The sequence below is a fragment of the Colius striatus genome, chromosome 1 (genome assembly GCF_028858725.1).
Source record: "Colius striatus isolate bColStr4 chromosome 1, bColStr4.1.hap1, whole genome shotgun sequence".
Classification (NCBI taxonomy): Eukaryota; Metazoa; Chordata; class Aves; order Coliiformes; family Coliidae; genus Colius; species Colius striatus.
Window position 1 is genome coordinate 29,568,741 of NC_084759.1, and position 72,089 is coordinate 29,640,829.

General features: G+C 42.7%; 2 protein-coding genes across 2 annotated transcripts in view; both read left to right on the forward strand.

Moving 5' to 3' along the window:
* Positions 1–16,533: 16,533 nt before the first annotated feature.
* Positions 16,534–48,825, forward strand: LCP1 (lymphocyte cytosolic protein 1). The gene is made up of 16 exons (XM_062020475.1): positions 16,534–16,780; positions 26,962–27,052; positions 28,826–28,977; positions 29,706–29,835; positions 30,340–30,472; positions 31,043–31,124; positions 33,485–33,650; positions 37,617–37,759; positions 39,896–39,991; positions 41,002–41,197; positions 42,592–42,670; positions 42,872–42,986; positions 43,822–43,955; positions 44,803–44,926; positions 45,969–46,093; positions 47,380–48,825. The coding sequence occupies exons 2-16, from the start codon at positions 26,986–26,988 to the stop codon at positions 47,510–47,512; spliced, it is 1,875 nt and encodes a 624-aa protein (XP_061876459.1). The 5' UTR covers positions 16,534–16,780; positions 26,962–26,985; the 3' UTR covers positions 47,513–48,825.
* A 14,728-nt stretch (positions 48,826–63,553) lies between these two features.
* Positions 63,554–72,089, forward strand: part of CPB2 (carboxypeptidase B2) — a 20,847-nt gene continuing 12,311 nt past the window's right edge. Inside the window, exons 1-6 of the mRNA XM_062020476.1 lie at positions 63,554–63,624; positions 67,595–67,670; positions 70,319–70,443; positions 70,530–70,638; positions 71,070–71,171; positions 71,734–71,838. Of these exons, the coding sequence (XP_061876460.1) occupies positions 63,554–63,624; positions 67,595–67,670; positions 70,319–70,443; positions 70,530–70,638; positions 71,070–71,171; positions 71,734–71,838 (588 nt within the window). The remainder of the gene's footprint in view (positions 63,625–67,594; positions 67,671–70,318; positions 70,444–70,529; positions 70,639–71,069; positions 71,172–71,733; positions 71,839–72,089) is intronic.

The following is a 72,089-nucleotide window of genomic DNA, read 5'->3' on the forward strand; positions in this document are numbered from 1 at the left end:
ATGGGTGCCTGGTGTGACAAGACACGTGGCCCAAATACCTAGCGATGTCTGGCACTGATCTCTGTTGGTGTTCTGTCCTGGGTGACTGGTTGGACAGTGCTTCCATGAGCAGCTTCCAAAATTATCTGCCTTATTCCTTTAACTGTTGTTAAGACATGCTAATTGTGAATGAGAAGGTCAGCAACAGTGGCAGTCCAGTAACAAAGTATGCTATACATGCTGTTCCTGAGTTAGAAAACAGGATGAAACTCATATGAAACTCCCCTTCCCTTCCCTTCCCTTCCCTTCCCTTCCCTTCCCTTCCCTTCCCTTCCCTTCCCTTCCCTTCCCTTCCCTTCCCTTCCCTTCCCTTCCCTTCCCTTCCCTTCCCTTCCCTTCCCTTCCCTTCCCTTCCCATCCCTTCCCTTCCCACGATACTTCTTCACCATTAACGCTTTCTCCCTTGCATCCCATCACCACCTCTGTGACAGACCTGCAATTCCTGACTACTTTTTCCATGTGCAATGCACGATTCAGGCAGCTTTTGCTAAAAAATAAGTCCTCAGGAAATGTATACCCTCCAATCATCCAGGCAAAATCTCAGGGAGGAGCAGTGAGGAGCCACAAGCAGAGTTGTGCTGGGAGATCAAGAGGAGGAACTTTGCAACAAACGTCTTCTGCTCCTCTGCATGCACATGTGTAACCTGTCCTATTGCAAAATAACTAGACCGACTTACTTATTTTACAGATGACCTGTGTGTTTTTCTCATGAAAATAGAATAATTTATCAAACTATAGTCTCTTTATTAGAGAATCCACGTTTCAGTTTTGAGGGCTGGATGACTTAAGTACCAGTTGTAACAGTATGAGTTACCAAAATGGAATGATTTTCATCAAGAAGAAGCTAGGACCATGCAGCTACTCCTCCTGCTGACCTTTAGTGTTGGTGACACAGGGAACACACAACTGGAAAGTTCACAAATTGGTAACAGCGTTACAAGGCAGACAGGAGGGATAGATTTCCAAATTGCTGGTGGACCTTGCAAGTAAGAATGAATGCTTTTACATCAGAAAAGTTTCCTTCCTCATACCATTGCATTTTAATGTAACCCACTGAGCATGAGACTGGGTGGATGAGCTCCGGGGTTCCCTTCCAACCAACACATCCATGGTCTTTCTTTCTCAGCCTGTTTAAACTGGGTACCACGGGATGGAAAAGCATGTCAAAGTGTTTGGGACAGCAGGGTGGCAGCACATGCCTTTCACATCACACTTGAATCAGCAAGTCCAAAAGTTTTTGGAGAAGAAGGTCAGCATCATTCTGGAATTGATTTCCCAAAGATTAAGCACAGTAAAACTACAGTAAAATATAAACTGGAGTATTTTACAAAACATTTCTGTTCCTGTAAGCAGAAATAGATATATTTCTTCTCAAAGGGGAATTTCTTTCCTCATTACTGTTACTGTCACAGTGATGTTATGTTGCCTAACCTTGACATGAAGGCAGTTTTGTTAACTTTTTACAAATGCTTTTTGCCATGTTGGGATTGAATTGCCTGTCTCTGTCAGGAGAGGAAAAAGAAATGCAAAAAAAGTTTCATTTTCTTGTGTGCCTTGGTAAAAGGGAGCCAATATACTTGGAATGAGTGGAACTGAGTGAAAAAAAAATCTGAAAAAAAAGCCAGAATTGTTACTACTTCTCTTTTTTCATGATATTTTTATATGGTAATCATGTTAAGAAAATGAGGAAAAATGCAAATGCCAGTGTCTGCTCTTAAGCAGAAGTCTCAAGTTGAATCACTGAAGACATACCTAAAACTGGTATCTTTAGAAGCAACTTGTTTGTTTCATGATTATGTAAAGATACATGAGAACATTCTTTATATAAACTAGTTTCGGAATGATTTGCTCTAGGAAGTAAATATATTTTTCCTTCTGTTGCTTATGGGAAGAACTCAAAAGATGAGTTTTCAGTGTATCTTACTGACAAAAGCTTATATTGAAATGCCTTTTCAAGCTATACAACCTTGACCTGACTTTTAAATTTGAAAACATCTGTGCTCCTGACGTCAGCAAATTTTACTAGTGTTTATGCCCCGCTCTTGTTTTCTGTAGAGACTTTACTTTTGTGATGTTCTGTAAAGAGAGTTATGAAATTCAGATGGCGAGGTTTTTATAGTGAAATACTGGTAATAAACTCTCAAAAATGTAACTGGCTCCTGTTGGTTAGTTTTGGCACACTATTTTTCTCTTCTTCTCCACCCCATATACTTGCTGTCTTTATGTACATGCAGGTGTCATGACTTTGCACCTCAGTTTTTTCACCTGTAAATCCAGGCCAGAGTTTTCAAAATAAAAGTTATGTTTCAGATTGCATAGTTTAAGACTTGGAAAAAATAGAGCAGTCTCTGGAAAGAGATGAACAGCTACTGTCAGCAAGCTGTATTGTACTCTTTAAGGTCTCGGGGAAAAGGATGCATCCAGGTTTTCTGGAAGACCCACAGACTAGAAGTTTTTGGAAGTCCCCAGGTTGATTTCAGAGTTCACCCACATGCACTAAGGGTTAGAGAAAGCAGCCAAAGACCGTATAACATGAGTGGATATAGCTTGAAGTACATTTTCCAGGTACAGTGAGGTCATTTGCATGTTGTTGACCTGAGCAGTTTGGCTTTAATGAGTCAAGCTAATCAGAGTTGTGATTAACATAGGAAGAGTGAGCAGGGGCACACGAGAGCAATGACAGCAGAGTATATATTTTTGCCTACGAATTGAAATGAAGTAGTTAGGCATTCTTTAAAATAGCCTTAGTTTTTCCTAACAGCTTGGATGAGCTTCCCTTGCTAAAAAGAACAATAACCAGAGGAAAGCATCCTCCTTGCCAGGCTCCCAAAGCCAAATGCCTTGCTAAGCTGGTTGGTGGGATTGTTCCTGTAAAGAAGCCATCTCTTGAGTGTGGGATCAGGCTCCCCTGTATCTGCCGGGTGGGAGAGGCTTGTGGTGCCATCAAGTGATGTCATCTGCTCCCTGTGAAATGGTGCAGTAAAAACAGATGTCACATAGACAAATATGAGGGGACACTGGGATGGATGAAGTAACACTGTGTAACTCCCTTCCTGATGAGGTGGGGTTGTCAGCCACTGAAGGTCTCTCACACACAACAGTGTGTTTCTGGAACTAACACCTACCATGAATTTTTGAAAGAGAAACTGACTTTGAATATGCATGTCGTTAGGAAGCTTGGTATTTCCACAAGTTGTTGGGTTCTAGGAAGTACTGGAGGTGTTGGTATGTGCAGGGCATTGGGTACAAATAATTAAGAATCCTCAAAAGTTCTACAAAGAGAAAATGCTTTACACATTTTTCTTTTTGATGATGGTAAATTTTGTACAGGATGAAGCAGTAATCAGTTTCTTTATTCTTGTGTTACCTGTTTGCCTCAGTGAGACTGCTAGGTTAAAAAAGAGATTCCAAAGGAGAGGCACTTCCCAGAAAATGAGAAAGGGATTTATAGTGAAACAGAGAAGAAAAATGGCCTTACTAAAATCCTTTAGGCCCACTTTCAATCTCCTGTAAGTAGCAGGATAACAGACACCTTTTACACCTGATTTCTAGGACCAGAAAGAATTAAAATATGTGTTAATATAATCACTTTTTAAAAAAAGAACTGGCACCCTTCCCCTGCCTTCTATTCCTTCAGTTAAAAAGGCAGTGCAGTCTTAATACTGTGATACACCAGTGAGCCCCAGTATTTTTGTGTGGATGCTATGCACATAGATGAGAAGTCAATTTTTCAAGCCAGTTCAAAAGCAGCCCTCAGGTGAAGATTGGCGTTTTACATTGATTTTCAGATAAACCCTACTGACTGCCCTTCCTGCAAAGCTGTGAGAGTCCAAACATTTACCTTTGTTTGGAGTTCTCATTTGCATCCCAATAGCCAAGCTTCAGCAACTATTTCATAATTCCGTCCCACACAGACAAAGAGAAAGTTGGAAGAACTGTCCAATGGTTAAGCCACCATTTCAACCCACGAGAGACCTCTCTCGAATCAGTGAAGTGAAATACATTCAGTAGCAGTATCTAGGGTGCTACCAGTATTTGGGTATTTCTGCACTATTCCGTCTTCAGTGCCTACATGCCTTTAGTTAATTGGTTTTGTGCAACCAATGGTAACCTCATTTGAAAACCTAATAGCTGCATGAGAGGTACTCTCTTAAGCTGTGACCACTGTGTATCTGCCATGTGTTTTTCCCCTCAGAGCCCTTTTTAGGGGTGGGCTTTGAGGACACTCCTGTATTGGCTCAGGTGCACAGGACCTGTGCAGTGGTGTGTCATAGAAAATTTGGACAGAAATACACAACCTTTCCTTAAATGCCAACTTACTTTGCAAGGGCAGGTAAGAAGAACTGCTGAAAAGAGGGCCTTTAGTAAAACCTGGGGTTTGTGTGCTAGGGAAGGGAGACCACAAAACCCTGCAGAGAGGCTGCAGAGCAGATCATAGAATCATAGAATGGTAGGGGTTGGAAGGGACCTTTAGAGATCATCTAGTCCAACATCCCCTGCAGAAGCAGGTTCACCTAGATCAGGTCACATTGGAATGCGTCCAGGCAGATCTTGAAGACCTCCAAGGAAGGAGACTCCACACCCTCCCTGGGCAGCCTGTGCCAGGGCTCCCTCACCTGAACAGTGAAATAGTTTTTTCTTATCTTTAAATGGAACTTTTTGTGTTCCAGCTTCATCCCATTATTCCTTGTCTTGTTGCTAGATACAATAGAAAAAAGGGATATGCCAACCTCCTGACATCCACCATTTAGATATTTGCAAATATTAATAAGATCCTCCCTCAGTCTCCTCCAGACTAAACAGCCCCAGTTCCCGCAGCCTTTCCCTTTATGAAAGATGTTCCAGTCCCCTGATCATCTTGGTGGCCCTGCGCTGGACTCTCTCCAGAAGTTCTCTGTCCCTCTTGAGCTGAGGAGCCCAGAACTGGACACAAATGGTAAATGAGAACTTAGTAAATGCATAATAATTCCCCTCTCATTCATGAATCAACATTTTTTGTATTTGTTGCTGGAACACAGCCTTGGGCATAGAGTGGCTGAGGCATTGTAGCTCACATGCCAGCTGTCCTCATGGTGCCTCATTCATGCTGTCGTGGCCAGAAATGGAAGTGTTCCTGAGCTTTAAGTAGAACAAATCCACAGTACTGAAATCTCACTGGAGTGTGGAAATACACTTATTTTTTAAATGAAAGGTGTCAGCTCTTCAGCCATGGAGGAAACAGAGATTACAACATATGGCTGAAATGACTGAGGAAATGTGGACAGGCTGAACCAAATCTAATTTTGCAAAGGCACCTGTGAACCCTCTTGCCTCAACGTGATCTGCAAGTCAGAGCCTGTAGCATCTGAGGATGCACTTGCAGTATCAGTGTGCTGCACAAGAACATGGGTGGGTCTTGCTTCTCTGTGAGATGAGTCAGGAGAAGAGAGCTTTGTAGGGGATCAGTGCAGACCATCAGACTGGCCATCCCTCAGTCCTTCTTCCTCTTCCTATTACAGGAACAGCTCCTGTGTAGAGGAGGGAGAGGGGCCAGGCAAATCAGTGTGATTTTCTTCAGTGTGTGATCTTTGCCTGGCTGTATTGTATTTTGGCCATCCAGTGTTTCTGACAGCTAAAAGGGCTGTTTCATTAGACACTACTCAGTCATGTAATATGTAATGCAGTGAAGAGCTGAAGAACATATTTTGTTATACCTAAGACTTGGATACTTTCCACACTAATGCTTAGAGAAGCATTTAGAGTTACTGTCGTGTAGGAAACTCATTGCTGCTCATGCGAAACTCGTAACTCTTCAGATGGGAGACAGCAAAGAAGTGCCTGAAGGAGCATTAAACCATCCAAAACAAGTTTAACCAGCAGACTGCACCTACCACACTTCGCACTGAACCCTCTTCCCCTAATCTTTTATCTTAGTCTCATTCCACTTCTCCTGTGTGCCTGTCCTTCAGCCCATATGCACCTACTTGCTTCTTCCTCACCCTTTGCAGCTCTCTGAATGATGGTGGTAGAGCACACCATCCTTCTGTCTGTCCATTGTATCTCTTTTGCCTCCCTCTCTGTTTTATCTGGGAGAATACAAGCCCTTTGGGGAAGCTTGCTTTCTTATCCTCTATCTTTGTTTCTGGAACCAAAGTGCCCAGAGGCTTCAGGAGCTCTGTAGAGACCAGACCTAGGAACAAAGAAGACACAAAGATGTGAAAGGAAAAAAGGCTGAGAGCCCAGGAGCATTCTGGAAGGAAAAAGTCCCAGCTGCATTACCCATTCCTCTGTGTAAACTTGAGGTGCCAGGGAAGATAGTTTCTGACCATCTCTTCTCAGTGGCTGAGACTATTTTCATCCCTGGGCAGTAATGTCCCTCATGGCATGAAGTCCCAAGTTTTGGAGAGGACTCCATGGCCAATCTGTACATATTGCCCTTGGCAGCCTCATATTTGCTACCAGCTTCAGTGGGAATGTGCGCAGGAGAACAGGACTGGCAACCCTAGGATGAATGTTTAAATCCTCTTGCCTGTGGAGATTTGCAGAGGACTTACACTGCAGCCTCTTTGGCTTGGTTCTTGCACCGATGGAGCATGTGAAATGCTGCCAGCACCATGGGCCATTGGAGCTGTGAGAAACAATCATCTCATAATGATGGTGCACCAAGAAATCCTACTGCTCACGTGCCCACCCCTCCTCCGTGCCTCCTTGGTTAACTTGCATGGGGTGTATAGAGAAGACTGAGGCAGAGAATGAGCTTCCACAAATGGCTTGCAGCAATTTGGGAAACCAATTTGTCTCCATCCTCCTCCAGTCCCTGGACCTACTTTCCCCTTTCCCTCCTGCTGCTGTAAGGCAGGCACCAGCTCACGGAGGCGATCCCAGCCCCAGACTCCCTGCATGCCAGTGTCTTGTCCGTGGCACAGCTTCAACTGTCTGGTAAGGAGAAGTGATGGCAGGGCTGCTGGTCATACTTCAGTTGTCCATTGTGGCCAGTTATCCACTTCCAAGTCACAACATAAGCTGGCCAGTGGTATCATCTGTAGAGATTTCCTTCATCTTGAATCTGTTCAGGAGTCTGTGCCCTTGCTGAGAATACCTGAGTGCAGAGGTGACAGATTTTGCCACTTATTGAACAAGGCATCGACAAATATCCAAGAAGGGCCTAAAGGATCTGCCTGAGACCATCTCCAAAGCTGACTTATTGGCTCAGTTGTACAGTGAAGGGTGGAGACTGGTCAGCAAAGCCATCGGGAGGCAGAACTAGTGACACTGTAGCTTTTGGGGTTTTAGTTTAGGGGATGGGTTGTGTGCTCTTGCTCCCTACAGGTCAGTGAGTTCCTGGGAAAATGGACCTCTGTTGACTGAAGGATGACCTGAGCTGAATATGACCAAACACTGTTGTTCCTTAGGCTGTTTATGCCCAAGGATTTCTGGGCAGCTGCCTGAGAGAGTTTGTTCTTTTTTAACAATCTGTGAGAGCAAAGAGGGCACTTGCTGGTATTATGGGTACGAATGGTATAAAACTCGTCTCTTTGCCCAGGTTTTGAAAGTCCTGACACCACCACCACACACACACACGAGATCAATACAGGTGTGGAGTTCCCATTTGCTACCGACTCGTTTAATATTTCCATTTCCCCTGTGCCTCTTGCATGCTGTGTCAAAAGGGCAATTAATATTTGTTTCAAGTTACTTTGTCTTTTAGGTAACACTGAAGAGCTAATGTTTGGTGCTCCTTTTCAAGAACAGTTGTTTAGGGGCTCTTTTGTGTCTTCTGACATTAGAAAACACACCTGATGACTTTGCCTCATTAGCTTTCAGTATATATTGGCCACAGAAGTACAGAAAATAGAGCAGCTAAGTGAGATGAGAAACTTCTCTGCTTGTCTGAGGATGTGTTCTGCCTCTTTCCTAGCAGGCAACTCCTGTGTGATACCCACTGGTAGCAACACAGCATTATTTTTGTGAGCAGACTCATGCCGCCTGATACGCATCTGACATTTCACACTTGGCATTTGCTTTCAAGTGGTGGATCTTCTGTGTTCTCTTGAAGGTCTTTCACTTCAAGCAGTCAGCAAAGTCAAAGTCTAGCTTTCTCTTTTATAACTTGTGCTCCCTGTATGATTGTGAACTAAGATCCCAATTTAGGGTCTTCCTAACTGTATTTTAGACAAGTGCTAAGTTGTTTGCTAAAGCTTGTCTAGGCTGCCTGAAACTTCGGCTCAGATGTGCAAAGCCTCACAATCTTGACCACTTCAAAGCCTGGCTACTGCTCTATATTAGACTTCTAGAATAGGAAAATGTCTGTGGATGAATACCTTTCAATTACCTTTCAGAGCCTAGCCACATGTCTTTAACCTTATCTCAGCTGAGCTTCCAGCCTTATTTCAGTGGAGCTTCCAAGAGGTATCAGTGCCACTAGGACAGGATGGTTTTTGACCAGCAGGATGAAAAAAACAAAAGTGCAAAGAAAAGTTTGGTTTTGCTTATTGGAGAGAAGCAAAGCTGATGCTGAAAACAGGAAGGAATCATAACTGGGTTTTTGTGGGCTTGGGCTGAAGCAGAATTACATCTAAGACCAGTTGTAATCAGTGTTCACAATTGCTAGCAGGCAGAAAGGGGCAGAAATGACTCCCCATTCTGTACTTGTTTTGGCTGGAATGGAGTTTTGGTAGAGTTTTGGTACAGGGCTATGTTTTGGATTTGTGCTGGAAACAGTGTTGATAATCCAGGGATATTTTTATTCTTGCTGAGCAGTGCTTATACAACATCAAGGCTTTTTCTCTTTCTTACCCCACCAGCGTGTGGGCTGGGGATGCACAAGAAGCTGAGAGGGGACACAGCTGAGACCGCTGACCCAAACTGACCCAAAGGATATCCCATAGCATAGGATGTCATGCTCAGCATAGAAAGCTGGGAAAAGAAGAAGGAAGGGATGACATTTGGAGCAACAGTGTTTGTCTTCCCAGGTCACCATTACACATGATAGAGCCCAGAGGTGCTGGGGATGGCTGAACACCTGCCTGACCGTGGGAAGTGGGGAATTAATTCCTTTCTTTGCTTTGCTTGCATGCATATTTTCTCATTTCCCTATTAAACTGTCTTTATCTCAACCCACAAGTTTTCTCACTTTTATCTTTCCAGTTGTCTCCCTCATCCCTCTGGAGGTGAATGAGTGAGCAGCTGTGTGGTGCTGAGCTGCCGTCTGGCATTAAACCATGACATCTTCCTAAGCTTTTTCCCGTCATATCTGTTAGTTTACATATGTCATAGAAGAGATTCACCCAAATACAAACTCTGACTCAGAGGTTTACTTACCACCATGTAAAAATGTTACTGGGACTAGTTTTGTGGGGAAAGAGTACATCCTTGACACATTGCTTTTCCAAAAATAGAAATGCACCAGGTAATAATTTGTTGGATTCAAGACCTTTGGGGAAAGCCTGATGTCAGATAGTTCTTGTGTTTAACTTCCATACTAATGCCTTCACCAAAAAAACCCACTCAATCTTTTTTTTTTGTCTTCTGCAGCTTCAGTCAATGCAGGATGAGTTCCTGCTGAGTGAAAGGCTGTCTCCCGGCGCAGCCATGGTCAGCCTAGCGCTGGCTTTCATCCCTCACCCACAGGATGCAGAGCCAGAAGCAAGGCTGCCTCTGCAAACACAACCCTGACAAGGCTGGAAATGAAACCCCCTTAGTTTGGGTATTTGATCTCCAGATGCTGTACTGAGATTTTTTTTACCTTTTTTTTTTGGTTTTGATGTGCTGTAGAAACATAGCAACTTCCTCCTGGGGCAGGCAAACTTCCCCTCCTGACAGGGAACTAATAACTGCTTATATGACTTTCTGTGCAGCAGTATCTGTGCAGAATTTTGGGCCATTGACCTCCCCTCCCTGGCTTGGAAAATGCAGGAAAAAAACTGCAAAAAGAAGTGGAGCTTCTGAGCTAAATACCTGTAGAAGTACTGTGAAAAACACTGGCAGCAGAGCACCGTGTGACGGCAAGCAAGCAGAACCTGCTAGGGTCGGATTCAGGGAGGGAGGAGAGGGCAAGAGGTAGAGACAGAAAGGGAAAAAAATATAGAAAATGGGCAAACATTTTCTCTGGACATACTCCATCACCTCAATGTTCTTCTGGTAGTGAGGGACCCAGAATTGGACACAGTATTGGAGATGTGGCCTCAGCAACACTGAGTTCAGGGAGACAGTCACTGCTGTGGTCCTGCTGGTCACACAGGCCAGGATGCCATTGACCTTCTTGGCCACTTGGGCACACTGCTGGCTCATGTTCAGCTGTTGATTAATATGCCCAGGTCCTTTTCTGCAGGACAGCTTTCCAACCACTCTGCCCCAAGCCTGTAGCATTGGATGGGCCTGTTGTAACCCAAATGCAGAACTCAGCCCTTGGCATTGTTAAACCTCACACAATTAGCCTCAGCCCATCTATCCATCCTGTCCAGGTCCCTCTGAAGAGCCTTCCAGCCCTCAGACAGGTCTATGTGCCTGCCCAGCTTGGTGTCATCTGCAAACTTACTGAAGGTGCCATGTGGCAGGCAGGGGAAGGGGCCAGGGGAAGTCCATTTTGCCGCTGTGCTAAAGCCACCAACAGTTCACTCACCAAAAAATGGAGTAAGGTTGAAGTAAGTGTAACAGATAAATGAGAAGGTTGATTAACTACGAGACAGTTTTTGCCAGATACAGATTATCTCAAATCATGACTTTGTTTCCTCCCAGCTTTGCAAAAACGTCTGTCATCACAGTTATAATTAAAGATAGTTTTCCATCTGTTTCTCCATGCTTTTGCTCTTGTAAACCTCTGGCCAGCTAAACCACTGAAGTCATGTTTTCATACTTTTTCCCCCATCACAATGATGCAACATTTCCTGAAAGAAGACTAGAACAAAAAACTAGGGATGAGTGCCCTCCTCCCGCTGCAGCCAGACTGGAAGCTGCCCCCAGGCTGTGCTGGCTCAGTCAGTTAACAGTGGCCAGACTTTCTAAACCTCTTTTTCTCACTCCCCCACCAAGAAAAACCTAAGATTAGCTCATGTACCGTTATTAATATTTCACTAGTACTCCCCGTTGCAGCAAATAGATGGTTCTGCTCAATAATACATGGCTGGGTGTAGCCTATTAAATTTGTAGTGAGGTGTACACTTTCCTGTTATTTATTTATTATTGCTTTCATTTTACAGGGCTTTTTTTTCCCCCTGCTATTTTATTTTTCACTTGTTTAAATGCCTCTCTTTCAAAGTTCAGACTGCTTGCAGGAAATTAATCTTGTTCCTTATGCCTTTTAAGTAAGGCTAAGCTCTTACTTCAAGGTCCTGGGCTATAAGAACACCTTTCAGACACACTCAGTCACTTCAGTGCAGCAGATCTCTTTGAAGCAAATTACTTTTGGAATTTGGTACCAAGTATGACAGCCCAAAGGTTGTCTGTGACCTCAGAGCTATCTGCTTTTTGTTTCATGGAGATGTTTGACTACTTTTGCTGAGGCTGAGGGAACAGCTGTACCAAGACCAGTAACTGATCATTGCCCTGGCTCCCCCTCTGCCAACAAGCACTATTCTCTCCTGGGCCACTGAACATATGTTTTGGGGCGTATAAATCTGTCTAGGCTAGTTGCAGGTTGTACCCCCTTGTTGGGAGTGGTCTTTTGCTTTGCTTTGTGGAAACAGTTTACTCGTAGCTTATTTGATCTTTGTAGCTCATCTTGGTTCCCAAATAAGACAGCTTGACAGTGAAACTGAAATAAAAATTTATGTAGAAGGCTTTAAAACAGGTTTAAGAGTTACCTGTTTGGAAACCAAAAACTGCATAAGTGTATAAAACCATCAATCAGTCTCCCAGCCTAGGTTTAGCAGGACATTATCCTGGTTATTCCTGTGCCCAGCTCCATGCGGACAGGGTGAAGTTTTGGAGTGACACTTGCTTCTGAGAATGACCCCATCAAAAACATGCTTTTGATATGAGAGAACTTCTTGCCACATTCTCCTGTCTCCAGATGTGCCAGTGTACAAGCCTAGATGTCCTTCCCAGCCCAAATATTGCTGATTCACACTCAAAGTTACCAGCTCTGCTCTGTGTGGCAGAGATTTCCCTTAATTTTCCTCCCACCTGTATAGTCATGAGCCACCACCTTCTCCACTACCTTCTCCCTTCTCCTCTGGCTCCATACAGCAGCTGTGGGAATGGCAATACAGGAGGTCCATGGAGTTGGTGGGTCCTGGCGTGGAGGGTGATGGTTACATTGGGGCTGGAGATCCTGTATCTCAGGAAAGGAGAGCATGGTGGTAGACTCCAGCTGGGACTGAAGCTCTGCAGGAGTAGGTCTGTCCCCGTCCTTCCTGCATGAACAGTTTGAGACACAGAGACAAGAACAAGATGTGCTCTTGTTGCACCAACAGATGATATTATGATTCCACTCCCAGAAGACCCCAGTACCCAGCTGTGATAGGTTCAAAGGAATCACTCACCATAGCTTTGCATTCTTGAGGCTTTTTCTGGCAACTGTAATGCAGGAAGAATACAGCATAAGAGGTATTATTTTCACATGCATTCTGCAAAGCCTCCAGTCTTTAGTATTCTCTCTCCTGCAGAGATCACGTGATACTTCAGGATGCATTGCTAACATAGACAGTCACAGCAGCAGGTCAAATTACCTGCCCCTACCTGCACACATGCCATCAGAGTAATGACTCCTGCTTTGCAAAGACTCATTTACCTTTCAACAGCATTTAAGTTCTCAGGGTCCATTTTCAGGAACGAGGCAGGCATTTCAGTGCCTAAATCACCAGTGGCTACAGGAGGCATCACTGACTTTAATAGGAACAAGAACAGAGACACACAGAATAAAGATGTGATTCAGATTGCATCAGACTTAGATTGGGTCCTCTGTGCTTGCATAAGATATGATTTGTTTAAATGAAATCACTCTTCAATAATTTCCATTCATTTTGATTTCCTCTATTTTTTTTGTGGATCAGGAGGTTCACCTCAAAGGGTTCATTTAAAATGGTGTTGTCCTTAAAGCAAAGATACTCAATCAAGTCTGCAGGAAGTTTCCACTGTCAGCTTGGAAGATCTGTGCTTCTCACTATGCCCTTCCCACCCTCTGTACAATCTTGGATGAAGAACATGTCCACAACCCAAGATCTTATCAGCAGCAAGGAAGGCATTGCATTATATGAATGTAAGTTTGCAAAATAATGGCTTTTGGAGAAACTCATTGCCTGAAGAAGAAGCAGCCTTGAGAAAGTCTTGAGAGATGGCAGTGGGCAGTTGCAAATGCAAGACCCAAGCGGTAGTAGTGCCAGAGAAGGCCACCAAAGGAATATCCTTCTCTAGTTCCCCGAGGAAACTCTTTACCTACAACAGACCCCAACATCTGCCTTGATTAGGGTAATCCCTGCAAATGCCCTTGGGGCTGCCAGAACACAATGCTGACAGATAAGATGAAACTGCTGTAACTCTTCTTGGGCAGTTCCTTCAAATATAATTCCCATTCCATGGCAGAACGGAGATCAGTGGTTCCTGTGGGCTTTTGAGGTTGCCACTTACCTTGCTAAGAAACATCCAGGCTTGATGAGAAAGCTGCCAGTTGCTGCCCTTCCTAAGGCTCCCGAAGGCACCTAGGGGTGAAGGGGAGGAAGGTGAGGAAGGTGAGGAGGCAGGAGTAAAAGTGTGCTGCCACTCACAGCTCACACCTGTGGAGCTGACACAGAGGAAAGGGGAGGAGAAAAGCCTGTGGCAGGGTCTGAATGCTGCAGTGACACGGTCTGGCTGACCTGAAGTGAAGCGTGGCTGCGTTGCACGGGCAGCAGGATGAGAGTGGCACCGTGGCAAAAGGTATGTAGAAAGGTCCTTCGGGTACAGGGACGATAAGGGGCAAGGCTTTTAAAATGTTTTAGTGATGACAACAGAGGGGAAAGGGTTGGTTTTGACCTGTTCAGCTGTGTCTCAGGGGCACGGTCTGTTTATAATTATAGTCCTTTCTCTGTGAGTGATTAGACACAGTGCATGTTAATTCATGGTACTTAATTTGCAGACAGTCGTCTTAACTGTTTCCTAATGTGCTTGTCTGTAGCTAGAGGAGTACCCCTCTTTACCTCCTCTGCTTTTCATGCAAGTAAATCTCAAAGCAGCCACCCTAAGACTGAAGCTGTAGGTCAAGTGTGTTATTTTTTTCTAATGTGGGACAGGAATCAACATTTAACTCAGCATCACAGTCCATCCTACCATAACACCAGCTAGCCTGTTGCTAGCCATAAGCATACTTTATTGCAAATACAAGCTACTTATATTGAAGAGGCACAATTTAACATACCTCCAGGAAATCAATACTCTGAAGCCTGCAGTATCCTGCCCCATGTAAGAAATTACATCAGAGAGATCATTGTCATATAATTACACGTTGTCAACAATACCATGAACATCACACGGGGACAAGTTAATTGGGTACAGGTAGAAGTCAACTATTGCATTGTACCAGTTAAACGTATTTCAGGGCTGCCCACTAAAATTGTTGTTTGTATGATGCTTTAGGGATGCACAGTGCAGGATTTAAATAGTGCAGCATTATGACAGGACTTCATCTGGGGTTGTGTGTAATGACTATTTTAGTTTAGTAATGTTTGGTGAGACAGCATTATTAGGTATGCACAGCAACATTCCAGTAGCTCTTGAAATAAGGCAGAAAAATAGAAAGGCATGGTCCACATGGCAAATATAAAAAAATCTGTTGTTTATACTTGCCTTATAAATCCATTGTACTTTAAATGTCATCCCTGCCGTCCTCTTAGCACAACTGCCTAGTGGCAAGTACGGGTATGAATCAGTGCTGTATACTGATGACACACTACTGAGCTCAGTCTGTGAGATGAATATAGAATACCATATGCTAGGGTGGAAGAACTGAGCCCTTCACCTGCCTTCTGCATAAGCTATAGTAACTCAAGAGAGGACGTCAAGACTGCTTAGCAAACATCTCTGGGAAGGAAACAACCAGCCCTAGTTTTCCTGTGCAATTAGGATGTTAGATTTCATCTATGCATCCATTTGTTGCTCTCTTCTCTATCTCAGAAAAAGTATTGCAGCAGTCAAGGGAGATGTTGTAGAGAGCAACAGAAGTAATTAAGGATTTGAAAAAGGTCTGCTGGAAAAATTTGAAGGAAACCATCAGGCTGGTGAATAAATATCATAGAAAACAAAGAGAAGCTGTAGCACAGCCTATCAAATAATGAAATACCATAGGGGAGGTGTTTTTCTAATGTAAGGAAGCAATAAAAAATGACTGGAACATGTTTCAGTGTCATTCTGAATACAGTGAATATACATATCCTTTGAAGATGGATCTTAACTATGGGGATTTGTTCATGAGGTTTTCCTGAAGCTCTCTATATCAGCATGTAGCTGATGGTCCAGCTGGTCTGACGAACAGTGAATTACAGCTTTATCATTGAAGCCACTGAGTTTGGTTATTTTTCCAGCTGCCTGTTTTCACAGGGAGAAGTCAGAACAGCAGTTGTTAAAAAAGCTGAAGAGTGATTCTTCAGCCTGTGGAAAGTGGTGGGAATTTTGCTGTTAAGGCAAAACATTTCTTAAAATCCCCATCGGGCTGATGAATCACTTGCATCTATTGGTGTGATGTTTTCAGTTCCATTAAGGCTTCTGCAACATTGTCTCATCAGGATTGAAAGACAACTAATCCACCAAGCACATTTATGCTTAATCCTCAATGTGGCTGCAAAACGCATCCTTGAAATTGGTGTCAGTAGTGAGGCAGTGTGAGGAGCACTCTGTCCTGTTTCAGGCTCCTCTGTACAAGAAAGGCTTTGAGAAACTGTAGAGAGCCACCAAGGTGGTCATGGACTGCAGCACATGAGATCCAAGAAGAGTCCAAGAGGGCTGGAGTTGTTTAGCCTGGAGAAGAGAGGGCTAAAAGGGATCTTTTTGGTGCCTACACCTACTTCATCGCAGCCTTTGCCAGAAGCACGCACAGAGAATAAAAAGGTCACAAGTTGCATCAAGGGAAATTCCAACCACAGTCAAGGAAAAAAAAGTTTTCACAGTGAGGAAAGTCAAGCGTGGGCAGAGGTTGCCCAGAGATGCTGAGGAGTCTCTGTCCCTGGATGATGATCTCATGAGGTCCCTTCCAACCAATACCATTCTGTGATTCTGTGAGACACTGCCCCAGGTGCCACAGCCTGACTTTGCAGCCAGCCAACCCTGTGCTGAGTGAAGGGTAGCACTGTGGATCTTGTTATTATGCAAATGTAAAACACATCTACTTTTACCACCAAAGAGAGATGGTGTTTTTTGCATGTGTGTGTGTGTGCTTAGTGAGACAGAACGGAACTGAACAGGGGTAAAGCTGAGAGGAAGTGGTAGACACCAATGGACCTAAAGTAGGAGTAACAAGATGAACAGAGAGACCAGAGAGTGATATTTCCTTATAAAGGCAAAATCTATTTCACTATGATGTTTTGTCACTAGTCACTTCCCTCTCTGGGCTCAGTCTTGGACTCACGGTCTTGGGCTCAGGCTTGGACTCACAGTCTTGGGCTTGACTAGTTGCTCTGCAGAAAAGGAAGATTTTCCTAGTCACACAGCAACCTGTTTTAACATACTGCTTTGCAGCTCCCCAGCCTATGCAAAAAGATTGGGGTTTTTTTTAAGAAGCTCTGCTCTTTCTTTTGGATTTGCAGCTGTTGAACCGTTGCTCCGGCAGTTTGGACCCACCACTTGAGCCTGGGAGGTAAGATCACAGCACCTGCTGTTTTTTCAGCAAGCTGCCCTCGCTGAGGGTACAAGCAGTTTAACTGCACAGGAAACTGTGGTCGCTGTGAAAAAGCCATGCAGGTTCTGTGCTGGCGTCAGGCCTTTTACAATTGCCTTGTGCACAGCATTTCTACTGACCTTCAGAATCACACACAGACTCACAGAATCTCAACGGTCGGAAGGGACCTCGAAAGGTGCTTGATGGATTTAACTTGGCAGATTGGGGTTTAACCAAGTAGCATGGTAGTCTTTGGATTTGTGTTGGTGTGACAGGGTGTGATAAAGTAAGATGCCATTATTCAGATTACAGAATGGATCCATGTAAGAAGATAATTGCAATCCTGGTGATGAAAAGCACTGATTCATAAAGTTAATGTATTTTGGCCTGTAGTGTTTACAATATACTCTGATGAATATTAGGACATTTATGCAAGGCTTGTATAAATGTGGCTTATAAATAAATAGAAGTAAATAAGTAAATAAATAAATAAGTAGAACTGATTCATGATAAAGCCTGATTGGAGTAGGAACTTTAGCTTTAAAAACAGTGATATGAGGTAGTCCTAACATTGTATTTGCCTTTTAGGAGCTTGACTGTTGAGGCTCTCAGGCTTCTCCCTTGTCATCTTGGAGATTTCAACTCGGTTTGTAGATGAACAGTTTCTTAGAAATGTATACAGGCATTTTAGATGGTAGTATTGTGAAGAGGAGCCTTTGGGGTTAACTTTGTGCTCTTTTAAGAGCAGTAGACTTGCTGGTTTTGTCAAATATTGGTTTCCTCAGCATATGTATTTGCTTTGAACACCATCTGTAAAACTGACCCTTAAGCCTGTGAGCAATTTTACTTTTCAAGCAAATGGGACCTCAGTTCTTCGTTAACGTAGCCAAAGTCACTGTCACCATTGGCTGGTGAATCCCTCACTGCTGCAGATATTAAGTGAAGCTGATCTCCAGCAAATGGCAAGTGAGATTGTGCTGCCAGAAGTGCTGATGGGTGATCAGCAGGTTGCTGTTTGATTGTCTTGATAAAAGCAGATCATACCCTGAAACCTGTCACATGGAGGAACTCCAGGATTTATCACCTTCCTCCCCACTTGCTTGTCATACAGGAGCAGTTTGCCTCACTGAGATGAGGCCAGAGGGCCTGTGGGAGGTCAGGGCAGTCCTGGTCAGGAAGCTCTCCTGAGTGAACAGAAGATGTGGAAACCCCCTCTGTGGTGGGAAACTCCATCGAGGAGGGACGCTAGAGCCTAGGAGTAACTAGGAAATACTTGCCTGCCTGCTGGTAGGGAGAGGGGGGAATTTCTGCTTCAGTTGTGATCATGAGGTCCAGACTTAGCTGAGAAGCTGAAGACAGTGCTCAGATATTAGGTCAGAAAAAAGGCTGTATTATGTTACTGGCTTTGGATCCTCCTCTTCACTTGAAACAAAGTAAGGATTTGAGCGTTAAGCTTAAAGCTGAAGCAGATTTGGACTGTATGCTGTTGTGTTTGTCAAATGTTTAAGAGTCTACATGAAACTCATTGTACTTGAACAAGTCTAGTGGTGTTGCTTCTTTCTCTCAGCTCAGAGAATCTGCCATGCACTCCATCATGTTGTATTATGCTGCCATTCATTTTTTTAAATCCTATTTTCTTCTGATTTCAGTCTTGAGCAGCTTAACATGCAACTGTGTAGCACGGAGCAGAACTGTCTTGGTAGAAATCCTACAGTAAAAGTAATCACTGTTTTTTCTAAAGTATGAAAGAACTTTAGAAAGAGGTTGAGTAAAGGGGATGGAAGGAGATGGGGGAGATCAGAAGAATACAGTACATTTAGAAATGTAGCTGATTTTCATACTTTTAGGCCTTTGATGCAAAACAGCAAACTCCAATGAAATGCTGATACAAAATGTAACATATTTATCAAAATGAAAAACATTTTTTAAAAGCCTGAAACAGTATTTAGGATCCTGAAACCATCTGTGCTGCAAGATGGAGCAGGGAGGCTCTGCATTGCTCATTCTTTGCAATTACCAAAGGAGAAGACTATAGGATGGGGGATAAATTGCTGCCCCTGGATGAGACTAGTGTGGTGTACTAGACATAGAGGCAGCATCCATGGGGAGGAAAGTGGAGTGCCTGGGGGCAGTGGTAGCTCAGGTACCATACCACAAAGACAAATTATCCTTCAGAGAAAAGGGACATAGGAGGACTGTTCCTCCTGCTGCTCCAGGTCCTACTTTGGGTCCTCATTGCACATTCAGAAGGTCCCAAGCATCAGAACAGTGGGTAAGGAGGGATGCATTCAGCTGTGCTGCACATTTTCTGGTCTGATTTGGTGTGTGAAAAGACCTGATCTCTCAGGGGCTTGCTAAGCCTCAATGAATCCCTGCTGAAATCAGTGAGGAGTCCTGCAAAACTGAGGACAGTACAACTCCTGGCATGAAAACAGTGGCAAAAGATTAATATATTTGCAGAAGCACAGAATGGTTGGGGTTGGAAGAGACCTTTAGGGATTGTCCAGTCCAACCCCCTGCCAAAGCAGGTTCATCTAGGTCAGGTCACACAGGAACATGTCCAGGTACGTTTGAAAACCTTCAGAGAAGAAGACTCCACACCCTCCCTGGGCAGCCTGTGCCAGGGCTCTCTCACTCTCAAAGTGAAATAGTTTTTCCTTATGTTTAAATGGAGCTTTTTCCAGCTTCATCCCATTACCCCTAAACAGCCCCAGGTCTTTCAGCCTCTTGATAATCCTCCATGAGACTCTCTCCAAAAGTTCCCTGTCTCTATCCCTATCCAAATTCAAGTAGAATCAGTCGAATGCAAATACACATTTGTATCTTAAAATAATGTATTCACCTCTTTTTTACAGCTGGAACATATTTTTAATGTTTTCCACACACAGAGGAACTGTGTTCCTGCTAATGAGCTGGAAACACAGAGCATGTTCTCCTTTTCTTGTATCAGATACCAGGCTTTCACAAGATGTTGGGGATTGAGTCAGTACTTTGTGACCCCATGTTCTGCCACTGGACTGCCTTATGATGACTACCACATTGGAACAGGAAGAGAGGATTTTCTCTGTCTACCAAGGGTTTTGTGTCCCATCTGCTACCCTAGTTGTGATGGGGCAGAGGAGGGGTGGCTCCTCATACTTGTATCCAAAGCAGCCCCCATGGATGCTCTCTGCCATAGTTAGAGAAGGTGGAACTGAGTAGGGTAGGGCTTTCTCTGACAAATGGGACATCTGTTGAGTGACCAGAGCTGTTTGTCCATTTGTTTTGGTTTGAAACCTAGCTCTAGCCATAAAAAGAAAAGAAAAAAGGAAAGGGAAGGGAAGGGAAGGGAAGGGAAGGGAAGGGAAAAATCTCTGCACAAGATTTGGGAATCGAAATATTCCTTTTTCTATGGAAAAAAATGTGTTCACTTTAAAGCTATGTATCTTGTGTTGGTAAAGGGATAGAAAAGATAAGTCACCTGACAGAAAATGTAGTGCACTGGATCAATTTTTTTAAAGAACAGATTCTGCAGCCTCTGACCAAAAAATAAAATGCATGTGTATACTGTCTTCCTGGTAGGATGTATCTGACAGATAAAAGACACATAAGGAGGGTATTTATGGGTTCACAATTCTGCTTCTTCTATGTCTTCATTTCCTTGAAGGATTATCATTCCCTAACACTGGACAGCCCTGTGGATTTTCCCTTCCTAAGCCCTGTTGACTCGGACTTGATTTAGGACTCAGCCATTGCATTGACAAATAAGGTCCTTTATAAAATGAAACATTAGAAGAGTAACTCATGGGCATCACTCTGTTGCTTTCTGAGCAGTGATAAATGTCTTTTTTCAGTGTTTCTTCAAATTGTATACAAAATAAAATATGTGAAGTGCCATAGGTTAATAATTCCGATGCCTGTGTACTCAGTGAGATTTTGCTGCTGCAGGCATCAGTCTTTTAAAATGCCTTTGAGGCCAAGATTGCCATTTATTGTGGGCTAAGCTGTGAATCTTTATCATGTATCAGGAAGGAACTGTTTGCTGTACATCAGAAAAACTCTCTGTGCTTTGTGTGTCCAGTTCAAGAAGGACAGGGGGCTGCTGGAGAGAGTACAGTGCAAGGCCATCAAGATGATGAAGGAAGTGGAGCATCTCCCTGATGATGAAAGGCTGAGGGAGCTGGGGCTCTTTAGCTTGGAGAAGAGGAGACTGAGGGGTGATCTCATTAATATTTACAAATTTGTAAAGAGTGAGTGTCAGGAGGATGAAGCCAGGCTGTTCTCTGTGATGACCAATGATAGGACAAGGGACAATGGGTATAAGCTGGAATGTAAGAGGTTCCAAAGAAATACAAGGAAGAATTTCTTCACTATGAGGGTGAGGGAGCACTGGCACAGGCTGCCCAGATGGATTGTGGAGTCTCCTTCTCTGGGGTCATTCAAAACCCACCTGGACGAGTTCCTATGTGACCTACTCCAGGTGGTCCTGCTCTGGCAGGAGGGTTGGACCAGATGATCTTTCAAGGTCCTTTCTAACCCTTAAGATTCTGTGATACTGTGCTTTAGACAGCAAAGGTCCCACCCTGATTAAAAGTATTGCAATCCAAATTACACATTGCTAATAGAGCTAAGTATGTTTCTGCCTGCTTGAGGATTTAAAATTTAGCTCAGCATCTTTGAGGAAATTAGAAAAACCTCTTATTTATGTGTGTATCTGTAGCTATTGAAATAGGGAACCAGTCATACCACCTAAAAAATAAGCTCTTTCTTATGAACCACCTCACGTTCAAAGATGTTGAAATTCATGCTTCTCAAATGATTTTCAAAGTTGTTGGGTAAGAAATACATCTTAATGGATACGTGGTTCAAAACCTGATTGTATTTGCTAGTGCTGCCAGTCATGGTGAGTAGCTGGCTAGCTGAATAACTCACCAGTGAGGAACAGACATACGGATTCTAGTTTTCATCTTACATCATTAGCAGAAAAAAAACCATCTCAAAACAATGTCCAGGCAACCTGCCTAGAACCTGTGATGGCAAATAAGAGTAAGGGACACGGATGGGATTATGTGTTTGTCTAAGATGGCTGGATATCCTAGAGCCATCACTGCAAATTATCACTGCTCCAAACTAGCAGTAAGACAGGGGAAATTGAGTGTTCTACTTTGCTGTTGGTGCACTGTGGAGCACCCAGTTACAAGCACATTCTTTTCATCAGAACTGTAAAAATAACAATGGATAATGATAAATATATGAGAGAGAAGCATGATAACAGCAAGTATGCTGAGAATATGAAGTTTAATTGGGAGATAAACTCTTCTGGATTATGGAAAGGAACATGTTTGGCTGACTGCCAACAAGATGGCTTCACCTATTGCATTTTAGTTCAAGGTTTTTGCTGATGAGCACAAGATGAAACTTTAAATTTGAGGAACTTCTGGGCCATGCTGTTGTTATATCATCAATTCTTCTTTCAACGTGAGATTCACTGAGTAATTTCTCTTTTTCTCACCCCTTAGTGAAAATGAAAATGACAAAAAGTTGTCTCTAGAAGGAACGTATTTGTCAGACCCTAAGTCATCATTCGTCTCTTTTCTTCTCTCCTCCTCAGCCATTCCATACTGTAGAAAATCAGCTGACTGAGGTACATAATTTAAACTGAAATGCATATAGATTTATGGATTTACATGTGAGACCTTATGACAGAAAGGTGGAGAGAAATATTTCAGGGGAAGAATATCTTATCAGGGATGTTCTGATGAGTGACCAGGAATGAGGAGGGCTCCAAGGGTGCAAAAAATATGAGACAAAGATGGAATATGCTCAAGGTACTCCCTTTTCCCTTATATTTTGCTGGCCTGCAAGGCACTTCAGATCTATCATGAGAGTTTCTGCACAATTCCTAGGCCACTTCTCTTACTCCTTCCTTCTGGTGACATTGTCCAGGGCAGGCTGTGCTTTGGGGGAGGATTGCTACTGGTCCCGCTTTGATATCAACTGTGAAGGAAAGGCTAATGCAGAAAAGAGCTGGATAAGTATTCCTTAACCCATATGTAAAGCGGGACATTTGGAAATTGAATTTGTGGATGAGACAAGAAAGAGAAGAGGAACTTGAGCTGTGAGCTCTGATAAAGTAAAAGGCAGAGTTTTGTGTGTGGACTGGGGCACAGCCTCATGCTGCCCTATAACACTCCAACATCTCTGTTTTGCAACAGCCAGTGCTTCTTGTTTCATCACTTTCAGAAAAGGTAAACAAGTTTGAAGGGGAGATTGCAGAAGAAATAGCGAACACACGTGCAATCCTTTATCAGATCACTCTCCAACAGCTAGAGGGGTTATTGTATTATTAACAAAGTGCTAGTATGCTAACAAAATAAAACCCTGATGGTAGGAAGTGAGCAAATACTAGTAATTTATTCAACTTTCTCAGCATCATATTCACAGTTAAGTCATTCCTGATGACTTAAATATATGTTTGTGAAATGTGGTGTTGCCCCATAAAATTTGCTTTCTTTCTTTGGGGAAAGGTACAACTTTACATCTAGCTGTAAAGTGCAGTTTCACATCTTCAAGGTTTTCATTGCCTTGCTTGCAATAAAGCTTAAACACCAAAGAACTGGAGGAAAATACGAGACATTTAATCCAAGTCTTGGAAACCTTTAGGTTTTAATGGCTTTGCCATTTATTATTTATATTACATGGTGGGCATACACTTTGCTAAGAAACTAGACAGCTAGACAGCTTCTCAGACTGTGGCTTCAAAATCCAAAGAGATGAAAGAATATCAATACCGCTGTGTCTCAATTTAGCAATAACATTCAGATCTCAGATTATTTTAATTCTACCTTTATATTCCAGACTGAAAATAGTTTGTTATTAGATCTCTTAAAATGTCAGTGTGATAGTGGGTTCTTCTGAGGATAAGGTCGAGTAAAAGGAGGCTTTACGGCAGGTTTTGATTAATTAAATGTAGATTTGAGGGCTTTCACACACTTTGCCAAGGTCTTCTGGTTGGAGGTGAGCCTAAAAGACCTGCAGCAAAGACTTTCCCTGCCTTTACTGCAGTATTTTGCCAAAACTGGGACCAGAGATAACCCTGAAACTGTATAGAGGTGGTGACTATAAAGGAATTTTCTTGCTGGTATGGATTTTACGTGGCAGATGTCCTGCAAAGGCCACCAGTGTCAAACCCTCAGAGAGAGGATGGATTATAACGGAACTGACCTGCCAAAAGAGCTGTGCCCATAGCAACACAGGGCTTGCTGACAGAAGGTGCCTGCCTGAACCTCACTGCTGTGTCAACGAACAGAGGGATTTTAGGCAGTGATACCATGCTGGAGTTGATAAGCTGAAATCAAGATGTACTGAGGGGGTGAAAACACAGAAGAAACTCAGTTATGTGTTGGAGCAGGCAGTGGTGATACCTCCATCACCCAAGTATAACTGTCCTCTGGGTGGATGTCAGGAGGTTGGGGCATCCCTTTTTTCTACAGTAGCTAGCAACAAGACAAGGGGTAATGGGATGAAGCTGGAACACAAAAAGTTCCATTTAAATATAAGAAAAAACTATTTCACTGTGAGGGTGAGGGAGCCCTGCCCAAGGAGGGTGTGGAGTCTCCTTCCTTGGAGGTCTTCAAGACCTGTCTAGACACGTTCCTATGTGACCTGATCCAGGTTGACCTGCTTCTGCAGTGGGCATGGACTAGATGATCTCTAAAGGTCCCTTCCAATCCTACCATTACCACCTCTTGCATTTGGTGTGGAAATTCATCTGGTATTTCAGATGAGTATAGACACCTCTACAGCAGAGTGGATAATATTGACCTAAAAAAGACATCAGAAAGGTTCATTACAGCAGTGCTCTTCATCCTATTATGTATCATTAGTATAACTTCCCACACGTGAATATATGCACTATTAATAGACTTCTCTGTATTTAGCAGAGCAGTTAGTTACTGATCAGAGGCCACGACTTAACGTCTGGTTTATGTTGCTGATAATATTTTCCTCAAGTTTATAAAACTCTTTGCAAAAGAACATTGTAGGCAACAACCTGAAGTGTTTCTTATCTGTTAAGCTGTAGAACAGTCTTAGTGCTATGGGAGGAGTCCTAATCACTCTCTGTGACTTCCTGAAAGGAGGTTTTAGTGAGGTGGGGGTTGGTCTCTTCTCCCAACAAGTGACAAGACATGGGGAAATGGCCTCAAGTTGTGCCAGGGGATGTTTAAACTGGATATTAGGAAAAACTTTGTCACTGAAAAGGTTGTTAAGCACTGGAATGGGCTGCCCAGGGAGGTGGTGGAGTCACCATCCCTGGAGATATTTAAAAGACTCATAGAAGAGGTGCTGAGGGACATGGTTTAGTGTTAGGCTTGGCAGTGTGAGGTTGGTGGTTGGACTTGATGATGTTAAAAGTCTTTTTAAACCAAAGTGATTCTATGATTCTGTTAAAAGTTGTGTTGCAAATGATAGTGCATCATTAAGTGACTGGTCTGGAAGGGATTTTCTGGCTGATACTGTAAGACTTTCATGTGTCCATGCATTTTGGGTAATCTACTTGTAGCAAAAAAACACAGCATGCAACAGAAAAGAAGATTGGTAGTGAGGAACTGGAGGCAGGAAAGATACCAGGATGAAGGAAGAAGGTCTCATTTTACTCTATTTTATATAACTTGCGTTGCTAGTGGATTTTTACAGGTAATCCTTGAAAGTATGGTGGTTAGAACAACTTTTAATATTATGCTAGATTTCAGTAGCAATCTCTAGCTCTGTTCCGTTCTTGTGCCCCAAAAGCAACAGCATTATGGATCATGATGCACTTCTCTACCTATGAAGTGAAAATGAGCAGATTTTTCTCTTGGAGGCTGTCCTCACCTGAAATTCACAGTGGTGAGACAGATAAAGGGTGTGTGATACCACAGGGAGACGAGACAAAAAGTCAGCCACAGGAGAGTGCCTTTGGGCTATTTTAAAGCCATATCCATAGTGGTTTTCACAGAGTCAAGCAATCAATGCCTGAGTTCAGAAAAGCATTAACTCTGAAGCTCAGATTAGACTGTACACAACTCTGTTTCTTTATAAAGGGCTATAGCAAGTCTGTAATTTTTAGAAGTTATCCATGTGTATCTTTCTATAAAGTTTGGAATCCAAGCCTCCAGGATGCAATGTTGATTTTAGTCTGGGTATGAAGTATTTCTGGTTTGGTTTTTTTATTCCTACAAGCAACCACTTTCCAGGATCATCTCAGGTTTCCATTCTATTCTATTTTAATTGTTACTTGGTTAATTAATACTTAAAGAGACATAGGACACTAGAGTCCTTCTCACAAATATAAATATCTCCTGAACAGTTTCCTCATGAACAGATGCAAGGGCCAGTAGGTGCATGAAAAAAGCCCAGAGGTACAATGTGCATCTTCTGGCAGTGTATTAAATGATGTTACAAATAGAAGTAAACTTACCTTTTCTAATTATTAAGAAAGGTATCTAGAAAGGGAAAGTCTAATCCTTCCTCCTGCTCTGTATCTTTGATGAGAGGAAAGGCAGGAAACTTCCAGCCACCTATTCCTCAAGTGCAATCCAACCTCAGGTACTAACAGGAATCTCAGATGGCAAATCCCTAAAGCCTCCCTATAGCCAGGAAGAGAAGTAGCCCTCTGGGAAGCTCAGCCTGGTGCCCTGGACACCTTGTGAAGGAGCTTTGCTCCATCTGGCCACTCTGTAAAGGTGACCAGTCACCTCATCAGGTATCCAAAGCTAGGCAGTGCAAATATTCCCCGAGGCTCCATCTCCTGCCCAGAGCCCTGGGAGCAGACAGAGCTACCACTTCTCTGCCAACACTGCTGAAGAAGCATGTGGTGAAGTGTGTTTCCAAAGGGAAAATAACAAGAACCAGCACAATTTTGTCTGCTTTCTCCCTGAGAAACAAAAGTTATCAGAGGTAAGATTTGATTCCAATGGAATTTTGAACAGATCCTGGCAAAACAGACGAAGGGATGTGGATTTATCTCTCTTGTATGCAGCATTTTACCCATTTTCTTGATTTCAAGATGCAGAGAGGAGCTGGGTTTTCAGCTATGGGGAGCTGCTCCCACACCTTGAAACTCCAAGTGAAAACTTTTTTTCATCACAATTACAAGCCCCATAAGAATGCAAATAAAAACAAGTGTTTTCTTCTTGCAGACTTGCCACTTGGAGAAATAAGAAATGGCATCTACAGTTCACTTCTCGGAGGAGGAGATGGCAGAGCTACGAGAGGCTTTCAGCAAAGTCGGTGAGTGCAGCAAACAGGAAGGACTCTGCAGAACTGTGAAGCCGTGGCAAGCTCTTTTCTCATGTACTGACCAGCCATGAGGAAATGGAGCCGTCTCTAGCACTGATCTGCTGTGTCACACAAACCACAAAAGTCCTTTTCTTGCCACTGCAAGCCTCCTAGATGAAACCACACCAGCACACTGCCAGGCAATGGCCTCTTACCAGAGAGCAATGGCAGGGCAAGGAGAAGCAGGGTTTATGAAACAGCCTCAAAAGCTGTACAGGAAACCACGCTGGAAATACTCTCAAGTGCTTTCCTAAGAATATTGTGTGTTCCTGATAAATTATTTGGAAGGCAAAAAGGTTTTATTTTAATGTGAACTGAGTACTCCCTCTAGGGAAGAGGAGTCTGGAGAGGACAAATGTGCAAATGGATACAAAATTAGAAATCCTTTTAATATGACCTGTCAGGTCCCATATATTTTTAAAGTGTGTGTTTCCTTTCCAAGTCTTTAAAGGTCTCACCTGATTTTTCTCCTTTAGAGTCACACAAATGACTACCTACATTCTAAGGAAAAAGTCTTTGTGCTTTTCACAGCTCACTTAACTTTTATTAGCAGATCTGTCAACCTCAATGGATTATGTGTTAATAGGTTGTCCTTGCTGCTTCATGTGATGGTTATTTGATTTCTGAGCACACAGTAGTCCAGGCTGCCAATCTTTAAACATCTGGTCACCGTACGTGCTTCGTACACCTGATGCACTCACAAGGCAAATCTGGAAGGAAGCGCTTGTTTCCCTCCCAGAAATTTCCCTCTCCATGTCCAAATCCTTCTGCTGCATGACTTCATAAAAGGATAGGATGCTCTTTGCAATCTGTGTTAATCTGTGCTACTGGTGCTGAGAGCTGGGTGCTTTTTTGCAGCATGCAACAAGTGACTCACATTGCAACTTACTACACAGGAAATGGGCACAGGCTTTGAAATCACCGCGGTCTCCGGGCTGGGGAAAAACACCCTGCAGAAGAAGAAACACACAGATCTAGTAAAAAAGAAAAAAAGTATATAACTACATGTATAACTATTACATAACCATAGTGTTTTAACAGAAAATCTCCATGCAATAGAGTCTGTTTCTTTTTTTATTCTGTGGAGACTGTTGCAAACCGGTGGAGAGAAAAGGATTATTTACCCTCTATTGGTGACCTTCTCGTAAAAGCCTACCCCGGATCTTGCAACAGGCTCAGCAGGACTAAATGGTGTTAGCACCATTGCAGAGAAACACCCAATTTTGTATTTTAAGTTCCAAGCCTTTAAACTTGTGACTTCTGATGGTACTAGATGCAGGAAACGGGCCAAAATCACAAGTTTTATCTATGAATATATGCACTTGCAAGGTGTAACTCTGTATCGCATCAACGCCATTTTCCTTAACTGTTCTGTAGACAGGATACTCCCCCTATAAATCATGTTTGTCTGTGTGTTAACCTTGGAAAGTCAATTATATTAATCTAAACCTGGCTTTGTTAAGATATTACTGTATGTCTAAAACATATAATTTTCACTGTGGGTTTTTGTTTGTTAAACGATGATTCTAATTTTTTTGCTGGGTGTGAATGACACCACAGTGGTTGAAAAGATTGGATTTCAAGATAACAAATTTCTACATATAATGTACCATTCCACAGGTAAAATAAATTTTACCCCAAAGTAAAATAAAAACAACAGCCTTTGAGTGCATAAAATTTAATTGAGCTGAGGTAGCATTGAAATGCTTGCTTTAATCTTTGCAGATATCAGTGGGAACGGCTTCATCCACGCCAATGATTTAACAGACGTGTTGAAGGCAGCCAATCTCCCTCTCCCAGGATATAAAGCCAGAGAACTCATTCAGAATTTGACCACCACAGGGGACGGCAGGATCAGTTTTGATGAATTTATTTCAGTAAGATGTTATTTATTTCATTCTGATGCCAGGCGAGATACTCAAGGTGGTCCCCAGGGTGCAGCACAGGCACAAGCACAGAGTCTCATGGGCACCTCAATGCCCTCACTGAAAAGATGAGAGCAGGAGGTAACCAAACTAGAAATCCTGCTCTTAACAGGGACAGGTTACATGAATGCAACTATGTACTGAATAGACTTACTGTCTTTCCATTTGATGGATGCAGTGGGATAAACTTTTTCATTTATAAGTTGCAAAAAGATTATGTTGTGGTGAGATGGTTATGAAAAATTTCAGCAGACTGAAACTGAAAACTTAATAAGGCATTTTTCTATTAAAAAAAGATTCTTGTTTTTTGGGTCTAAACTGGGACAGAACAAATACTCAAGTGGTAGAATTTTCCTTGGAATGGAGAAACGGATTTTCACTTGTCCTTTCTTCAAACCGAAACTGTTAAAGGCCTTCCTCCTGCATGTTTTAGCTCTGTACTGTACATGTTTCTGTCACTTAGCTAATCTTTGTTCACTGCTTTGAAAACATAAAAGCTATGTATGATCCTGTTCTACCACAACAGATACAAAGACTTTACACAGAAACTCACTATATGATATTCAAGCTGTGCTTCCCTATATATGACACACAGAGGATGTATCTCCTGGGCCAGAAGCTCATTGTTTTAGCTTGGTTTAATTCTCTGAAATTTTATAATTGTCTCTTGTGCTTGAAAGATTTTCCAAAACCTGAAGAGTGACGATGTTGCAAAGTCGTTCCGAAAACAAATCAACAAAAAGGAAGGGATCTGTGCTATTGGTGGGACATCCGAGCAGTCCAGTGCTGGCACACAGCACTCTTACTCAGGTAGGTACGGCTGTCCTACACTGAGTGCAGCTAGGAACAAGAATGCCCTTGGAGATCAGCTGCACCTTGTCTTCATGCAAACACAGGTTCTGGGGCCTCTGTGAGCTATTCAGGAAAGGCTGGTGCAAGGCGAAGAGTTGTGAAATGACAAAGCAACGGAGAAAGGTCTTTGTTAAAAATAGCATAAGCTGGTTTACTGATGTAGACAGCTTAGCTTCTCTTGCCTTAAATGCATGGCAGCTCTTCTGCCATATCTCCATAGTATGGCTGCCCTCATGACACAGAACAGCCTCAGTCAGTGGGAAGGAGTGTGGGAAGAGTATTAATCAGCTCAAGCCCATCAGCTCATTTGCCTATGTCCTCAGAGCTTTCTTCCCCTGTAGGGGTATGTTGATCTTTCACATGCTGGAAAGTGTCTTCTTCCCTAGGAGTTCTGCCTTTGTAAGTAAAATGATGGTAGAAGTATTGCACAGCAAACTGATGGATTTGATGTTGTATCCACAGAGGAAGAAAAGTATGCCTTTGTCAACTGGATTAATAAAGCCCTTGAGAAGGACCCTGACTGTAAACACGTGGTCCCAATGAATCCAGAAACAGATGACCTCTTCCAGGCGGTTGGTGATGGCATAGTGCTTTGGTAAATAATACCTATCTTCCTCACAAATGGGAACCATGAGTCTGCAGAAGTTCGTGTCTCTGTTTAAATGGAAGACATTGACTCTACCTTCCACTCGTGAATCTTTGCAGATTCAGAACATTAATAATGCTAGGGGGTTGGCTGCTTTTATTTTTAAAGATATGGAGCTTCTTTCATGTTAAATGAGAGGTTTTGTTTGCTTCTGGACCTTTGCAATCAGATGAAGTCAGTGAAATTTGAGGAGTTACTTGGTTTTATTTTTGTCCAAAGGCTTTTAGGGGTTCACATGAAACATTAAGACATAATGAGTGCTCTCACAGAAATTTCCTGCATAATAAACTTTTCCCACAACTTCACCTCGTGGCATTCTTGGCCTCACACCTGTAGTACCATCTGCATGTGAGCCAAAAGAATTGCTTGATTGTTTCACATGTATGTAAAAACATGGGCTGCTTGTATCTGCTCAGTAACTCTCCGGCTCTTTGACTTGTCCTACAATGTAGTGACAAAAGCTATATCTGTATTTTGTGTGCTCATAGCTGCTAGTGTATTTCTTGTTGTTTTTTCCAGTAAGATGATCAACTTTTCAGTGCCAGATACCATTGATGAGAGAACAATCAACAAAAAAAAACTCACACCCTTCACAATACAGGTACTAAAATACAAAATTCCTTGCTTTTCTGCTTAGGATGCTTTGCTATAATCACTTAGAGCAAAGGCTGGAAATACTATGGTCCTGCTCAACACAGTCAGACAAAGCTGTTTGTGGCAAAGTTTGACTCGAGTCCACATGTAAAAGCATAAAGACTTGTATTTCTGTTTCTTTCCAAACGTATGAGCAATTTGACTAAACAAGCTGTGTTTGAATTTGCACTTAACCCAATGGATAATGTTTACCACTTCAAAGCTTTAGATGCTTTTGTGGTAGATGCCGTACAAGTGCATTAGCAACTAGATAATACCAGTTCCAGCCGAAGGAGCTCTCAGAAGGCTGAACTCCACATCCAAGGTCACATAGGCCTGGCCATAGACTTGAACTCATAACTGCTGTGTTATACTCTGATGTCCTCAACGAAATATTAACTGTGATCCAGGAAGAACCGTGGTGTGCAACGTGCCTGAGATGGGACCATAGCCTCCGCTTGCCTTTTACAGTCTTTGTTGTTTTACCTTGAAAACTGAATCCCTTCTTTTTCTTTCTATCATGTGCATATGTATATTATTTTAAAAATTGGACCAAAAAACCTCTAATTTTCACCTATTAAAGATTATTATTTATCTCACACAGCAGTATGTAGGGAGATACTTTTATATGAACAGCACCTCTGCGTCTGGGCACAGAATACAAATAGATATACGGAGTAGATACAAACCTAACTCAGTTTAGCCCTCAGCTACTCTGATTTGATGGAACATTAGCCAGGCTCAAGTAAGCTCAGAAGCCATTAAATTGGATTTTTATGCTGTATACTACATTTTTTCAGTTCTAATCGTTTTGGTCAGCAGCGTAGCTTAGTGATGCAGTTCAGATCAATCCCTGTCACACATAGACATAATTTGATCAATATGACTTCCACTTTAACTTAACCCTTTTAGAACTGTCTCGTGGAGAGAAGATAATTAATTTGAAATGCTCCAATTTTTCTAGCTTATGAGAATTTACCCAGTGTCTCTCTCTCTATTTTACAATCAAATCTCTCTGTCATGCCAGCAGTGATGAAATTCATGTGAAAAATTGCAGATCTGTGTGACAAATTCTATTTTCCAGACTCCTTTGCCTGCTTTACTTGCCCTCTGTTTATGAAGCCACCTTTTTGAATAGTGCAGACCTGTGAGTCAGATTTCCTTATACCCTTTGTTTTAAATGTCAAGGAAGTGGTGAAAGAAAGAACCTAACATTCCTGAACATCCCTGTCTTTCTACCCCTCACTGCGAATCACAGAATAACTCTTCTTCCACTGAACACTCTCAGACAAAGACTCCACACTCTGAAACTCCAAAAGAAAATAGGTTTTAGGGCTTCTGTGTAATGCTTAGGGAGAGCAGAGCCTGGAATATCTGGTGATCAACTGGGTTGTAGCTCATTGTGCCTTAGCTATAGGGGAAGCCTGGCTTTGGTAACCAGGATTCAACCAGGACATCATTGGGAATGCAGACGTCTGCTCTGCGCTCTAATGCCTTGTGCCATGGAGTCTTTCATCTTTGCCATCTTTGTGTTGAGACCCAGAAATTACTTGTCATCCCAAGAGTTTCTGGATTACCCTGCTCCCCGTGGTCAGACTTACATCCTGGGCTACATCCAAAGCAGCATGGTCAGCAGGTTGAGGGAGGTGATTCTGTCCCTCTGCTCTACTCTGGTGAGACCACATCTGCAGTACTGCATCCAATTCTGGGGCTCCCAACATAAGGATGACATGAAACTGTTGGAGTGAGACCAGAGGAGGGACAGGAAAATTGTCAGAGGGCTGGAACACTTCTGCTGTGAAGATAGGTTGAGAGATTGGAGTTGTTCAACTTGGAGAAGAGAAGGCTCTGTGAGATCTTAGAGCAGCCTCCCAGTACCTAAAGGGACCTACAAGGAAGCAAGAGAGGGAGTTTTTACAAGGACATGTAGTGATAGGACAAGGGGTAAAGGCTTTTAATTAAAAGAGAGTAGATTCAGATTAGATAGAAGGGATAATTTTCTTTTATGATGAGGATGGTCAACACTGGTACAGGTGGCACAGAGAGGTGGTAGATGCCTCATCCCTGGAAACATTCCTGGCTGGGTTAGACCAGGCTCTGAGCAACCTGATCTAGTTGAAGATCTCCCTACTTACTGCAGGGTGATTGGACTAGATGATCTTTAAAGACCCCTTCCAACCCAAACTATTGATGATTCTGTGATTCTATGTATGTAAAAGCATTCACAGCAAAGATGTTCATATGTTTCATTAGTTTTGGTTGTGCTTCTTTCCTGTATCTTCAGCTCCCCAGTTCCTGCATCATTTGGAAATTCTCTTCTTTCCCTAGGAAAATCTGAACCTGGCTCTGAACTCTGCTTCAGCCATTGGGTGCCATGTTGTTAACATTGGAGCTGAAGACTTAAAAGAAGGGAAACCTTACCTGGTTTTGGGTCTTTTATGGCAAGTCATCAAAATTGGACTCTTTGCCGACATAGAGATCAGCAGGAATGAAGGTATGTGTGGCTGTTTGTTTCAGTGCTCTGGGGTTATCACTGAACAGTGTTTAGGGTAAAACTTTTTTAAAAATGCCTTAACTTTTTTTCTTTAAGTATTGGTCACCTCTTCTTTACTGTGTTCTAATTTCCCTTGCTCTTCACATGTTCTGGTACTCCAAAGTCTAAGGGTGTGTGTAAGCTTGTATGTGTAGAGCCAATTTCATGCTCATTGGGTCAGGAATGGTGGTGTACACCTAGTTATATTGGTGTTTTGGCACTAAATCTGGGATAGGGAATGCTATACGTCATTCAGGAACCTTGGATCTTTTCTTACTCTTGATTGGCAAACATCTTCTCTTTGTGAAATCAGAATTATGAAATTACAGAATAATTTAGGCTGGAAGGAACCTTTGATTCAGCTTACAGAAGTACTAATCTCAAGGTTAGATGAGGTTGCTCAGGGCCAGTGTTCTCTGAGCAGCCTATTCCACATCACAGCCACTCTTGCTGCGAAGTTTTTTCCTTAGATCTAGTTGGAATTTCCCTTTCTGCACCTTGTGACTATAACTTCTCATCTTTTTGCTGTGCATACTGGGAAAATTCAGCTCTGGCTCCTCTGACTCCTCTGGTAAACATGGGAAGTATGGATTGAATGAGTGGACAGTGAAGTAGATCCAGAACTTGCTGGATGACAGAGCCCAGAGGACGGTGATCAATGGAGCCAAGTCAAGTTGGAGGCCTGTGGCCAATGAAGTTCCACGGGAATTGGTTCTGGAGACAGTCTTATTCAACATCTTCATCAATGAGAGCATCTCCCTTATGATGGGGCTCTTCAGCTTGTAGAAGAGGAGACTGAGGAGTGATCTCCTTAATGTTTACAAATATGTAAAGGGTGGGTGTCAGGACAATGGAGTCAGGCTGTTCTCAATAATGGACAATGATAGGACAAAGGGCAATGGGTACAAGCTGGAACATAAGAGGTTCCAAAAAAATGCAAGGAAGAATTTCTTCACTGTGAGGATGACACAGCACTGGCACAGGCTGACCAGATGGGTTGTAGAGTCTCCTTCTCTGGAGACATTCAAAACCCACCTGGATGAGTTCCTGTGTGACCTACTCTAGGAGGTTGTGCTCTGGCAGCAGAGTTGGACTAGATGATCTTTCAAGGTCCCTTCCAACCTTTAAGATTCTGTGATTCTGTGACACCAAACTGGGAGGACTGGCTGATTCCCCAGAGGCTGTGCTGCCATTCGGCATGAGCTTGACTGGCTTGAGAGTTAGGCAGAGAGAAACCTCATGAGGTTCAACAAGGACAAGTGCAGAGTCCTGCACCTGGGAAGGAACAACCCCTTGCACCAGTACAGGCTGGGGATTGACCTGCTGGAGAGCAGCTCTGCAGAGAGAGACCTGAGAGTCCTGGTTGATAATAAACTGAACATGAGCCAGCAATGTGCCCTCGTGGCCAAGAAAGCCAAAAGTGTCCTGAGGTGCATCAAGAGGAGCGTGGCCAGCAGGTCAAGAGATGTTCTCTTTCTCCTCCACTCTGCCCTAGTAAGGCCACATCTTTGTCCAGTTTTGGGCTCCCCAGCTCAAGAGAGACAGAGAACTTTTGAGGAGAGTCCACTGGAAGGCTACAAAGATGACGAGAGTACCAGAAGATCTTTCATACAAGGAGAGGCTGCTAGACCTGGGGCTGTTTAGCCTAGAGAAGAGAAGACTGAGAGGAGACCTCATCAGTGCTTATAAATACCTAAAGGAGGGGTGTTGAGAGGATCGGATGAGTGTTTTTTCAGCAGATGGACAAGTTCCTGTGTGACCTGATTGAGATGAACCTACTTTAGCAGGGGATTGAGCTGGATGATCTCTAGAGGTCCCTTCCAACCCCTACTGTTCTGTGATTCCTTTGTAGGTAGTCTTATTCTGCTTAATAGATATTTTTTCCTTTCTGGTATTTTCTCCTTCACCTCTTGTCTCAGACCTCAGTGTGTCATGGTAGACAAGCCAAGATCGCTTTGATTTCTTTTCGGGTTCTCTCTTTCCCTGATAGCCCTTCTCTACAACTGTTCCAGGTGAAACTCCCCTTTTCTGAATATGGCACATTGTATTTCCAAAGAGCTCTTGTAAGCATGTGGTATCAAAGCAGTAATACACCCTAACCGCTATGGGAAATTCCTAGGATGCACTAACATGGTGTTTGGTTTTCCCTTTGTCATATCACATGGTGGCTCAGAGTAGCTCAGAAGAAATCTAATACAGTCAAGTTGTTCTCATCCTCTGTTCGGAGAAGCATTTAGCTAATAGCAGTTATTCATGTTAATTCCCTAGTGAATGTCTTTGAACGTGGCACTATTAAATTACATTCCATTTTTATTACTGTCATCTAGTTCTTTCTGTCTGATATCCTGCTTGTCCTCTGTATTGACTATGCCACCTAGTGAATATCATCACATTTTTAGCACATTGTTAGCATTTGTGCCAAGATAACTGATGCAAATAAAAATGAAAGCATCAATACAAAAATGAATCCATGATCAACTCCACAAGGACCCTTCTTCCAGCCTACTTCTGTCAGTGTTAATACTGTTTTCTTCATAAAACCTACTGCCTACTTTCAAACATTTCTGTTATACCCTTCTGGTTCAATTTAACCCAATAGCACGCTATAGCAAATTATCTATGGAACTCCAGACATAATAGGTCTTCATTGGACTAGATGGTCTCTAAAGGTCCCTTCCAACCCTACCATTCTATGATTCTATGATCAAGTAGCAAATCCATAGGAATCCATTTTATTTCAAGGAATGACAAAAGATATCAGAAGGAGATCACAATAGTGTGATACCCTCTCCTTTTTTGTCACATTAATAATTAGTTTCCATGTTACTAGTTGTTCTTTTAAAAACTTGTCCTAAAGCCTTTCATGCTTCAGAGATCAGCTGAACATCCTTCAGTTGCAAGGACAGATCCTTCCATCCCCTCTCTTCCTCCTTTTATGGACATAACTACTGTGTTAATTTTTCGATATAGAGTATCTTCAATTGACAGATGCATTAGACCTACTGGCCCCTGAGCCTATGAAATCACATGCCAGTTCTTCAGAATACCTGTGTGGATCCAGTTTCAGTGTGAAGGTGATCTGAGCTGCTGAAAGTCTGTGTTCATATTTTCATTCTCATCTTGCCCCTTGTCCTCAGCATCACTGTGTGCAGCTCTGAAGTCCTCAGCACAAGAAAGATATGGATGTGTTAGAACAGGTTCAGAGGAGGGATAGGAAAATGATGGGTGGACTGTAACACTTCTGCCATGAAGACAGACTGAGAGAGTTGGGGTTGTTCAGCCTGGAGAAGAGAAGGCTCCAGGAAGATGTTTAAACCTTTCAGTACTTAAAAGGGCCTACAAGAAAGATGAGAAAAAACTTTATAAAAGGTCATGTAGTGATGGGACAAGAGGTAAAGGCTTTACACTAAAAGAAAGTAGATTTAGATTAGATAGAAGGAATATTTTTTTGATGATGATGAGGGTGGTGAACACTGGCACAGGTTTCCCAAAAAGGTGGTAGATGCCCCATCCCTGGAAACGTTCCAGGCCAGGTTGGACAGGACTCTCAGTAATGTGATCTAGCTGAAGATGTCCCTACTCACTGCAAGGTTGTTGGACTAGATGATCTTTAAAGGTTCCTTCCAAGCCAAAATATTCTATTATTGTATTTTTGTTAAAATCTGAGGCAAGGAAATTATATATTTCTTAGACCACATTGAAATGATCTTGCATAGACCCACAGCTAGCAACCTTGCCCTCATTTTGTTCATGCTACTCTTTTTCTGTTTCTTTCTTCTGTCATGTAAACCCAGCTTGAATTTTTGGCAATTTTGGTCACTCACTTTTAGAAATTAGGGTAGCAAAATGTGTAAGAGAGAAAATAGTTATACATTCTTCTCTGTAAGTATTCACAACATCAATATTTTGTCTTTTTTCCTTGCTTAGCCTTGATTGCTCTTCTGAGAGAAGGAGAAAGCCTGGAGGATCTGATGAAGTTGTCTCCAGAGGAACTGCTGCTGAGGTGGGCAAACTATCACCTGGAGAATGCAGGATGCAACAAAGTCAATAACTTCAGTACAGACATCAAGGTATGAAAGACAATAGCCAAACAGCAGCTCCACACCCAAATCCCCATCCTCCAGACAGGGATAGTGCACTGAAACAGTTCAAGCAGCCAAGGCTACTCTGCCAAACACATGGACCTGGGTACATACAAATAATTGTCATGGGGTTTACTTTTCCACTCAGTAGCATTCCTCCTCCTCCTGACCTCCCAATCATCCCTGCCAGCCCCAGCACACAAAATGCCTGGAAAAAGAATGTCTGTTGGCTCTGAACAGGGCATATGGACTCTATTGCTGTATTTTCAATTCCCTGCCTCTATTGCTCTCTTGCTTCCTAAATGTCCTCAAATGCCTCTTGTCCTGGCTTTGGTTTGGAAAAGGTTGGACCTTCCCCAGACAAGCAACAAGGTGTAGGAGAAGAGGATGGGGTCCTTCCAACTCCCACACTTCATCTTTCCTTCAATACAGTGCCTGAATCATAGAATCATAGAATGGTAGGGGTTGGAAGGGACCTTTAGGGATCATCTAGTCCAACCCCCTGGGTTATATGCTTCTCTGTCTCAGCCTTTGCTATAGCCCTGCATGCACTTCCCTACAAGTTTTAGTTCCACAGGGCTACTCAAAATAATTTAGCTAGATGGGGAGACACTTGCAAAGATGGATCTCTAGTCGATGCAGCGTATTTCACGTACTTGGGACTTCACGAGCTGCTGAGTGCGGATTTCAGCAGAGCTCTCTCTGTAGGATTTCATTTGTCCAACACAGATACATTTGAACCTCAGAGGGGCATACTGGTGAGTTTCAGAAACTAAAACTACAGCGTGAGGCCTAGCCAGCTTCCGAGGGCTTTAGAGATTATGTAACGGAAGGTGTCTGAGCTGGCTTCCAGGAAAGCACATTGACTTCACCAGCTACAGCTTGACCTGCCCCCTCCCAGCACAGCATGAGAGAAACCCTGCTTTAGAGATGCCTGCTTGTAGGCTTCAGCAGGGACTGAAGCATGAGAAATAATTTACCATGACTTACTTCATATACAGAAAAAAAAAACCCCACCAGGGAAGGCAACAGGAGAGCCTGAGAGTCGCGTTCGACAGTCCAGTTTTTATTGTAACATATTTCTGGTTCACTGAGTGGAGATGACTGGAGAATATCCATGGAAAGGGAAATGAATGGAGACTTCCCCATCTTTCTGTAGGTTGGCTGAGAGGACTGTAATGCAACTAATTAAATCCTGTCTGCAAGTGAAAGACAAATCACACTTACTATATTTGCAGTTGCAAAGTAAGATGCACGTTTACCTCTCAGAGGCCAAGACTTCAGCCTCTACAGCAATTCTTTAATTAAGTATGTCTCCCTACCTCACTTCTGTTGTAAATAACCACTTTCTAGATATGATGAGTAGTAGTGCAGAAATATAAGATTTAAAATAGTTCAGGTAATCTGCTTTATATTTTGAAGAATATTTGGTAGGGTAATTAGTCAAGTTCGTAGATGCTAACATGTACCTTTATTTTGAGTTCTTCGATTTATTTCTGAAGTGAGATTAATATTTTCTACACATGGAAGCAACACTACATTTCACAAAAGACTAAAGACACAATGTGTTAAATCCTTGTCTTGTTCATGCCCTTTTCCCCCCAAAACACTGATATTGTTGTTGGTTTTAACTTTTTTCCTTGAAAACTATGCTTTCTCTTCCATAACTGTTCCAGCGTTGCTTTGAAATCTGCTTTAAACATCTGCTTTCTCCTTCTGCATTTTCTTTTATTAAATGCTCAGCAGCCTGACTTCTACAGCATTATAAAGGTATGCGTTATCTTATCTCTGATTTGATGTTCAGATTAAGTCAATTCTAATATCTCTTTGTTGTTGCTTTGCTTTCGTAAGTGCAACACACAGCATTTTGTCTCCTGTATCCAGCATTGTGCAGAATATATATATATATATATATATTGGCTTAGGGAAGAAATAGATCTGGCAAATACAGCATGAAGTAGGAATTGCTAAGTGCTTCCATCTTAATTAATTTAATTATCTAGCTCAATGATTGATGTAATAAAAATGAAGCATGCAGTCACATTGTTCAGGGAAGCACTAGCATGCAAAACTGAAGCTTTAGATGTAATTTTTCCTCACTTTAATTTTCTCTGTCTGTCACAGGACTCAAGAGCTTATTACCATTTGCTGAACCAAGTTGCCCCCAAGGGAGATGAAGAAGGCATCCCAGCTATTACTATTGACATGTCAGGATTACGGGTAAGATGAGATAAGTTGAGAGTAAATGCTGGTATTTTCTGTCTGCTACTTCCATTGCTGGCCAACAGAGCAGCACTGGGATGCCAGACCAAGCAAACTCCTTTTAGCATTACAACATGATCTTCTATTTCAGAAATCAAAGCTTTCAAATAATTAAATGATGTGTTTTGTTCTGTTAGATATTATCGCTGAAACTTTTAACAGCCATTGAACCACACTGATAAACCACTAATATGTAGCAGGAGAGCAGCTCTGCAGAGAGGGACCTGGGAGTGCTAGTTGATAATAAACTGACCATGAGCCAGCAATGTGCCCTTGTGGCCAAGAAGGCCAATGGCATCCTGGGATGCATCAAGAAGAGTGTGGCCAGCAGGTCAAGGGAGGTTCTCCTCCCCCTCTACTCTGCCCTCATGAGACCATATGTGGAATCTTGTGTTCAGCTTTGGGTCCCTCAATTCAAGGACAGGTCATCTCAATGATGACCAATGATAGGACAAGGAATGATGGGTACAAGCTGGAAGATAAGAGGTTCCAAAGAAATACAAGGAAGAATTTCTTCACTATGAGGGTGAAGGAGCACTGGAACAGGCTGCCCAGATGGGCTGTGGAGTCTCCTTCTCTGGTGACATTCAAAACCCACCTGAATGAGTTCCTGTGCGACCTACTCTAGGTGGTCCTGCTCTGACAGGGGGGTTTGACTAGATGATCTTTTGAGGTCCCTTCCAACACTTAAGATTCTGTGATACTATGATTCCAACCCTTACCATTCTGTGATTCTCTGATTCTCTGATGACTGTCAGAGCAATATGGTGAGCTGCCTGGATTGGAGGTAGAGCCCATTTGAGAACACAGACACACCATTAGTAAAAGTGGGACATGGTACAAGCTGTAAATGAGACAAGGACCTGCTTTAAGAACCCTGCAGCTGGCTCCACATGTAAAGAGCCCAAGCAGGTCATGCATGCAGTGCCAGACGGGGTTGAAACTGAGGGTCTTTTCTGCTATCACAGGAGAAGGACGATGTGCAGCGAGCAGAGTGCATGCTGCAGCAGGCCGAACGGCTCGGCTGCCGACAGTTCGTCACGGCCACCGACGTCGTCCGGGGGAACCCAAAGCTGAACTTGGCCTTCATTGCCAACTTGTTCAACAAATACCCTGCCCTGCACAAGCCGGAGAACCAGGACATTGACTGGAGCTCAATTGAAGGTGAGGAAAACACAAACAAAGGGTGTTTCTGGCCACCTGTGCCACAGTATACCCATCTCTGAGTTGATGATATGTTAACCTAATCTTATGCCCTTCACACATATGTTCACTGCACAGCTAGCACAGGCAGCCTTGAAAGAGGAAGACTGCTCTTTATCTACATGTAACTTTTGGTATTTTGGGGTTCTGTTCTGTGGATAGGGCATACTAAAAGACTAAAATATTTGTGGGATGTCTGAACCAGTACAAACTATTGAGCATGCTTTTTAGTTGAAGGGAAGAGTTGATCTGATATCATCTAACTGGACTTGTGCAAAGCATATGACACAGTCTCACATGACATCCTTGCCTCTAAATTAGAGAGACATGGATTGGATAGATGGACCACTTGCTGGATAAGGAATGAGCTGGATGGTTGCACTTGAAGTGTTGTGATCAACAAGCTCGATGTGCAAATGGAGAGCAGTGACCAGTGGTGTTCCTCAGGGACTGGTATTGGGACTAGTGCTGTTTAACAGCTTTGTCAGTGACGTGGACAGTGGGCCTGAATGCACCCTCGGCAAGTTTACCTGTGACACCAAGCTGTGTGGTGTGGTTGACAAGCTGGAGGGAAGGGATGCATTCCAAGAGACGTGGATAGGCTTGGCAAGTGGGACTGTGCAAACATCAGGAAGTTCTGTCAGGCCAAGTGCAAGGTCCTGCACATGGGTCGAAGCAATCTCAAGCACAAGTACAGGCTGGGAAGAGAATGAATTGAAAGCAGCCCTGAGGAGAAGGACTTGGGGGTCTTGGTGGATGAAAAACTGAATTTGAGCCTTCAGTGTGTGCTTGCAGCCCAGAAAGCCAATCCTGGCTGCATCCAAAGCAGCTTGGCCAGTAGGTCGAGGGAAGTGATTCTGCCTCTCTATTCAGCTCTGGTGAGACCCCACCTGCAGTACTGTGGCCAGCTCTGAGGCCTCCAACCTGAGAAGGACATGGAGCTGTTGGAGTGAGTCCAGAGGAGGGACAGGAAAATGATCAGAGGACTGGAGCACCCACTATGAAGACAGGCTGAAAGAGTTGGGGTTGCTCAGCCTGGAGAAGGCTCTCAGGAGACCTTATTATGGCCTTTCAATATATATATAGCGGGGCTATGAGAGAGATGTGGATAAACTTTTTATAAGGGCCTGCTGCCATAGGACAAGGGGTAATGACTTTAAAATGAAACAGGGCAGATGTGGATTACATATAATCTAGCTGCACCCTGCTCTCTTATTTCACAGGTCAACCAGTGTCTCCTTCTCTTTATGGTTCAGTGTGCTATAAATTCTGAGTTATGGTTTCATCACAAGACACTTATTTTACTGGAGCGAGGTGTTTTGCAGGCCTATTGATTGATGTATCTGTTGTTTTAGGCGAGACAAGGGAAGAGAGGACGTTCAGGAACTGGATGAACTCACTGGGTGTTAATCCACGTGTAAATCACTTATATAGGTAAGAGGAGTTATTATACATCCTTCAGATGATAAATACAGGCAGCAAATTGTTTACAAAAGCATAAAAACTTTTGGACCCTATAAGAATAGATGTTTCTTCTTTATTTTTAGGAAACTAGTTTTACCTCTACTAATAGCTTAATTGTGTTCCTTCCCTCTGTTCTTTGGACAATGACATACCTTTTTTTATTGTTTTCAGTGACCTGTCAGATGCCTTGGTTATCTTCCAGCTCTATGAAAAGATCAAAGTGCCGGTAGACTGGAACAGAGTGAACAAACCACCATATCCTAAACTGGGTGGCAACATGAAGAAGGTACAAACAGCTGGAATAACTCCGGTAGCAACGCCATACCCTCAAAAGCTGTCTGTACCATTTCAAACAGTGATCTTGGCACTCGTGTTGCTCTCAAGTCCCAAGTACAGCACATTAAATGACTTTTTGTCTAGTCAGTGAGTAATTTTTCGTCCTGAAAAAGAAATACACATTTGACTCACTGGCTCTGTTGATGGGTGAAGAATATTTGTAAAGTAAAAGGACTTGACACCTTTTGTGTGAATATTCAAGAACTGTATTTGCAGTTTTGCTACTATCTTAGTTATCAATTATAATGCATCTTCACTGAATCATATGGCACCAATTTAATTGCAGCTGTCTGGATCACTGCCCTCCCCATCAAATGAAGACAGTGATGATAAGCATTCTTGACCAGATGCCTCAAGAACTGATCGCAAAGTTCCTGCTAAATACAAAGCTTTCTACCAGCTATCTGGATGAGTAATTCCATCCAGTTAGGCCAGAGTGATTAACTGACCTAAAATATTGACTGGGACACTAATCCCTTGTCTCAGTGCAATGCCATGATGCTGGAGCCATAGATGATGCATGAGCCATAGATTCATGTTTTCCAGGGTAATCTGTTTTTCAGGCCCTGATAATTAAATTTAACATTTGCTTCTATGTTAACTGTTTTCAAGTAATTTTTGGAGTGGAACTGGCTGCTGATAGTTGAAGCTGTATTACCACAAAGCCACAAAGCTCTTGTTTGCCCATAAGGATCCAGGCTAAGCCATCCAAAGAATTTAAAGTACCAGTGTCTTGTCTTTTTTCTGTATTTTTGAACTGCACTAATTGACCCTGTCATCAACAGCTTGAAAACTGCAACTACGCAGTGGAACTGGGAAAGAATCAAGCCAAATTTTCACTTGTTGGCATCGCTGGGCAAGATCTGAATGAAGGAAACCGTACACTCACACTGGCCTTAATCTGGCAGTTGATGAGAAGGTATAGCAGTCGGGCACAAACTTGGGAGTGGTTTGGTATGCTCACTTTGCATTGTAATAGTTTCCTGATGCTGTCACTGGGAAGGCTCTACAGGCTCTGTTATCACTGTATAGCACAAATAAATGTGCATTGCGTGGAAGATAGAAAAAGAAGTTGAAAGGGAATAGAGAGAATGTAATGGAAAGAAGGAATTAATGCAAAAGTTCTGTGATCTGCTACCTAAAGCAGATGTAACTCACTACCTGTTCCCACTTTAAGTCTCTGTGTGTATAAGAACTCCCTAATTGGGTATATAGAGACATGGTGGATAGGAACTGAACACAGACTAAATTCAGTCTATAAAGCTAAATATAAATTGATCAGGCAGATAATTAATCTAGGGATGTGGTGATTACTTACCATTAATTTGGGATGTCTTTCCAAGGTGTATGCTGACATATAAGCAAAATATTCCAGGCTTGCATTCTTGCAGGTCAACCTTAGACGAGCATAACGATTCCCTTCTGGCCTTGAAGTCAGTGGTTATTTTTAAGCACTGTGGGAGTAAGTAATTTACACCAAAATCCACTAGAAAGGGCCTTTTTGGAATTTTGAGTACGAAAACTTTTGACACTACCAAAAAAGTGATTAAGGAATTGGGGATGAGTTAAACTCATCAGATTAATCATCCTGTTATAATTTATATACACTGTGAGTTTGTGGGAAGCAGGGGAATATCAGATCTGTTGGGACTGGTGGGAATATCAAGACTGTTGGGGTGATTCTAGTCAAGCTGTACACATACAGGATGGTTCTGAGGTTACAATAGGCTTTGAGCAAATGGAGGTATCCTGGTTTCCCCCGTAAGGTACACCCTGAATATCCTTGAAGACATTGGTGGTGGAGAGAAGGTCAATGATGAAATCATTGTTAGCTGGGTCAATGAAACACTGACTGCAGCTGGGAAGGATTCAACCATCTCCAGTTTCAAGGTAGAGTTTTTTGTTACAAGTCTCTGCTTAGGAATCTCTTATTCATGGTGTTTCTAAGTTATATAAATTGTCTGTATATAGATACACCTCTATATATTTGGAACAGACTACCCAGGGAGGTTGTGGAATCTCCTTCTCTGGAGGTTTCCAAAACCCACCTGGACACGTTCCTGTGTGACCTGATCTAGGTGAACCTTCTCTAGCAGGGGGTTGGACTGGATGATCTCTAGAGATCCCTTCCAATCCCTACCATTCTGTGATTCTGTGATTCTGTGATTCTGTGACATTCATATACAAACACACACTACATTATATTTAGTTACATATTTTTCATTCCCTTTTAAAGGCATGTTCAGATATATAGATTTTATTCAAGGGGCTTTATTATGAAGAGGTAACAGAAGCATGATATGAATGTAACAGGAAGCACCTTCAATGCCAGTTTAACGTAGGAAGTCAAAGTGTGGAGCCATGAATGATGACTGGAATTAAGCAAGAACTGTTGATTATTAGCAATTACAAATAGCAGTATTAAAAAGAACAATAGCTATATATTTATAATCTGGTAGTACCATTCAGGAATACCTTGCCCTATTTTGCAAAGTACCATATAGATGCAGAGACAGACCAGTTCCACAGAGCTTCCAATTTGTCCAATTACTCTGTGGGTATAAATCAGCAGTTTGCATCAGGCAAGGACAGATCCATCAGACTTCACATAATGAGCTCAGGAGTCACACAACTGGTCCACCTCAAACCTCCAGTCAGTGGACATATATTAGTATCATCTTCCCACAGGAGGCAAATTCACTAGTCTCACACTAGCCCATCTTATGCTTCAATGATGTCTCATCCATTAGGAAAAAAAAATGCTTAAAAGGGTCCTTAGTCTACCTTAGATGAAAAATGATGCTGAGCAGCCCTTTGAAAAGATCTAAATAGTATTTGACTGAGCTGGCCAATGCTCATGAGCCTAGACTATGGTTTTGTGGGAGCTCTGTCATCTTGTTCTTGCATCTAATTTTATTTTTCGTCTATGCAGGACAGCAAAATCAGCACCAGCATGCCAGTCCTGGATCTCATTGATGCCATTCAACCAGGATCAATCAAATATGACCTCTTGAAAACAGAGGACTTGAATGATGAGGAGAAACTAAATAATGCTAAGTATGTTTCTGCCAAGTGACACTTCATAAAAGTTACCCGCTCAGGCTTGCCTGACACTGTCTTTGAAAACTGCTCTGTTATCATTCTTATCTGGCACAATCTCAACTGAGAAATACCTCCAGAGTTAGAAGCATGAAGGCTAGGAGTTAGGCAGTAAAAAAGACTATCAATGGAAATGAAGTGTGTAATGTTATAATTCCTGCTTTATAATTCCCTTGAAGGGATCAAAATCACTTGGCTTCACAAGTTCCTATTTTCTCCTATTAAATTTCAAATTATTTCAGAGATCACGGAACAATGCCAAAAATAGTGAGCCTTAGAAACCAGTGATTAGAGATCATGGTATCTCTTTAGTCACACAGAGGTGGAACAAGGGCATATTTAAGAGAGAAGGAGGAGGACAGGGTTCTTGCCAGTTTGACTGCCACCTCCCTGTTTGGTCATCAGTTTAGCTTCTTCTTTGCTATGTGGTAACTACAAAAGAGAAAAGAATGACCGTAAGGCAATGAGAACTGCCATCATTTTTACAAAGACTTTTCACACTGTCCTTCCTCTCTTCCATTTCCTAACATCTTTTCTTTTCCTTGCAATCCATGTGCTTATTTCTGTACTTAATTTCTTCACCCCTCTGCTGATGTTTTCTCTTTCTCTTCATGTTTCTCTGCATTTCTGAGAGTATTTCGTAAATATATGTGGTCTGCAGTGGGAAGAACCTCTGATTTTCTAGTTTTCTCCATGAAAAAATAGAAGAGACATACCCACAGGAGAACAGCTATTAGCTGGGCAGCAGTGCACTCTGAGCAGAGAAACTGGAAGGTCAGCTTGCAAATTCTGAGTATGACTCAAGCAGCAGAGAAGTTCTTGAATGTTGATTTCCACCAACATCAGCCTTCTGCCTTCCATCCTAGTGAATTTATGTGCAAAGACCAAGTCCCAGAGACTTGGGGGGAGCAAGACCAGAATAGCTGGTTGTGAGGAGAATCTTTCAGGGGATGGAAGACTAAACATTTCATATTGGGGTTTGACCTGCAGTCTCCCTTGCTGCAGGTCATCAGTGTTTTAACCATCAGGGATTACACTCTACCTCTTACTAGAAATTTAGTTCTCTATGAACCTATCTCATACATTCGTATGGAAAAGTTCAATTTTGATGAATCTGTAAGAAAGTTCTCAACCCAGTACGGTATTGATCATGTAAAAAACTTCTTTACAAAGGGGAAATTAATGCTACTGTGCTAATTTGTTTGTATGTTTGTTTGTTTTTCTTTCTCACCCCTACAATGCAGATACGCCATCTCTATGGCAAGAAAAATTGGAGCAAGAGTCTATGCCCTTCCAGAAGACCTGGTTGAAGTAAAACCCAAAATGGTTATGACAGTGTTTGCTTGCCTTATGGGAAAAGGCATGAAGAAAGTTTAAAGCACAAAAGACTTGTACTGATGCCTGGTATTCACCCTTTTGATTCCCTCAAACTGGATGCTGTTCTCTGTATCAGGAAATATGCAGGGTGCTCATGCTTTCAAGGCATGAATGTTATACACTGTTCCAGATCATACAAAAGTTGTGTATCCACATGTATCGAGGAAACGTTGTTTTGAACAGTAATATGTGCTCAATTTCTTTGCCTTATTTTCCACTTTGCTAGAGATAAACCTTTCATAAGTTTCAATATGGCCCACTGGATGCCAAGGTTTTGTGTCAGAGATCACCTGGAGACCTCTCTCTTGGGAGTTAAAGATAGCTTTTAGGATTACAAAATGTTATATACTGCTTCTGCCTGCAATTGTCTTCATGCTTTTGGTAGCATTTCTGCCATACTTTCCTTCAGTTTGCAGCTGGGATAACAAAAGAGGTTTCCCCAAGCCAATGCAAGTATTAGTGACTCTTTTTGGAATTAAGAAATTCTTGTGGAAAGAGAGAAATGTTTGGGGTCTGCAACATGTTTGGTATGTGAACTGAGCAGTATTCTTCCCTGCAAAACATGCCTCTGCTGTCAGTGGCATTACTCACAGCGCATATTAATACTCACTGGAAAAACATCCCATATAACTTAGCCCTCCAGGAACACCCAAACTCTGCAGCCTTTGCAATAAATGCTTTCCAAGGGATAATACATCTTTATGTCATAATACACTTAAAACATAAGAGGATTGCAAAGCATGGTAGAAATGAAAACCATATTAAAGAAGCTAAGGGGATGTACTCAGTTAGTAGCAATATGATAAGAAGAGAACCAAAGGGACGCAGAATTATATATTTATGTAGTGAATAAAGATTAACCTCTGTTAACTTCACAGACTTGCACTCAAAGGGCTGTGGCCCTAATTCAAGAGACCATTTAAATCTGTGCTTGCATATGAAACACATAGTGAAATGCTTCCCTGAACCCAGGCTGGGTTCCTCAACAGAGCTAAATCCGCATAGCTTTGTGGCTAACAAGGCACCGTCAATTTGTCGCAGTCGAGGACCTAACCCTCTCTACAGATAGTCAGTGGGATATATTTGCACTGAATCTCTTCCTTGGCATGAGTTATTTACTGTTCTGGCCTTTATATGGATTTTACTGTGGTGAAATGCAGAAGGAGGGAGTTTTGCCTTAATGCAATCCCGTTGACACAATCTCAGTTCCCTCTCTCCCTTTCCCCTCCGGACCCTTCAGAATTGCCTTAACAATGAACCAGTATTCAGTGATGTGAGAAGCCTCTCCAAATAAAATGTTCTAGAAAGCCAAATGTGTAGTCTTTGCTTTTAGTAACACATGTGCTAATGGGGAAGTGTGTATCACATAGCTGAAATTGGGATAGCTTTAAACAAAACAGCTGCAGACTTGCTAGAGATGTGTCTTCCACACCAGCCAGTCTGTGCAATACCCTCATCCTCTTCCTTTGCTCATATACCCATAAACTTTGCTATTTTATGCATTTTGCAATGAAAACATGCTACTTGTTTTTCAAATGAATGATCAGATGCTGTTTCTGATCAGATCTGGCTGCCCTATTCCTCTCATAAACCTCTGTATTTAATACAAGATGGGAAAGGTACAGCGTCCTAAGACTCATTCTGTCTGGTCACAGTATTTCCTGCTGCTGACAAAGGAAGAGAACTTTGGGGTGTTATGTGTATTTGAATGACAGAACACAAGAAAATGGGCTGAGGTTGCACCAGGGGAGATTTATATTGGACATCAGGAAGAACTTTTTCACCGGGAGGGTTCTTAAGCATTGGAACAGGCTGTCCAGGAGGTGTTTGGGTCAGCATCCCTAGAGATGTTCAAAAGACACATAGATGAGGTGCTGAGTGGCATGGTTTAGTTTAGTGATGGGTCTGGCAGTGTTAGGTTAGTGGGTGGATCTTAAAGATCTTAAAGGTCTTTTCCAACCATAGTGATTCTGAGATGCTGTGACAGAGATGTCACCCCAGCTTATTGCCCAGCAAGGGATAGTTACTAAATTAAGACCCCTATGTTGCTTCTCCTCTTTTCAGGAGTAGGACCTGCTGCTGTCATACTATAGAGGTGTCAATGAAAAGGGATCTGCTCTTGCCTTATGTTACTTGACTTTGGAATCCTGCAGAGGTAAACCAGAGTGAAGAAACTGCAGGCAGAAACTGTGACCACAGCACTTCTCTTGTGTGGGATGACAATGTATTTTGTTTGTGTTGCATGCATGTGTGTATATTCACAGACTGCAGGGGCCATTTTCAGCTAAATAAACAGTGTAGATCTGAAAGGGCCCGAATACAGCCCTGCACTGTGTTCTCTATCTCAGGGAGATGCCCTCACCCCAGACTCAGGATGGATGCAAGGAAAGCCAAGCTCTTCTCAATGATGTCCAATGATAGGACAAGGGGCAATGGGCACAAGCTGGAACATAAGAGGTTCCAAAGAAATACAAGGAAGAATTTCTTCACTGTGAGGGTGACAAAGCACTGGCACAGGCTGCCCAGATGGGTTGCTGAGTCTCCTTCTCTGAAGACATTCAAAACCCAGTTGGACGAGTTCCTGTGTAACCTACTCTAGGTGGTCCTGCTCTGGCAGAGGGGTTGGACTAGATGATCTTTTGAGGTCCCTTCCAACCCTTAAGATTCTGTGATTCTGTGTTGAAGTAGATCATGGAATCACAGAAACATTTTAGTTGGAAAAGGCCTTTAAGACCATCAGATCCAAACACTAACCACACTCTGCCAAGCCTATCACTAAACCATGTCCCTCAGCACCTCATCTACATGGCTTTTAAATATTTTTGTATCTAGTGACAGGACAAGGGCTAAGCTGGAACACAATAAGTTCCATTTACACATAAGGAAAAACTATTTCACTGTGAGGGTGAGGGAGCCCTGGCACAGGCTGCCCTGGGAGGTTGTGGTGTCCTCTTCTCTGGAGACATTCAAAACCCACCTGGATGTATTCCTGTGTGACCTAATTATAGAATCACAGAATCATAGAATGGTAGGAGTTTGAAGGGACCTTTAGAGATCATCTAGTCCAACCCCCCTGCTAAAGCAGGTCCATCTAGATCACCTGATGTAGGTGTATCTGCTTGAGCTGGCGGGTTGGACTAGATGGTCTCTAAAGGTCCCTTCCAACCCTACCATTCTATGATTCTATGAACCTCCCCTGGTGCAACTTGAGGCCATCTCCTCTTGTCCTATCACTTGTTACTTGGGAGAAGAGATTGACCCCCACCTCGCTACAACCTCCTATCAGGTAGCTGCAGAGAGTGATCATGTCTCCTCTCAGTCTCCTATTGTACAGGCTAAACTTCCCCAGCTCCCTCATAAGACTCGTTCTCCAGACTCTTCCCCAGCTTTGTTGCCTGTCTCTGGACACGCTCCAGCTCCTTGATATCCTTCTTGTAGTGAAGGGCCCACAACTGGAGACTGCAGGTGCAGACTTTTTGAGGTGCAGACTCAGCAGCACTGAGTACTGTGGGCCAATCACGTCCCCAGTCTTGCTAGTCACACTATTTTTGATACAAGCCAGGATGCCATTGTCTTCCTTGGCCACCTGGGCACACTGCTGGCTCATGTTCAGCCAGCTGTCAATTGACACTTCCAGGTCCTTTTCTGCCAGACAGCTTTCCAGTCACTCTTTCCCAAGTCTGTAGCTTTGCCTGGAATTGTTGAGGTCCAAGTGCAGGACCCAGCACTTGGCCTTGTTGAACTTCATACAATTGGCCTTGGCCCATCTCTCCAGCCTGTCCAGGTCCCTCTGAAGAGCTTTCCACCCAGCTTGGTGTTATCTGCAGACTTACTGACCGTGTATTTGATCCCCTCATCCAGATCATTGATAGACACGTTAAACAGAATAGACCCCAGCACTGAGCCCTGGGGCACACCACTGGTGACTGGCTGCCAGTTGGATTTAACTCCATCCACCACTCTCTGGGCCCAGCCATTCAGACAGTTTTCCACCCATTGAAGGGTATATCTGTCCAAGTGATGGATAGGAGACAGTAGCAGCACTGGGGTGGGGGGCTTTTCCCTTGATCTCAAATTAATGCAGGCACTTGCTCTCCCCAGAGAGAAGAGATTTTCAGTCATTTCCCATTCACCAGCCCTTAGCAATTCAGTTTTTTGCACAGGGGTAGGATTTTTAGAGGATTCCTCTGAGACAAGCAGGTAGAGGAAGCTTTCACACATCAAGCATTTCCCACAGGCAAGATGCCTGACTCCAGGGGCCCTGAAGACTGAAACCTGCCTCTAGATCAGGCTCTGGACAGGGGACAGTCAGTGTACACAGCTCTTGGAAGCATGTTTTGTGAAGGGGGCTGCTTTTCCTCCTCTCCAGCATCCCAACACTGAAGCTAGGCACTCTTCTCTACTGCTCTCTCCATTGCTAGTTCCCTGACCCCAGTGTGCTTTTTGGGACACCATCTCTGAGCCCCAAGCTGGAGCCCTGGCACCAGGCTTGGCAACAGTGCAGCAGGGAGAGCTAACCACCAGATGGCACTCACTCTATCTGGAGCTTTAGAAACTGGAGTGCATGAGCTCTGAAAGTGCTCTCCTCTGGGAAATGGAGAAAACCCGGGATATTTAACCCTAGGCAAAGTACTAGCATCTGTCAGCCTGTGAAAGGGGATAAGTGCTCTTGGCAGCGATGCTACAGTAAATGCCTTAACAGATCTTCATCCTCATCTCCGTAATCTCCCTTGAAGAATAAAGCTGCCATAGACTTGAAGGTGTGGAAACAACTGTGTTCTGTTACAGGAGTATATGCATTCTCACTTTTCAAAGCACCTCTTTCTAATTGGGTATTCCTGTTTATTTGATTGACTTGTTTTACTTTTATAAACTGGTAATATAAGCCTGTAATAAAGTTGCCATCAGATGCTGAAGGGTTTAAACCCATGACAAACATCATTAAAAAAAAAGAGGCTCTGGAATTTTTTGCTGTTGCTTTTCTTTAACTTTTTTCTGTCACTCAGAGAAAGCAGCTGCCTTCGGGTTTCACTCCTAAATCAAGCTGGCTTTGTAAGCACTTCCATTATTGATTTTCATTGCACAATTAATCATAATTTTCAATGCTTCAAAAAGGCTTAGACATTCATGTGAATAAAAATAAAACATCAGCAGTTAGACTAACTAGGGGAAAAAACAAAAACATGAGGGCAATCAATCCACATGCTTCAGGGTATGGTCCCGTCACCAGATGGACTCAGAAGGAAATATCCCCCCACAGTATAGTAAAGCATAATTAGGTGCATGATGAGGTTTTTACACCTTCTTGTAAATCATCTATCCTGGCTAGAAATCCTCTATTCTGGCCTTAGAAGTGGGATACCAAGCAGCATGGCTGGCTACTGTGCTCTTGTACAGATAAAAGTCATGTGTCTACTTCCTCCAGTAATGGAACTGAACCAAAATCCCAACCTGACATCACTCCTCCTCCTGAGTGCAGCTTAATTCTGCTGTGACCCTGATCACAAACTTCAGGTCTTGGCATCCATTGATATCCATTGCTGCCTAACTGAGCAGTAGCTTCAGTCTGGCTCTCACTTGGAAAACTGGAGCCTGTTTCTGGCAGATGGCTGCAAAAAGCATAAGGACAGCCCAAGTCCTGCAGCAACTACTGCTGCCTTCAGCTTGATGGAGAAATGGATCCTTGTGCCTCGCACCTTGCAAACCCATGTGCAGAGGTGACGTGACTCTCCTGCTCTCCATCTTCTGCTGCTTCTATCAGCCTTCTCCACCATCTGGAGAACAGATTTGTCAAGAATTAGAATCATATAATTACAGAATGATAGGGTTGGAAGGGACCTTTAGAGATCATGTAGTCCAACACCCCTGCAGAAGCAGGTTGTCGTGGTTTAGGCCCATCAGGGAACAAAGGCCACGATTAGCCTCGAGTACCGAAGAGGCTGAGGATTGCTCGAGGGCAGGGAGGGCTTAATTGCCGCTTAAGGTTCAGGACAAAACAGACCAGGCTACTCGGTTTTGGGGAAGAAAACAGAAAATAATTTAATGCAAAATCAACCAAAACATAACCAAAATGAAACAACCCAGAGTAATACATCAATGGAGAGTCCAACCAGCCTTTTTAAGAACACCTTCTTGCCACCCCTCCCCTCTTCCCGGGTTCAGAGCCCTGATCCCGGTGTTTTTACCTTGCCCCCCCCTGAACGGTTCGGGGGGGCAGGCAGTGGGGGGTTCAGTCAGTCGGTTTCCGAGAGCTTCTGCCGTTTGTCCCTCCTCAGGACGGGTGAACTCCACACCAGTCCTCCCTGCAAGTCCGTGGGGTAACTCACAAGCATGGCAGACTTGCACGGGCTGCTCCGATGCCCACTTATTCCAAAGGCTGCAGCTCCTCTCTGCCTCTCGTGTGGGGCTGCTCTGCGGCGCGCAGGCTCTCCAGCACGGCCTGGGCCATGGCCATCTCCCCACACAGTCCCCCGCCCGTCCGGGCTCACCCACACGGAGCTGTTGGTGGCTCTCAGTCTTGCCACGAATCTCCACAGGTTTCAGGGGCACAGCTTGTATTCTCGCCACGGCTTGCAGAGGGGTCTCCGGTCTACTGCTTCTCGTTCCTTCCTCCTTCTCTGGCTGAAGGGTCCGCGTGGTGGCCTCCATCTTGTATCACTCTCCACCTCCCGACTCGCATTTCAAATTCCCGTCCCCTAAATAGTGATCGCAGAGGCGCCAGATTGGCCCAGCCGGGCCGGAGGTGGGTCTGAACCTAGGAGCCGGGGGAGGGTCTTCACTGCAACCCGCTCCCCCTGTTACCAAGCCAAAAGCTGCTCCTGGCTAAACCAGGACACAGGTCAACCTAGATCAGGTCGCATAGGAACGTGTCCTAGTGGGTCTTGAAAACCTCCAGAGAAGGAAACTCCACACCCTCCCTGGGCAGCCTGTGCCAGGGCTCCCTCAGTCTGATAGTGAAATAGTTTATTCTTATGTTTAAATGGAACTTTTTGTGTTCCAGCTTCATCCCATTACCCCATGTACTGTTGCTAGCTACAATAGAAAAAAGGGATGTCCCAATCTCCTGACATCCACCATTGAGATATTTGCAAATATTAATAAGATCCCCCCTCAGTCTCCTCTTCTCCAGACTAAACAGCCTCAGTTCCTGTAGCCTTTCCTCATATGAAAGATGTTCCAGTCCCGTGATCATCTTGGTGGCCCTGCACTGGACTCTCTCCAGAAGTTCTCTGTCCCTCTTGAACTGAGGAGCCCAGAACTGGACACAGTTAGAAAGTCTTCAGGCTGGTCAGCCACTTTAAGTGCAGAACTTTTCAGGCATACAGACAAGATGAGCAACAGAGAGTAGCAGCCTCATGGCCTGCTGTATGGTGAACAACCTCAGCTAAAATTTATCCACAGTCCTAAGAAGCTGTTCATTGAGCAAGACAGTAAATAAAGGAGCTCCGTGTAGTGGTGAGGTGATATCTGTGGATTTTCTACAGCTTAGTGTGGGCAAACTCTTAGGATCAACATCTTCTGGTATTCTCAGTTTGTTTGTATTTTTTATGTCAAATACCGCTTGGTGGTGGTTACCTTCTGCCACCAGGAAAACTGTGTCATTGCTCTGACGGTTCCTTTGCTGCTCTGAAAGCAGCACACAGCACTGAGTTTTAGTTCTCACAAAGTAAAAAGAGTATATTTTTATTGTTTTTCATTTCACCATATTTTCTTCTTGTGCCCTGATCACTTTTTAAAGGCAACAGTGTCTTACAGAAAACGTAATTTGCTTCCCTGGTGCAAGCTGCTATTGCTATCACAGTTTCATGCTAAATTGTTCAAAGCAAGGAATGGCCAGAATTCCCACAGGCCATGTGCTCACAGGTAATGATAGATCTGAAACCTGTGAAAAGAGCAGAAAGCTAATTAACTGATCATGCATAGAAGTACTAAACTCCCTCAGGCCAGGCACTCATTTAGTGCACGTATTAAGGATCTAAATGAATACAGCAATGAATATCTGTAAACACACAAAGCATGGAGAGGAACCCCACACATCTACTCAGGAAATCTAGCAGGTGATTGGCATGCAATCATGTTGCTCTGACTCACACACATAGAAAAGCAATGTCCCACTGCCAGGCACCTCAGCAGCCTATGAAGCTGTCCTGGATCTTCACTGCAGTTAAGCAGAGCAGACATCTCAGAGCAGGGATCAGCTTGTCACTGAGGTGGGGAGATCTCTTCTGACTAGTCCTTCAGTAACATGCCCTCCCTTGGTTTTGCAGCCCTGGAGCAGAACACCCTGCCTACCTGAGAGGTGGTGGATAAGCCTTAAGTGCATCAGCCTCTCCATGCCTTCTCCTCAAGACCTGTGTCTGCTTGGGTGCTAGTGAAACAGTTCCATGGTTAAGTAAAATGCCAGTGAAACACTCAATCAGCCACATCAGTGAAAAGTAAGAGATCTCTGAGGAGGGATGCAGGCCCTCACCACCAGCCCTACCTCCACTGCTTGCTGCACTGTCAAATTACATCTCAAATGTAATTACACTGTCAAATTACATTAGGGAAATATGGCCGCAGGGAGGGTCATGGGTTAGTAGTAGGCTTAGCAGTGTGAAGTCAGTGTTTGGACTTGATGATCTTAAAAGCCTTTTCCAAGCAAAACAATTCTATGATTCTATAATGCTTCAGTCACAATACTGGGCAGACCAACGAGGCAATCCTGCCCATGTGGTTATCAGACCTTGCAGAACAGTGAAACACCTCTAGAAACTTTGCAAATTTACTGTTGGGAGCAAATTCTAGGAATATAGGTTCCACTCATTTTAAAGGTTGCAAACTGTGCAAACTTTGCTAATGGGATCTGTACTGTCAGAAACCTCCTTGGCTTGCCAGGCTTTACAATATGTGGGAACAACCTACTACTACAGGTTCAGGCTATGCTGACCTAGTGGCATCTATTTGGGAGCACTCAGGCTTTGGGCGTAGTAGAGGAACAAATTCTCATAAGGTCACTTCACTTTTCACTTCTCATAAAAACTCTGGGTAGGGAGGCACCAAGCACTGTGACAGAAATCCTTCTCTCCAGTGATCCCCTAAAGGTTTGGCAATTACACCCCAAGCGGGAATCATGAGGTTTTCAGAGCATAGTCCTTGGATGCAGGCTGCAGAAGCTTTCAGCACAGATGCCCTCAGCTGCTAGAGCAGTGGCAGCACCATGCTGGGCTGGAGCAGCCACACAATGCTTTCAAGCTCACCTCCCCACTTCCTCATCCCTGGATGGACAGAAGAGAAGTTAAAAAGAAAAGTTAAATGCCTATTATTTGGGATGCATTTACAAGAGCTGTTCTGCTGGGAGAGTGATGAGTCTCTCTGGAGTGTGGATCTGCTTGCACAAGCTGATGGTCAGCACGGGGTGAGAGTGAGTCTCCACGGTGGGGGACCACATCAGCCAAGAGGGGTGAACAAAAGGCAGCAGGAGCTTTGCTCCACAGAGCTTCTCTTCACCAGCATCTTCAAATAGGTCCTGGGAGCTACCAAACAGGTCCCAGCATCCTCCGAAAGCCCAAAAGAAGGATCCACTCTTCTAAACCTCTGTCAGATGCCATGCAAGCAATGTGAGCAAGTGCAAGCAGAGCAGAGAAGAGCAGTAAATTCTGTTAATGCAGGCAGAGACAGGAAGAATGCAGGACTACTCCAAGGCTAATTGCATTCCTGATATGTGCATATATATCTGTGTACAGAGAAAGGGGGACAGGTGTTCATCCATTCCCTTGCACCTTAGCCAAAGGGTACTCTGTGCCAGTTGGAGCACTTTTCTCAGGTGCTCAGCAGCTCTAGCCCAAGTGCTCCCGTGGCTCCCTTTGATATCCTTCATTTAACAAAGTTAAACTTGCTTTACGAGTGCTCCTTGTTACAATACTGGAAAATAAATCAGTATCTGCTGGCAATAAGAAAAGTCATTTGGACAGCATGTTGTTTGGGTGGAGGCTGACAATAGACTTTCAGGAAATGGAGCTCATCAGGCATTTAACAGGTACAGACACCTCCTCACCTCCCCAGAATGGCACATACACTGCAACATCTTTCTGCTGACTATGGAAAGCTAAACAGCAAAGAGAGTAGGATAAAAAGTAAATAAAGTAGTTTGGCATAACTGAGTACTCAAAAACTCAAAGTGAACATGTATTCTCAGCCTCTGCTCATACCTATCAGCCACAACTGAAATGAATTGCCTTTACAGCACTCACCCAGGGATGAGACATCTGTTTCCTCTCAGGTTAACTCACCATTTTCTAGCACAGGTAGCATCTGATTTTTATATTCAGGACTGGCATGAGGGAGAAATGCCAGAACTACAGAAATGTGGACATAGTCCAGATTTTCCCCTCCTGGTGGTTTCATGGGCTGCAAAATTGTTTCCAGAATGAAATGACAGAGGTTGGTGACATTGGCCATGTATGTAAATGATCACAGTGTCCTACGGAGATTAATTGGTTCATGAATAAAGATGAGGAGCTGAGGTGTGCAGGGAGAAATCATTTATCAATTACACGCCTTGGAAAACTGAAAGATGATGCGGGCTTAACGGCTGAATGGGTTTGAAAGGGAGACTTGTAAATTGAGTTCTAATTCTGTTCTGCTGCATTCATAATAAAGAGCTGTTAAACTAATTGCATCCTTGTGTGGTTCACGAGCAACAGCACTCAGCTGTATCACACAGCAAGTGACAGAGATCAGAATTTAGTTAGATTTCAGTCATCCTTTGACTCACGTAGGAAGGATGCTAACTGGTTACCTTTGGTCTCACGGGTGGTGATAACGTATGGGGGAAAAAACAGCAAGAGCCTGTAAATATTTTTCAAGAGATTAATTTTACATTTGAATCTGAATTTAAAGCACCAAGAAGGACTGCACACTTGGCTTTTGTGTTCTGCTTCCGTCACATGGATCTATCCCTGTGATTACCCAGCCCTGGAGGGACTCATTGCTGATTAACTGGAAAGAAGATTCTGGAGGTTCAGAACAATAGTAGAATATGCTAATCCTAAACAGGGAAAAGGATCTGAGGGATGTGGCTGCTGATATCAGCTGAACTCCCCTTCATCTGCCCCTTCCATGTGCTTGTTAACAAATTTACTGTTAGAAAAAGACAGTACTGACCTGGCGTGGGCTCTGGCACATGGTGAAATACAGGCTCAGATCTGAGAATCTTGATGCAAGATGAGGCATGTTATTTAAAACCTTACTGCTGGATACTGTGCAAGCGTCAGGATCAAAGAGGACAGTCACATTTAAGGCCTGGTTGAATATAGAGGAAATTTCATGACATTTGCTTGAAGAAAGCCAAGAGTGCTACTAGTGGGATTCACTGGAGATTACTCAATGGCACTGCTACAACTGCTTAAGACCCTCTGGCTGCAGCAGCTCAAGCAGTTCCTCCTTTGATTTCTTGTTTCTGATCACTCTCTGGGTTCTGGCTCTTCTTCACCAACAAGAGCAGCTGCAGGAGCCCAGCACAATGGTCAGGCACAACACAGCATCTCAGCATATATTGGTGCAGAGGGTGCTTGAGCAATGATAGATGCCCTGACTTAGCTGGATCATGAGTGTCTGGCCTCATTGGCTGCCACCTTTTTGGTCACTGATACCTTAATCCACCACACAAAGATGTGCCAGAGCTTGGATTTGGGTGAGGTGCAACACTTATGCAGTGTCCAGAGAACATTGCTGTTACTACATGTGAATGTGAAGAGAGGAAGGGGAGAGACAGCAGGTTCAGCCAAAAGAGTGGAAGTATCTCTTCAGAATTGCCTTTAAATTACAATTATACTTAAAAAGCCAACACAGTAGTGGCACCAGGAGGCTTTACATACTGGCAGCCCTAATTCCCACATATCTAGTTTTCAACAAAGAAATCAAGAGACTCCTTTGTTCATTATGTGCTCTGAAAACTAGGAAATGATCATCCTTTTTTAAATAAAAATCTGTGCATGTCCCAGAGCTACTCTAAACATTAACAGAAACCAACACAGACCAAACTGTCCTCCATTGCTGCAAGGCTTCTGGTTACATCTGCCACAGTAACGCTTGCAGGCGCCAGTTCAGCATAGCCCATGGTCTACCTGGAGTAGAAAGGGTAATTCAATCAGGTGCAGCAAAACCTTTGAACTCAGAAAGAATTTTCCTCCAAGTGGCTCCTCATCAGGGAATGCTGATTCATCAGAAGCAAAAAAGGTTGCTGGAAAGGATTGGTTTTGATTAATTTCCCAATTAGAGAAGAATATATTTGTTCAAGAAAGGAGGCTTTTAAATGGCTGAAATCTCCACGTGCAACAATTCCTAATTTAAATCTTATAGTCTCCAGGTCTTAAACGAAAGACCATAGAAATGCAAGTTAATTTTCAATAACAATACAAAAACACCTGAAATTGAGTAAAAAATCAAACAATGCTTGAAATTACCAAAATGAAATGTTTTGATCAGCACAATGATTTTTATTGCTGCCCTTCACAGTGTCTTTTAAAACCACGTATTTTCTTCCCAGCTTATCTGGGAAATATTCCCCATATTCTTTGAAATTCTTAAAGGTTAATAAATGATTTACTGTTGTAGGCAGAGCAAGTATATCTTAATTTATGGGTTTTGTAGCCCAGAACACCTCATATTGCTTCTGACCTTAAGGAGAACCTGAAATGTCCAAGCTGAGGGAGAGAGACAGAATCTATGCAATTCACTGGAACAAATGCAGCTTCCTGTCTCCAAGTGACCTTCTTCCTCCCTCAGGCTCTGGCAGTCATGAATAGGACCAGGCATTTCTTTGCCCTCAGATGTCCACAGGAGGTCACAGATCAACTGCCTCTGAAAAGTGCCCACTTCCCTGCAGTGTCTATGCAAGCAGCACAAGGTGGCTCACTCAGGTATAGTGGTCTCACTGGGAAGAGTCACATCAGAGGAGATGATTCTCTCTTCCTAAGCAGATGAGAGAAGCAGATAAGGGGAATGTCAACATAAGTCAGGGTACAAATGATAACCCCTTATAGCTGGGTGGAATAAGGGAAGTTAATGCTTACGTTTGGTGTCTAAATATATTCCCATCACTATCTATTTATGTCAGCAGATTTTGTTACTAATGTTCTGCCTAGGCATGGCTAGAGCATTGGTCAGCTCACAGGGCTTTAGGGGTAACCAATATATATCTGGTTGCACACTAGAGCAACCTTCAGCAACACAGTTGTGAACTGTGAATTGTCACAGAAATTGTCTTTGTGTGCGAGGTGTCACAACATAAATATCTTTGCTATAAAAAATTAGCCCACTTTAAGGATGTGCTTACTGACCAGGAACCTCATTTTAGGTACCTGGGTTCAGTTTGACAGCTGCTGTTGGGGTGGCGGTGCTGGGATGGAGCTGGGGGTTATAGTGGGTGTGGAGCTGCCATTTAGTTACCAAAGACAATGATGAAAGATGATGAAGAGCATCTTGTCTGCATTTGTAAAGTACCATTGCAAAGTGGGAAAAAAGCAGAAATATGGCAGATCCAAAGAAGCAATGATGTCCAGTATGTGCTTGAGATAATGAGATTGTGTCCTACCTTGAGTCGTGAGACCTCTGAGGCCTTCAGACAAGCAAGAGGCCTAGGGATTTTTGCCTCCTGGTCATTAAAAACTTCCATTTTGCTTTTTTGTCTATCATTTGATCTTTTGTCCTACATTCACTTTTTCATTTATTGTGTTTTAACCTGTGCAGCACCTTTACCACAAGACTCTGGTTTGTCCTTCCCTCAGAATTTCTTCTAGTGCCTTTAGTTTCCTCAGATATCCTTTTTTTTTTTTATTTCCAATGTTTACCAGAAACCAAAAAGCAAGTAGCAAAAAACCATCTTTCAAACAGTGCATGAACCACCTGTTTGCAACAAGCCAGAGAACTCATAGGAAAAGCAAGCGACATACAAGAAATATCTGACATGAACCATTTGTCCAAAACTTTCTTCTCAGGTAGACAGCAGAAAGTGTTCCTTTTTCTCACTTAATTAACACTTTAAGGCACAGGGAAATACGATCCTTTCCTTTTCTTTGTACCAACAACTTCTCTCCATCAGCTTTTCAATCTCCTCTGTCACATCTATCCCAGTAGATACAATTTTCCTTTAAATTCACACCTGAATGACATTTCCAAATGAATGAAATTCAGACATTTCCAGATGAAAGTGTGCCTGGATGATCAAGTTTCATCTTCTGTATTTTATCATCTTCCTTTATCATCTGGCACCTTCCTTTTGCCTGCATCTGGAAGAGTATCTGGTTTAAAAATCAGCCCGTGGCAGTGCACCACTCACTGCCCTTGACGGGAACAGCCTCTGTACTTTACCAGAACTTCCTATTTGTTTGAACATCATCCAGAAAAGATAAAATATGAACTACAAAATCTAGGTAAGGTGTCAGTGGTTTAGCTTCCAATGAGCCTGTTTTTTGCCTTTCCCTTTGGTGTCCAGTTTGTGCTCAACTCCGTGCTGGGCATTTTCAGTGTTGGTGTATTTTCACAGAGATATTAACCCCAGAGGACTCACGGGGAAGCATGATTTACCTCTACTGACTTCAGACATCTACAACTCAGATGTCTGGCTTCTTAAGGGAGATGTGCCCTCCTAAATAAAAGAGAGCCAGGACTGAATTAGAGATCCAAAAACCTTGTCTATCTGCTTTATCGGACCATTGTCTCTCATCCAGATCATTCCAGAGCTGTTTTAGAGGAGTTTGGTGGATGTGATCTAGTCCATGTTACCTAACCTTTGCTCCGGGGTTTTCTCCCAGGCATTTTTCACCCAGTTGTGTAACTATAACCCTAAGCTACACCTAAAGCATCAAATAATTTAGTTCCCCCATTCACATCCAGATCTTGGCTCCCTGGTATCCCCTTTGCATGTGTGCTGATTCACTCCTCAGTCTTCTGGAATTAATTCCCTCTGGAAGAAAAACATGTTGTGTTTCTGGGTAGGTTTCACTCACTTGGATCAGATATCAGGTTTAGTTCCTTCATCCTGCAGCTACGTGACACGCTCAGCTAAAAGCTAACGTTAGAGTAGATTTGATGTAAATGAACAGTAGTACTCTGCATAAGGCTGCCATAGGGGTGTCCTCTAAACAGTGCCATGCCTGGAACTATTATGTTGGTGCATGGAGTAAGAGGTCTTGGACAATGACAGTAAGACAAGTTGAATTTACTGTTCAAGCACAGAAGATTGATGAAGATCATCTGTTTTAGTCATGTCAAATTCATTCAACTGTGGATAGAAATATGAGAGGCAAAACTTGGGGCATACAAAAATTAATAATAATGAGATGAAAAGTAATTGTTACTTTTTCATAAAAGGCTAACCCAGTATGACATATGGAAAATGCATGGATGTCAGAACATTACAGAAAAGAGAACACGGAGCTGCATAAACAACTTGAAATCCTCGGATGGATCAAGTGTTAACTGAAGAGCTGCAGCAGATGGAGATCCAGTTGATGTGCTTCATCCTGAACTAGAGGAAGAGCCCTCAACATCAAGTAGGTCTCATGTCTCATTTGCTCCTTGTTTTATCTGCTAACAAATACCAGAAAAAAAAAAACCTTTCGTGCTCAGGATTTTTTCCATTTGGAGTTAATAATTTCCCTCTTACTCCTTACACCTTTGTGACTGACTGTGATGTGCTATGAGAATGGTGAATGCAGAGCATGCTGCTGGACCTCCGTAAATATTTGTGCTTGGTATTCTTTCTTATGTCTATGGCTCATAGCCACAATGAAATGACACAAAAGCTGAGACGACAAAGAGACTTGTCAATATGAAAATGTCCAAAATGTACTTTATCCTTTCGTAGAAGGACAACATCAATATGAGCAGGACCTCCCCAGTGAGCTCTGTCATATTGACTTACCCGCCAGGAGCTTGGAGTTGAGGTGAGAGACAGCATTAAATTTTAACCACTCTTTAAATAACATTTTTTAAATCAATAATGTGGGCCCTGAACTCTTGGCTTTCCAATTGCAGTTGGTTTCATTGTGGATGAAGATGAAGTTCTACCTGCTCTTTTTTACCTTATTTACCTCGATTCAAGAGAAGCATGTCTTCACTCTTCCAAGGTAAATATCTGCTGGTGCTACTGGACTTGTAGTGTGTGGTGAGTGGGACAGGGAAAGTATTAAGGCAAAACAACTCCAAGTCGGGTAAGAAAACATTTGCCAAAGGTTGACATTTATCTATTACTCTTGTAATTGGATATGTGGTTCAATTTAACATATAGATGGTGGATGGAAATGAAATTATTATAAGTCTTCTCTGCATCCATAAATCCTATGTTTTTAATCATATTAAAACTATGCTTTTCGGCCTAAGTGCAAATCAATTCTGTTCATTCAGTGCTTCTGAATGGCAATAAAGGGCATTCTGAAACTTAATGGGGAAAAATAATTTGCTTCATTTTCCTTAAAACAAGATCTTAAATGAATTACTTCTTGAGGTAGAAAGAGAAACCATTTCAGAAAGCGCTAACAATCTGTTTTCTTTCTAAAGCAGATTTTATGACTGTTTCTCCAGTCATAAATCATTTTTGAATAACCATTTGGTATTTGTACAATGTTTCAGAGGCAGCTTTATTGTTACCTATCGATAAACTTCAGAAATGCCCTGAAACCAAATGCTTTCTTAAAACATGAGGACATATGTCAGAGAAGAAGACAGGCAAAGTGCTTTTATTTTCTGCATGTACAGCTGGTTTAAAATCCTGAAATGTTTTAATAGGTAGAACTAAAAGAATAAGCCCCTCTTGTTATGATATTAAGCAAGCTGAACAACCTACAGGAATCAAAATTAAGCACAGCCTGCTCCCAGGACTGAAATACGTACACAAATAATAGTGAATTATGCCTCACAGCCCTTCTGTGACTCTGCACCACATGCCAGTGGCAGACCTGTGACAGGTGAACACCATTGAGTTTCTGACTTAAAAAGTGTATCTTTCATCTCTGTTCATGTTGCAATCATATTTTGTTGTGGATTGCAGCAGAAAACTGGAGGTTATAGTAGAGAGACAGTTGAATAAGCTTTTAGGCAACTCGGTGGAGCAATATTGCTCTATGCTCCTTGAATGTTCGTTCGTTTCAACACTGAATATCCAACCCTTACAGAACAAGATGGCATTTCCCACTGGAAAAGAAGAGTTTAATTCTTCCAGCACTAGTTATGAAAATGGCTAAAATAATGAGACTTTAAAGGTGATATATCTGACTTTTTGCTTTTATTTGAGCATTAGTGTTGGAGGATTTGACAGTCATGTATTAAAGCTTCCCTTTGCAAGGTTATAGTATAATTATCACATCTGGACTTCTAAAAAAATATTGAACATTATGAGACTTGTGGAAGAGCTCATGGTACTGGAAAGTCACCTAGCTCACTTGTAGGGAAAAGGCAAGGCTAGAGGCCGTTGGAGAGCCAGTAAGATGAGAGAAAAGGGAGCCCACAGACAGACATCTGTGCTCCAAGCAGACAAACAGCTTACATGGCCCAGGAGGACAGGATTTATCCTTGTTTTTGGGGGCGTAGTCAGTGAGAAATGCAATGGAGAGGAGAGGTGAAGAAATTGAAATGCCTGCAGAAAACTGGCACTGATTTATGATGGTGGCCAAGGCCTCTGCATGGGATTCATATGAGTACACGGGCTTTCTGCATGTTTGTGCCTAGAAACAAGTCCCTTTCATTTTCATGTACACCTAACAGAGAAAAATATGTGTATTTAGATTAAAATTAATTTCACTTTAGCACATACATCTAAATTAGTTTAGGTTAACTGGATCCTGAAACACATCTGTTTCTTTTTTAAGAGAGTGACTAGCTCAGATGAAGATACCAAAACCATCTAAAGTGAACTGTAATGCATCCTACTCACTCTGTCATTGCTACAGGATAAGACCTGAGCATTGCAATGTGAGGATGGTGGCTGACCTTGTACAATTCTACAAGTATAATATCAGCTGTTAAATCTTTCCATGTTAAACATGACAACAAGAACAGGGGCAGAACTTGGATCAGCTTGTTCAGGGTTCTCAGGTCCTACCAAAAACAGATATAGAGGAATCGCTGCTGGCTAACATCTCTCCAGTACTTGCCACACTCAGATGAAATATTTGTGCATCAAATGGTGGGGTACAATATATACTAGCTTCCTCATTATGGTACTTTTGAGATGTGGAAATCAGACAAAATCAGATGCAGCCACCCTTTTCTGATCTCCCCTTTGAAAAGATTTCTCCAGACATGAGAAGACAAATTCACTTTGAAAGTATACCCAAACACACTCTTTGGAGTGCACTTGCCTAAAGAAATAGGCAAACTGCCAACCCTGTCTATCCCTGATTGCTTTTTCATGCTCTGTCAAAGGATGGAGGCAAAAATAAGGCTGGCATATTGTTAGCTCTGCACGACAAACAACAGTGATTTCCTGGATCCTGACTAAAAGTAGAAAAGATGAATCACCTGCTTGCCTGATGCTGTCAGGTCTCTGCTTGAAATCAGTCACAACAACGAGTTGTGACAATCATATTATGCAGCTTGAAAACACTAGTGTTGAGAGTCCTGCCTGTTTTCTTTTCAGAAGAGTCTTTGCAGACAGAGCTGGCAGAGGCTTCCACAGTGTCTAGTTCATGCACTGCCACCAACTCCACATGATTAGAGGGCTGAGAGCCACTCCAGCCCAGAAAATGGAAAAAAGGGCCTGACATTACCCTCCTACACACACAAGATACCTTAATTATCTATCCAATGCAACTGTGAACTATATGGCTTGCAGGGCATTGAAAATCAAGGCTGCATTTACAATGCAAAGCATTATTTTTAGTTTTCAGAAAGTGATTTTCACTTCTGTCATGGAGTAGCTGGGAAGTGCCAAATCATGTACAGTGTGTCCGCACCATGGGTTTCAAGTAGAAAGTGAATATAAGAGGTTCTTCTCCCCCTCTACTCTGCCCTGGTGAGGCCTCATCTGGAGTACTGTGTCCAGTTCTGGGCTCCTCAGCTCAAGAGGGACAGGGAAGTGCTGGAGATAGTCCAATGCAGGGCCACCAAGATAATCAGGGGATGAGGAAAGGCTGCGGGAACTGGGGCTGTTTAGTCTGGAGAAGAGGAGATTGAGGGGAGATCTTATTAACATTTATAAATATCTAAAGGGTGGGTGTCAGGAGGTTGGGACATCCCTTTTTTCTATAGTAGCTAGCCACAGGACAAGGGGTAATGGGATGAAGGTGGAACACAAAAAGTTCCACTTGAACATAAGAAAAAACTATTTCTCTGTGAGGGTGACAGAGCAGTGGCACAGGCTGCCCAGAGGGGTTGTGGAGTCTCCTTCCTTGGAGGTCTTCAAAACCTGCTTGGACATGTCCCTATGTGACCTGATCTAGGTGAACATGCTTTAGCAGGGGAGTTGGACTAGATGATCTCTAAAGGTCCTTTCCAACCCCTACCATTCTGTGATTCTATGATTCTGTGATTCTATGACTCAATGATATCATATATTGGCAAAGAGGAGGACCAACTGAAACCATACCTGGCAGAGGGACAGAAATGAGGAGATCAAAACACATGGACTTGAGTAGAGATTATTATGGTAGTAGCCTCTGCATATCTTTAAGACATCATGTTTGGCTTCTGCAAAACTAGGGGTGCTTTTGCGGACATCAAGGGCTCATGTCTCTGCTGAACAGTGTTTGAGACCAAGAAACTCAGGGGAGAACAGGAGTGCTGCCTTCCTGGCCTAGGCTTGTTTTCCACTGGTGCTGCTGCACTCTGGGGCTGGTTGCTGTTGTGCTGGTGCCAGTTCCCAGGAATTATCTCTACAGTAGATGTTGGCTACCCAAGCTTTGCAACACCTCTTTCACGGATTCTTCTGATTGGCCGAAGCAGAGGCAGGAACTGGCTCAGAATCTTCATTACTGAATGCTCTTTGAGTTCATGGCAGCCAAGCCAGGGAAGACAAGAAAGGCCAAGCCTGCTTCTCTGCTTTTGTGTGACCTAGAGTAGTTCCAAATACCTGTGCTTTGGCTAAATACTCTTGTTTTTCAGGGATGAAGTATTGTGGGCTTTTCCACAAACAGACAAACAGGTTGAAGACCTTCAAGATTTACTGAACACCACAGAGGTAAAGAGATTCCTCTGTCTCTCTGGTCTTTAGGCCAAATTCTTCCCCACAGTGCACTAACATTGTTCCTTACCACCACCACATCCCTCACCCCAGAGAAGATTTAGGCCACTTTCATTCATTTGTCCTACAACAGCAACTCTGAAAATGCTTGATTTTCATTGCTCTACTATCTTCTGAGTTACATGAGGAGACCTCTCCTTCATAATGTTATAGTAGTGCATTATACCAGAGCTCAGATTTCTGCAATTGATTTTATGCATTAAGACACTGCAAAATTGGCAAAGCACCAACACAGAGCAAGTAGAAATACATTTGCTAGAGATCCTCAGTACTTTAGATCAATGCAGTCTTGACCTGTACATCTTGCACAGCTTTGAAGATCAGGACTAGATTTTTGTGGTATTTTTCTTAAAGCAGTGTTTAGAAGATAAAAATCTCTTAAGCCATACTTTTTAATATTACTTCTATCTTTCATTAAAGAATAGAGTATTTAATTAAAATGAAGCATCTCTTCCTCTTCAAAAGCATTTGCCCAATCACACCCTCTCAGTTAGAATCTACAAGGATGTAATCATTTCCTCAACCAACATAATTTACAGGATGACTGAGGATAAGTCTTGGATAACAGAGCTTTTAATGTTGCCTTCATCTGTCTGTCTTTGCTCTTATTCTTTTTTATGTCCACCCCAAAATTCTGCTAGTTTTCTGCTGTCTCTGCCAGTGTGTCCTGATCCTTCCCTTCAGTTCTTAACAAACCTTGATAAACTTTCTTGCTCTTTTCCATCCCCACAAGTCAGTTCAGTATTTCCTTTGCTGTACCAAAATAAATTTCCCCTTCTCCATCTTTTCCTCACCACTGTCATTTTTCACTTTCTTTTACATAACAGCCCCAAGAAGTCACGAAGAACAACTGCAGTACATTCAGTGCAGAGAGCATGTGGTGGTTTCTACTAAGCTACTAACATGAATATGCAAACTGAACATTTTTCAGAGCACTTTTTTCCATCATCATAAATTAGGCAAATTACAAGAAGAGAAGGAAAAAGGAATGGGGGAAGTAAAGGCAATAGGAAAGGGAAAGAGAAGATGCAAACAGTATCTCCCAATAAATTTGAATGGTTACAATCTAGCAAAAAAATAAAAGCAATTGAAAATTAGCACCTTACAAGAGTTATGAGGCTAATTATAGGTGCTACTCCTGCAAAAGTCAGAAAGCAAAACCTAGAACAAAGCACACACATTGCCTGTAGTATCCATCAAAAGACCCAGATGCAGGAACACCTATAACAAGGTCTTTTGTAGCTGCCCCCGGGGCAGTATTGACCATTGCTGACGACATTGATGGTAAAGAGACCAATAACCATATGTACTAACAAAGTTTCCCGTTTACCCTTATTCATTACTTCTCCATCACCTCAGCTGTGTAAATCTAGAGCTCCTTAGTTTTACTTGCTCTCAGTTCAAAGAATGCCTACACCAAAGAGAAACTAAATGTGAACTGGTGGATGTCAGTGCAGACAGCAGGCTAGCCAGGGCAACAGAGAAATCCATGCTGGGGAGCCGAGCACCTAGCTTGTTTCTTGAATGGGTTTGTCACAGATAGATGGGTTTTTTAAATAATGCTGAGCATGCTGTGGCTACCCTGCCAATAAGGCCTGAAATGGCTACACTGAGATTATCTCAGCCACTTGTAAAGCTCATTGTAGTAATATGTCCAAGGGCCAAAAGTTTTACCATTTACTGTTCCCAAGTCTTGATTAAACCCATGGATGAGTTTTCTGTATGATTTTGCAGACACATTCTTTCTGAGAAATGTGTGAGGTAAACAGTTGACAGCTGATATATCCCTGGAAACATGGTGCCCTATGTTGAATATAAAATTCCTGGTGCAACTACATGAAAAAGAAAAAAAACCCCAACTCTATTGTCTGGTGTCTCCATGCTGGAATCTTAAAAAATACATCCAAGAATTATTTTTATCTTTTCCACATTGTAAATTCATGCCTAATTTTTTGCTTACTGTCACCCTTAGATCTTTTGGTATTACTGGTTCTAAAGTTTCAATCTTTTATTGAATATATTAGCTTCTGATTTTATTATTGTAAAAGATTTAATTTTACCAAGAAGAATCTAATTTTCTTATTTTCCTCCAGTTTCTAATCTCTGTATTGCTGCTTTGACTTGACTTATATTCAAACCCCTTCTGGCATTTATTTCCTCCTTGATCAAAGTCATCAGTGAATACAATAACTACAAAGACTGGTCTGATCTTCATTAATTCTCCAAATACCCTCAGGGAAAATAACTCTCAGCAGACTTCGAAACATGTAACATAATAACCAGCTAAACATATCTATTATACTAGAAATACTATCTCAGAAAAGGTTATGTTCCTGTCTTTGCTCTTGATTTATGAATTTATGTACGTGAGTCATCATAAACATTTCTTAAATACACACATTTCCTTCCCAGCAGTAGCAGAATGCTATAACACAACACAGGGAACATTAAATTACTTGTTACAAGAAGTCTCTTAAATTTACAACATATGCTTTGATTATTTTCAAAGTACTTATTAAATGTTAGTAAGAATATTTTTTTCTTTCCTCAGTAAAAAAAACAAAATGCTTTTGGAATCTTTGCAGGTCATTCTCTGGCAGCCTGTTGTGGTTGAAAACATCAAGAAGGATACCGAAGTCCATTTCTATGTCAGGGCATCCAGCATAACTAACATAAAAGCTCAGTTAAGGCAGCTGACCATCCAATACAAGTATGTATTTTTCATTTGTTGTCATGAATGTTCCTGTAAAGTTGTCCTTTATTAGCAGGAAGTTGTGCTCTCTCTTTATAATTTAGAGTCTCGATGGGAGATGTTCAAGGACTTATTGAAAAACAGACAGTCAATGACACAGTCAATCCACGCAGATCATCATCATACTATGAAAACTACCATTCGATGAGAGAAGTAAGGTATTTTCCTTGTAATGTTCTGTAGACTCAAGGGGTGAAATTTGTTTCATGGTTGAGATGGGAGATAGGGAAAGAAATCATCAACAGGTAAATAATTGCCATTGCACTGCTCAACCGTGGAGAGATGTATTTACTATAATGCCTTCATAGAGAAAGAAAGGCATCAGACCAAATCTCCCATACACACATTGCCTCAGACTGCCATTCATACCAGATCGAATTGCTAGTTTTTCTGGTCCTGCTCTGGCGGGGGGAGGGGGACTAGATGATCTTTCAAGATCCCTTCCAGCCCTTGAGATTCTGTGATTCTGTGATCAGCTAAAGAGGCAGGATTTTGGGAGGAAAAATGAATTCAAGTCTAGACCACTTTCAGAGATGAAGGAAAACAACAGGGAGAAGATCTGTTTACTAACTTTATTCTTGCAGATATATCGTTGGATGGAAGAAGTAGTGAAAGCCCATTCTGACCTTCTCCAGAAAATATATATTGGATCATCATATGAAAAACGACCACTTTATGTTCTGAAGGTACAGCTGTGACTTACTGCAAAAACTTTCCAAGTTCTAATCTAAGCATGTGATGGAGTTTGGCAGGAACACTTTCTCAAATACGTACTTATGTGGATACTTTAGTGGTTTTTAAAAGTTTCGTAAGTTCTTCTGGTAAAGTGCATTACCTTTGCAAAGGCATTTGACCATGCTAAGTTCTTCATTGAGTCACAAAAACGTTACTACATCCAGGCCACCATCCAAAGGCATGAAATACTGTCATGGTGGATACTCTCCTCTGTTGACTATGAAGCCGATCTAGTTTGTTGCCCTGCATAATTGGTGATCTACTCACTTGACCTCAGGTCTTGCTGTAGTCTTGGTGTCTATATGAGGAGCTTGCTGCAAGCAAGCTCAATATGGCGCTCTCAGTGTATGTGAACATAACTGACATCAGTATCCAGGATCATCAGTATCCAGCGTGTTAATTCTCCCTACGAGATAGACGCTCCTTCTTGCATATTGGTTACCTTTTTCACTTCCTCTTTTATGTGGTACACTTTGCAATGGTCACATTTTATTACTATTTCTCTTCTGTCAGCTTTCTAAAAGCCAGGAAAGATCTAAAAGTGCCATATGGATTGACTGTGGTATCCACGCTAGAGAATGGATTTCTCCTGCTTTTTGCCTGTGGTTCATAGGCCATGTGAGTAGATAATCACATCCAATTACCATTTCCAAAGCAAAGCAAAAAATCGTGATGCCATTTATCTTCACTGTCTAATTGTGCTCTAAGTTCCATAAAGTATTAATCCATTTACTTCCACAACACCAACACATGAGATTTGTGTGTAAGCTGTGTATGTAGCAGTGAGTGTGCATGCACATCATGTGTGTCAGTAGATGTAGGGGTCAGGGGGTGTGTGTAAGAAAAGCAGAAAGTCACACGGATCAAAT

Bases quoted from the DNA above. Each gene is read 5' to 3' on its own strand.
- LCP1 (XM_062020475.1), top strand. From the start codon at position 26,986: ATGGCATCTACAGTTCACTTCTCGGAGGAGGAGATGGCAGAGCTACGA. The intron at 33,651-37,616 runs GTATGTGTGGCT...TTCCTTGCTTAG, and splicing joins AGAGATCAGCAGGAATGAAG to CCTTGATTGCTCTTCTGAGA. The intron at 46,094-47,379 runs GTATGTTTCTGC...CCTACAATGCAG, and splicing joins GAGAAACTAAATAATGCTAA to ATACGCCATCTCTATGGCAA.